Here is a 70,826-nt window from a genome sequence, read left to right as displayed (position 1 = left end):
GGCCTCTCCCACATCCATCAGGGCCCTCAGTCCACGCTCAGCGGCGGCTGTGGGGGGCGGCCCAGAGTGGGCCTCGGAGCTCTGACTGCTGAGGCCGAAGCGTGGGAAGATGGGGCTGCTGCCTTCTCTCTCTTGCACATCCCACAGCATTTAGGGCCCGGCTGTAACCACGGGGGACACCTGGAGGCAGGGCACCAGCGCGAGGTCCCGGCAGGACCACACGGCCCTGCCCAAGAAGCACAGTCTCTGGAATTCCCCAAGAAGAACTGAAAGAGGAAGCTGAGGAGAGGTGATGGGGCCTGGGCAGGGTGGGGAATCTGTGATGCAAAAATCACTCAGAGTCAAGAAATCTGGGTTTTAGTTTCAATCTTGACTCACGGCTGTGTGAGGTTATTCACTCGCTCACTCTGCCAACGCAGCTCGGGACACAGAGGACCGAGGCGGGCAGTGGTCCTGCCTCCATGGAACTTGATTCCAAGTCACTTGTGCTCTCTGGGCCTCAGTTTCCCCATATGGAGTGGAGTGTTGGACTCGATTTGGACAGAGTAGGAAAGTTATTGCCTTTCTGCTTCTCAATCATTCTGATTAGCTCAGGGAGCGAGTTTCATGTGGGTGCGACAGGTCCTCAGCGCCTCTCAAGCACTGCTCCATCACCCCTTCTTTTTTTTTAACAAAAGGGAAGCAGGGAGGGCTGGGGGCACAGCCCGTTAGATTTGTTTAATTGCAGTTATTAGCATAAATATTTTTTAAGGTGAGTGATATTCATTTAGAAAAATAATATAAAGTTTTCTCTTTAAATACTTATACTTAGGCTTTAAAAATGAATTTTAAACAACAACAACTATTAAGCAACTCACAGGTGGTCAGGGTTAGCAAACCAGGGGAAATATCACTGGATGATAATTTACAAGTGATGCAATTCTTTGATCCTTGGCTCCAGGGACTGCTGCCTGGGGAGGGTAGCGCTGCTCACCGGGGGCAGGACTCCCAGGCCTGACAGCCATGGCTCCTGGAACTGGGCCTGCAGGGCCAGAGCAGGGTGCCCCCTGATAAAAAGGTGATGGTGAATCAACTGGGAGGGACTTGGAACTCTTCAGGGACTAGGGAGTGTGTCCCCAGACACTCTTGAATGCAAATTACTTTGGCTGACAAATAAACTGATCCACTCCATTCCTCTCTCTAGCTTGTTGCTAGTCTCCAACACTGGGTATCTGCTGTCTGTATCTATTGAATTAATGGGTGGGTGGGTGGATAGCTTGTTTTCAGATTTCATTCACTCTACTTCTCCATTTAAGAGGAAACTTTTCATTGAAAACATCATTCTTTCAGGCATTTAATAATGATTTACTAAGCAACTATTATGTATCAGGTACTCTGACAGGAATCAGGAATACAGAGTGAACCACACTTGATCTCTGCCTTCATGAAGTTCACACTTAGGTTGGAGAATGAGGCAAGCAGTGATGGATAACAACTAGGGAAGGATTTTAACTTCATCGTCACGTAAATCACTCAGAATTTAATTTCTTTAAAAAAATTAAAATAGAAGATCAATGAGATGAAGTAAAAACCTGCAACCCTGCCCAGCCAGTGTGGCTCAGCAGTTGAGTGTTGACCTATGAACCAGGAGGTTACAGTTAGATTGTGGGTCAGGGCACATGCCCGGATTGCAGGCTCCATCCCCACTAGGGGGTGTGCAGGAGGAAGCCAATGATTGTCTCTCACCATTGATGTTTCTATCTCTCTCCCTTTCCCTTCCTAAAACAAAAACAAAACAAAACAAAAACTACAACTCTGAATTTGAGTTAGAAGTATCAATATATCTCATTATGTGTTTTATCTTTTTTAAAAAATATGGGTTTTTTATTGATTTCAGAGAGGGGAAGGGACAGCATGTGTTTTATTTTTAACAAATATATAACACACACACACACACACACACACACACACACACACACACACACACACACCGTAGCTTTGCTACTAAAAGGATCTAAAAACATTGATCAGTCCCTTAGCATTAAGCACCCCTAGCCCTCACCCAGATCATGGTCTCTAAATACCACTTTCCACTAAAAGGAACCAGGACTCCTTGCAGAAATGACTGACTTCAGACCTAGGACAGAAAATGCACAATGTTATCCAGAAACAATGAAGAAAGCAATGAAGCTACCAAAGACTAGAAGGGTCATATCAAAAAGACTCAGGAGGCATCTTCAAGAGATTTCCTAAAGCAGGATGATTTGAGAAGCAATAACAATAACTGAAACATATCAAATATGTTTAAATCCACACATTCAAAATAATATTTTAAAATTAGTAAGCTTTTGAGGATACTAAGAAACTAACTTATTACTTTGAAAACTAGCAAATGAAGCAAACGAATAAAGCATTTATTCTGCATTTAAACTAAACTTCAACATAACCAAATGGTTTATGAGGGGCAGTTTCTCTTTGTAGCAGTTTCTCTTTATAGCAGTTTCTCCTTATAGCACTTTCTCTTTAAGCAAATAGATGAAGGGGTAATAGATTGAAACATCACCATTTTGTAGCCCCTATAAATTTATGAACCTAGGCAATGCTCATCAGTGACTGCTACCATGCAAAAGGAGAAACATCTGATAGTGTGTGTTTCCTGAGGGGTCAGTGAAGGATTCTAGCCTCCTCTCTCCCCGCAGCTAATCAAGCCCCAAGATCTAGCCACAAGTCACCAATCAGCTAAATTCAGCCTGTGAGAAGTTCTCAAACAAATACTTTTGTTTCTTCAAGAAATAAATGCCTGTTTGCGTGTGTGATGAGAGAGGGGGGGGAGAGAGAGAGAGAGAGAGAGAGAGAGAAGAGAGAGAGAGAGAGAGAGAGAGAGAGAGAGAGAGAGAGAGAGAGAGAGAGAGAGAGAGAGAGAGAGAGAGAGAGAGAGAGAAAGAGGAGGGAGGAATCTAAAATATATCAATTATAGTCACTTTGTGTGAACCTTATTTGGATCCTACTTTAAGTAAACACATTTTTAAAAATATTCTGACAATTGAGGAAGTTGAAATACAGATTGGGTATTGATGACATTGAAGATAATTGTTATTTTTTAGGTGGGTTAGTAATATTGGGGTTACATTTTTTTATTTTTTTAAATATATTTTATTGATTTATTTTTACAGAGAGAAAGGGAGAGGGATAGAGAGTTAGAAACATCAATGAGAGAGAAACATCGATCAGCTGCCTCCTGCACACCCCCTACTGGGTATGTGCCCACAACCAAGGTACATGCCCTTGACGGGAATTGAACCTGGGACCCTTCAGTCCGCAGGCCGACACTCTATCCACTGAGCCAAACCGGTTAAGGCTTACATTTTTAAAAAATATATTTTATTGATTTTTTACAGAGAGGAAGGGAGAGGGATAGAGAGTGAGAAAAATCGATGAGCAGAAACATCAATCAGCTGCCTCCTGCACACCCCCAACTGGGGATGTGCCTGCAACCGAGGTACATGCTCTTGACCAGAATCGAACCTAGGACCCTTCAGTCCGCAGGCCGATGCTCTATCCACTGAGCCAAAAACGGTTAGGGCTTGGGTTACATTTTTAATTTTAATATGTTTTTATTGACTTCAGAGAGGAAGGGAGAGGGAGAGAGGGATAGAAACATCAGTGATGAGAAAGAATCATTGATTCGCTGCCTCCTGCATATCCCCCACTGGGTATTAAGTCCACAACCCAGGCATGTGCCCTGACTGGGAATCAAACCATGATCTCCTGGTTCATAGGTCAATGTTCAACCACTGAGCCACACCAGCTGGATTAAATTTATTTTTAAATTACAGTTTGACATACAATATTATATTGATTTCAGGTGCACAACATAGTGATTAGACATTTATATACCTTACAAAGCGATCACCCCATGAGTCTCATATCCATGTGACACTCTACACAGTTATTACAATATATTGACTATATTCTCTTTGCTGTATATTTTTAAAAATAGATATTACCTTTTGGAGATAGTAAAATATTTACTAATTAAATGATGAGATGTCTGAGATTTGCTGCATAATATTCCGGTGATGGTGGCTGGATGGAGATAGGTAGGCGAACATAAAACTAGGCTAGCCGAGTTGCCAACTGTTGAAGCTGGGTGATGTGTAATGAAGATTCATTGTGATGTTCTCTCTGCTTGGCATCTGTTTAGCATATTTTTTTTTTTTTTTTATTGCTTAAAGTATTACAAAGGGTATTACATATGTATCCATTTTATCCCCCCGCCCTAGACAGTCCCCTAGCCTCCCCTATCACCCAGTGTCTTATGTCCATTGGTTATGCTTATATGCATGCATACAAGTCCTTTAGTTGATCTCTTACCCCCCTACCTCCTGCCCCCCAACCCTCCCCGGCCTTCCCGCTGCAGCTCGACAATCTGTTTGAGGCAGCTCTGCCTCTGTATCTATTATTGTTCAAAAGTTTATAATGGTCTCTATTGTCCACGAATGAGTGAGATCATGTGGTATTTTTCCTTTATTGACTGGCTTATTTCACTTAGCATAATGCTCTCCAGTTCCATCCATGACGTTGCAAATGGTAAGAGTTCCTTCCTTTTTACAGCAGCATAGTATTCCATCGTGTAGATGTACCACAGTTTTCTAATCCATTCATCTACTGATGGGCACTTAGGCTGTTTCCAGATCTTAGCTATGGTGAATTGTCTGTTTAGCATATTTTGTAATGAAAAGCTAAACAAACTTAATCCATGGTGTCTCTGATGATAGTGGCCCCTGCACACCTACAAAATCTTCAGAATCACAAAGTATCTAGGCTGGAGAGGACACAAAAATTGCTCATCCAGCTTTCAAGCATCACTCCATACACGAGAAGGAAGGGGAGTGGACAGGTCCAGTGACGTAGCTGAGATGACACAGTGAGCTTGGGGCTTTGCTCCGTGCCACTGGCCATGTGTCCCCAGCCCAGCCCTGTGCCCCGCATGCCCAAAACTCTCCTTTCAGTCACCAGAAATTATGCTGGGGGTAACTTCCTACCAAATCCTGATTTATGGCTTTCTTTCTCTATTTAATCTTTAATTATGAAATATATCAAACAGGCAGAAAAGAACAGAAAATAATGTGACACTACTGAGGCCACCACACAGGTTTTTTAAAATGGAAACATTTTAATATTTTTTTAAAAAAGTTTTAAAGGTAATACAATGTTTCCCTTCCTTCCCTCCCCACAATTAACTGTTATCCTGGTGGAGGGCTATATATTCTTTCTATTTATGTGCATGTGTGTGTGCATACAAATTTATAATTGTTTAATGTGGATGTGGATTTACACTTGACATAAATATCATATCATGTATTTTCTTTTGCAACTTGCTCTTTTCACAAAACATTGTTTCTGAGATTTATCCAAGTTGATACGTAAAGACCTAGCTCATGCACTTTAATGTCTATATACAATTTCATTATACAAAAATGAATAGATTTTTCTTTACCCATGCCCCTATAATGAGCAGGTCATTTCCAGTTATTTTTGTTACTTCAAACAGTGAGGCAGTAAACATCTCCACGTACATCTCTGTGTGCTTGTGTAAGTTTCTCTAGGGCATATACCCGGAAGTAGGGTTATCAGGTCATAGGATTGTGTTGCTTCTACTTGCCTATTGCCAAATGCTCCACAAAGTGGGTGACTCAGTTATGCTCCCACAGCAGTGTTTGACGTACTAGTCGTGCCCCGCCCTCATGGAAGCTCCATATCATTAAACTCAAAATTTGCCAATCCAATGCGAATGAGCTGTACTATCTCGCTTTGTTTGGAATTTGCATTTCCCTGGTAACTAGTGAGGTGTGGCCTTTTTTACATGTTTACTGACCATTCTTCTCCTGTGAATCACCTGCTTCTGTCCTCTACCCATTCTTCCTGCATTGTTTGCTTTCACATACTGATTTGGAAGAATTCATTACACATTCCAGATACCACTCTTTGTCAGTGGCAGGTACTGCAATCATAGGTCTATGTGGTGTAGCTTTATGCATCTCTAACTATACAGGTGTTTCACATTTTAATGTCGTCAACTAGATCTCTTTTAATTTTTAAATTATAGCTTTTGTTTTCTGAGTTGTGTTCAATAATTGTTTCCCTCATCAGGCTACTGAGGTTGTTCTCTTCAATATTTCATTCTGAGAGTTTAACGACTTTATTTTTGTCTAGTGTGTGAGATAGAGATTCACTCCCCACACACACTCCCTATAATGATGGCCCACTGTCCAGAATTATCTGCTGAACAGTACTTTTCTTCACTCACACATAACGCCACCCAGGTCAGACTCACATCTCCGTAGAGGCCTGTTTATGGTTTCCATTTTGTCCCACTGGTCTTTTCTATACATGCACCAAGAATACTTTCCTGGTGACTGTAGCTTTACACACGTCTTGATATCTGGAGGACAAGTACTCCTTTCTTATTCTTCTTCAATGTTATATTTGCTATTCTTAGTCCTTTACTTATTAGCTTATTAAATTACATAGAAAATATCCTATTTGGATTTTGCTTAACATTGTAATATAGGCTGGTGGGAAAGACAATTTTTAAAATGAAATTGAATTTTCTCATCAATGAATAGAGCATAGCTTATGATCTACATACGTCTTCTAAATATTATATCCTTCAATAAAAATTTATCCTTTTCTCCATGAAGTTCTTATATAGCTTTACTTAGATTTATTCTTGGTAGCTTTGTTGTTATTATAAATGCATTTTATTTCTTTATATTACATTTTCTTACTGGTTATTGCTTATGAATAGCAGTGCTTTTGATTAATAAATGGTAATCTTAAATCCAGCAACTAAACTTTTGTTTTAAATTTTTATATATATATATATATTTTATTGATTTTTTACAGAGAGGAAGGAGAGGGATAGAGAGCTAGAAACATCGATGAGAGAGAAACATTGATCAGCCGCCTCCTGCACACCCCCTACTGGGGATGTGCCCACAACCAAGGTACATGCCCTTGACCGGAATTGAACCTGGGACCCTTCAGTCCACAGGTTGACGCTCTATCCACTGAGCCAAACCGGGTCTGGCAAGAAATCTGTAACTGGCTGTGATCAATTAATTGTAGGCGCCACTGCACTCGGACCAGCCTTAAATTTTTGTACATTTCCTATGTATAGTTATATCGCCTGCAAATAATTACAACTTTCTTCATTTTATTTATTTATTTTTATTAATTCTCACCCAAGGATATTTTTTCCTATTGATTTTTTTTAATTATTATCTAAAGTTTTACATGTCTCCTTTTTTCCCCAATTGATAACCCCCCCTCCCCCGCAGCCATTCCCACCCTGGGCAGGCCCCCACTGCCCCAGTGTCTGTGTCCATTGGTTATGCTAACATGCATGCATGCAAGTCCTTTGGTTGCTCTCTAACCCCCCTCCCCTACCATTTGTCTCTGGATCTGTTCTTGTTCATCAAATTATGTTGCTCATTATATCCCACATAATAGTGAGATCATGTGATATTTGTCTTTCTCTGACTGGCTTATTTCACTTAGCATAATGCTCTCCAGTTCCATCCATGCTGTTGCAAATGGTAAGAGTTCCTTCTTTTTTACAGCGATGTAGTATTCATTGTGTAGATGTACCAGTTTTTTAATCCATTCATCTGCTGATGGGCACTTAAGCTGTTTCTAAATCTTAGCTATGGTGAATTGTGCTGCTATGACCATAGGGCTGCATATATCCTTTCTGATTGGTGTTTCTGGTTTCTTGGGATATATTCTTAGAAGTGGGATCACTGGGTCAGATGGGGGTTCCATTTTTAGTGTTTTGAGGAAACTCCATTCTGTCTTCCACAGTGGCCTCACCAGTCTGCATTCCCACCAGCAGTGCAGGAGGGTTCCTTTTTCTCTACATCCTCGCCAGCACTTGTCATTGGTTGATTTGATTTTTTTTTTCTTAAGAGAGAGTTGGGGGTCGGGGGAGAAATATCGATGTGAGAGAGACACATCAATTGGTTGCCTCCTGCATGCACCTCAACTGGGGCCAGGTATTGAACTTAAAAACCCAGGTACATGCTCTTGACTAGGAATCAAATCTGCAACTTTTTGGTGTGTGGGCTGACACTCTAACCATAGCAACACCGGCCAGGATTCAATTTTCATTTTAATCATTGTACCTTGTTTATTTTTTTTTTATTTTGTTCTATTGCATTGGCTAGAGCCTCTAGCACTATGTTGAATAGAAGCAGTAATACGTCTTTTTGTTTTGTTACTGAATTGAAAACAGTGTATCTAAAATTTAACATGATCTATTACTAGGCCTATAGTCTGGTTTAGCTCCCATTGTCAGTTTTCTTTTATTCCTAGTTCGGTTCTTTAAGAAAAGTCATAAATGAGTGTTAAATTTTGTAAAGTGCCTTATCTGCTTCATTTGATTGTAAAACCAACATCTTCTGGGTTTGTTGGAAAATAATTTGTCCTCTTTAATAGTTGGTTGTAGGACTCCATGTCTTCTATATCCTTATAAATTTCTTTTAGCTCAATCTACCAATTTCTGTTAGTGGTATGTTAAGACCTCCCATTCCTCATTGTAATTCTGTCAGGCTTTGCTTTACATAGTTTTCACATATTATTCTCAGCTTGAGAGTTCCTCACTCTGCCTTTAAAGTCTTTTATTTATGCCATTAAAAGATTCCCTTTCTTTCAGGGTAGGCAAGTAAAATTGTTTTAATTTTGTTCAACATGTCTGTCTGTCCACACGATTAAAGGGAATCCTTGTTAGTGTGCTGTTTCATTTGCCAGAATTGAAGATTCCAGACCTGTTTTTTTCAAGTTTTATAATCTACTAGAGGCCCAGTGCATGAAATTCATGCACGGGGGAAGGGGGAGTCCCCTCAGCCCAGCCTGTACCCTCTCCAATCCAGGACCCCTTGGGGTATGTCCGACTGACGGTTTAGGCCCGATACCCAGGACATCCCTCTCACAATCCTGGACCACTGGCTCCTAATCGCTTACCTGCCTGCCTTCCTGGTCTCCCCTAAATGCCCTCCACTGAAGGCCAGGTCACCCCCAACTGCCCCCTCCCTGCCAACCTGGTCGCTCTTAACTGCCCCCCGCCCTGCTGGCCTGGTCACCCTCAACTGCCCCCCTGCCAGCCTAGTAGCTCCCAACTGCCCCTCCTGCTGGCCTGGTTGACCCCAACTCCCCCCCCCCAACTGGCCTGGTCACCCCACATGGCCCCCCTGCCGGCCTGGTTACCCCATGCAGCCTGCTGTTCAGTCATTTGGTCGTCCCTCACTAACTCCCCTGCCAGCCTGGTCATAGGTAGCCATCTTGTGAGGGCGTTAGGGTTAATTTGCATATTACCTCTTTATTATATAGGACTAGAGGCCCGGTGCACAAAAATTTGTGCACTCGGGGTGGGGGGGGGGGAGGATCCCTCAGCCCGGCCTGTGCCCTCTTGCAGTCTGGGACCCCTCGGGAGATAATGACCTGCTGGCTTAGGCCTGCTCCCGGGTGGCAGAGGGCAGGCCCAATCCCTAGGTGCAGCCCCTGGTCGGGCTCAGAGCAGGGCTGATCGGGGAGTTGGGGTGCCGCCCCCTGTCATGCACAGAGCAGGGCGGATCGGGAGGTTGCGATGCCGCCCCTAGTCACGCTCAGGGTAGGGCCGATTGGGGGGTTGGGGAACCGCCACCTGTCACACTCAAGGCAGGGTCAATGGGGAGGTTGTTGCACCACCCCCTGTCACGCACAGAGCAGGGCCAATCAGGGGGTTGGGGCGCTGCCCCCTGTCACTCACAGAGCAGGGCCCACCAGAGGGGTTGGGGCTCCGTACTCTGTCACGCACAGAGCAGGGCCAATCAGGGGGTTGGGGAGCTCCCCCCTGTCATGCACAGAGCAGGGCCGATAAGGGAGTTGGGGCACCGCCCCGTCACACACAGAGCAGGGCTGATCAGGGGGTTGTGGCGCCACACCCTGTCACCCACAGAACAGGGCTGATCAGGGGGTTGGGGCACCGCCACTGTCACACTCAGGGCAGGGCCGATGGGGAGGTTATGGCTCTACACCGTCACATGCAGAGCAGGGCCCGTGGGGTGGGGGGGTAGGAGCACCACAGCCTGTCACACACAGAGCCGCAGGGCAATCAGGGGGTTGGGGAGCTCCCCCCTATCAGGCAAAGAGCAGGGCTAATAAGGGGGTTGGGGCGCCTTCCCCTGTCACGAACAGAGCAGGGCTGATAGGGAGGTTGTGGCCCTGTCCCCTGTCACACACAGAGCCACAGGGCGATCAGGGGGTTTGGGCGCTGCCCCCTGTCACGCTGATCCCAGTGCTGGGAGGCCTCGTGGCTCCGCTGATCCCGGTGCTGGGAAGCTATTACCCTTTTACTATACAGGATAGAGGCCTGGTGCATGGGTGGGGGACGGCTGGTTTGCCCTGAAGGGTGTCCTGGATCAGGGTGGAGGTCCCCACTGGGGTGCCTGGCCAGCCTGGATGAGGGGATGATAGCTGTTTGCAGCTGGTCACACACCCTTCAGGGTGGGGGTCCCCACTGGGGTGCCTGGCCAGCCTGGGTGGGGGGCTGAGGGCTGTTTTCAGGCTGGTGTGTGACTGAAGCTCCCAACTGCTCCTTTTTCTTTTTTTTTTTTTATTCTGGGCCAGCTTTAGCTCTGAGGCTTGGCTCCAGCTCTTAGGCCTCGGCTGCTGAAAGCAGGTATCTGGTTTGTTTGGGTTCTATAATCGAAACACTGTTTCAACTCCAGCTCTGAGATCCCGGCTGGCTGAAAGCAGGCTTCTGGGGTTTTGTTTAGCTTCTAAATTTGTAACAATGTTTCAAACTGCAAGCTCAGAGGCCGGCAGCGGCAGGCAGGGAATCTTGGAGTCCTCCGTCACTGAAGCAAGCAAGCCTCATGTTCGCTTCAAGCTACCTGGCTGCCGGCCGCCATCTTCGCTGGCAGTTAATTTGCATATCACCCTGATTAGCCAATGGGAAGGGTAGCAGAGGTATGGCTAATTACCATGTTTCTCTTTTATTAGATAGGATTATCAGCAAACAGGACAGCTCTCATTAGTGACACCCAGGAGAGACAGGCCACGGCCCCATCCCACTCTTCCGTCTGGCCTCAGCAGGCCCAGAGTTCCCAAGGGTCCTCTCCTGAGCCACCAGCCATGCCCTGCGATCTGCCTAGGTTAGCTCAGGTGGGCACACTGTGGAGCTGTCTGGGCAATGACAGAGGTTTCCTCATGGACATGAGGAAAGCTAATCAGGGGACACTTCTGTCCCTGACTTTCCCTCCTATGCTCTTCATCTCAAGGTCACTGATCACCTCCTCCTCTTGTGGGATCAGTTCTTTCCAAACTTCTGAGCCGATCCTAATGATGCATCCAGTCCACCATTCATTTATCCAGCCAGCCAGCCAGCAGCAATATCATACATATGCTCTAAGCTGTATAAACTTGGGCTAGTTGAACTTCAGTTGCCTCATCTATAAAATGAGCATAATAGCATTGACTTCATAGCAGCAGTCACCAACCTTTCGGACCTTGTGGATCACCAGTGGTCCGTGGACCATCAGTTGGCAACTGCTGCTTCATAGAATAGTTATGAATATGGAATTAGAGAGTGCTTATGAAGCAATGACACATACTAATCACTCTGTTATTATTGCTTGTTATCTCCATCACACACTCACTGATTCATTCAACTAACATCACCTACTGTGTGCTAAGTCCTGGAGATACAAGACACAATTCCTGCTCTTGGCGGTCCCTGTCTGTTGGAGGGTCAAGTGGACATCAGATGAAAGGATGATGAATGAAACTAATAGTCACAATTCACCATGCTTAGTATGTGCTGTAGAGAGCACAAAGGAGACACACCCAACTCAGACTAGAGGAGTGGGGGGGGGGCACGGAGGAGGGGGGCAGAGAAGGCTTCCTGGAAGAGGTGACATTGAAGCTGAGTCCTGAAGTATGAGCAGGAGTTCAAAGAAGGCTGCAAGGCAATCCTGGCAGAAACATAAAATCAGGTTGTTTTTTATAGGGCATTGGAGATTTGTGGACTGGTGTGTGCAGTGAAGCAAGAGGTGAAGACTGACTCTAGAGGTGCAGGGCCCAGGCCTGGGGACAAGCTAAGGAGTGTAGGCACTGCTATGCAGAGGGCCAGTGAGGAGTTCTAAGCAGAGTGCTGAGGGCAGGTGTGCAGGTTATGAAGGTGCTGCATGAGTGGATGGGGAGCTTAGCTGGGGGGACTGACCATGTACAACAGCCCAGTGCACAGACCCCCAAGCTTTTGAATGGCAACTGTGTCAGGGGCTTAGATCCCTGAGGGGTCATCACAGGCATTCTCTTGGCCCTGGATTGCAGCCCGCCTTTCTCCTCCTCCCCATCCTCCTGCCTCTTCTGGCTCTGGCTGGAGCCCTGGCCTCTGCCCAGGTCCCTCCTCCTGAGTTTCACTATCCTGCTCAGTGCAGAATCCTAGCCTCGCTCCTGCGCTGGAGGAGGCTGGCCAGAGGCACCGGGAACTGGGAGTTGAGCAAGCTGGGTTGGAGCTAGGGCAGGAAAGGATGAGAACCACACAGGGTGGGGGTAGGAGAGAGGTACAGGTCGGGTCCTTTCCTCTTACCCAGGTCTTAGCACATGCTGTTCCTTCTGTCCAGAACACTTTCCCCACCACCCTTTGGCGCAGCAGCTCTCCATTCTTCAGGTCTGTTCAGCTCACACCTTCCAGGAACCCTTGCTCACTCTCCCCACCCAGGCTAATGTCTCAGCTATGTGCTGGGACATCTTCTGGTTTGTGCCATCACATAGCTCACGGAGTAGTGATTGCCAGTTGATGTGACTGCTCCTCCCAGCTGGTGAGAGCTCTGTGAGGGCAGGCATTGCCTCATTGATCTTTGCATCCCAGTACCTAGGCCCATGCCTGGCACATGCTAGACTTAGACTTCATAAATGTTGGCTGAATGGATAGGGGGATAGGATGGCCAGATAGATGGGCAGGTGGATAGATAGGCGATGGGGAGGTGGGGGAGGGCAGGAGGGAGAGAGGGTGAGAGGGAAGGAGGGAAGCAAAGGCAAGATGGGTGTGTGAGTTCTAGGATATTCTCGAGGAAGGAGGCTGGTTTCCATGACTTTCTTTGGCTGTCTCCTTCGGTGAGGAACTTCACCAGTTCTGTTGGAGAAGGGGCAGGAGGCCTCAACCCCCTGCAGTCCTGTCCACTGGGCAGCTCCCTCCTACCCTCCCCCACTCCCGAGTGTGATTTATAGTCTCAGCTCAGGCTATGTGACTCATGGTAAGTCACCTGCCTTTTCTAGGTCTTAACCATCCCATAAATCTGGGGCTCAGTATAGATGTCTCTTCAAATTGAACAGGCCCAATTTTGGTGCAATATTTAAAAATGCTTCATGTGTACCGCAATAGAGTACATTTTGTATCTCACACACACAAAAAATCAAATGGTGCCTAACCATGCAAATAAAAAAAAAGGTTGATCATGTTTTTTTGCTGTGCTTTATATTATAAATAGTGGTTTCAAATATGCTCTTGAAAAAAAATTTACACCCCATCATCACGAGATATTGGATGGCCAGTCTATAACATTTAGCCTTCTTGCTAAAGACCCTTCTACTCAGCAGCCACAGCTCTGTACCTCCAGACCTTCCCATAGACCCTACAATGACAGAACAGGCGGTTGAGGCACCAGCAGCTGAAGATGAAGGATGTCCCCAACACCACTTGCACTAGTCAAGGGGCTGTGTTGTCTCTCCCCGCCCTCCACTGTGAGCTTCTGTGGTGGAGACTGAATCTTGGTCACCTCCCATCCTGGACCATGCCCGGGAAATCTTGGTAGATGGCCTTTCAGAGAATACCTCCTCTTCTCAGAAATGGAGTAACTCTGGCCTTCACTCTCATTAGGACAAGCATTCGCTGACAGAGGTTTTCCTCTTCCACACACTGGGGCCAGCAAGCTCCGACTCCAACCCTATCTTGGCACCGGTGGGCAACCGCCAGGCCAGTCCTGGGCACACAGATTTCCTGGCTGGAGCCTGCCATCTCACCCTCTGCTGCAATGTATGGTTCTGGACGAATGAGTGTGGCCCAAAGAGATGCCGTTTTACGAGCATGTCAACCGAGAGCTGTAAGCTGAATTGCAGCTCAACCTCTCTACTAGTAAAAGCCAAGGGACATCCTCGCTCCAGCTGAACGACTGAGTGCAGCCCAGCTGTCCTTTCAGACTTAGAATTATCACTCCTTTAAAAAAATTTTTGTTCTTGTGTGCAATAACAGCAGGCAATTGTTTGTGCTGATGTATGACTTTGACAGAATAAGAAGTTTGAAACCTTTAGTCCACAGTTCTGGGAGACTTCGCCAATGGGGGCAGGAAATCCAAGAGCCTGGAAACTACCCCAGCCCGACCCCCTCCCTGGGTCACTGACGGCACTCCTTTCTGCCCCTTCTGCAAATCCCTCCAAAGCCTTTGTGACCAAGGGATTGAAGCCCCCCCCCCAAAAAAAAAACAAAAACAACAAACAACAAACACCTAAACTTAAGGTTTTAAAAAAAACGATCTAGGTTTTCAGGGTCCAGATGTTCGTGGACACTTTGCGATTTCAATTGCAGTTCGTATTTTTTCCAGCTTTGCACTGGCAGCTATAGAAGACTTTGGTGTAACCTACTATATATAGCCTTCCCCTCAGGGAACTTTGTCCTGCCCACCTGCCTGCAGGAAACCCCTGCTCCCACCCCACTCCCTGGGGCTTAGCCGGGGAGGGCGGGGATGTGGTGAAAGCACCCTCCTTCACCACCCTGCATAGTCAGCATGCAGACTCTGGAAGAAGAGCTCATGTTCACAATGACAAAGGCAATCACCCAGGATTCAAACTTGAGGGTGAGGGTGGAACTGTGAGTGTGTAGAGAGGTTGGGGGGCAATTAAAACGCAACAATAAAGCCAACCTTTAAATAGTAACTTTTAAAAATATAAAAACAGCTCATTACAATTACTTTTCATTTTCTTCTTTCTTCAGGAATCAACTTCTACCCTCACCCTCCCTTGTGGCTACAGCCTTAACAACAGTGGCAGATGAACATCTGAGACAGTCAGAGAGAGAGAGAGAGAGAGAAGAGAGAGAGAGAGAGAGAGAGAGAGAGAGAGAGAGAGAGAGAGAGAGAGAGAGGGAGGGAGAGAGAGAGAGAGAGAGAGAGAGAGAGAGAGAGACACACACAAACACATACCCCTGGCCACCTCTCCCCCAACCTCAGAAAGGTACAGGGTGCCTGGCCAGCCTCCATGGCCTCCTCATCATGTCAGGGGGGCTGCTGGCCCAGGAGCAAGATCACTGAATACGGGCAGTTTTCACCGAGCCCCTCCTTCCTTCTTAGCAGACAGAATCACACATTACAAAATAAGCCATAAAAATGCAGTATAAAAATTATCTTCCATACACTTATATCCATGGAGAGCCCACCACCAGGACTCAAAGGGCCTTTAGCTTTTCCTTAAAAGAAGAAGAAGAAAAAAAAAAAAGACCAAAAGAAAAAAAAAAGCCTAACTCCTCGGAACATTTTGGTACCAAAAAGTGTCACTTGCAGCTACTTGTAACCTGTTTGGGCTCAGAAGAGACTGAAAGCTGAAAAAGTCACCAGTGTGCCAGGACATCGGTGCCCCCACCTACCTCCTAGTGTCCTCAGCCCCTGCAGCCCTGCCAGACTCAATCCCGCAGATTAAATACACTTTCCCTTGTGGGCGGGGGAGGGAGGGATCACAGGCAGGAAAGGGGAGAAGGCATTTTATAAAAGGACATCACTTCTAATTCTTTATTCAAATTAAAAAAAAAAAAGCACCCACATCAGTTGCTATTTTTCTCTGGTAGCTCCCTGAGCTGAGTTGCTATGCTTTCCTCCAACTTTCTGTCCTTTTTAGGTTCTGTCTGCCGATTAAGAAGGGCTGGAGAGGGAGTCCTCTGAACTCCGTTTCCCAACATGACCAACTGTGCACCAAAGAGATGGAGGTGGGGAGAGTGAGGGAGCTAGTCAGAGCCCTGAGAGAGGGTGACCGAGGGCAAGAGGCAGGCAGCGCGGAGGCCACAGAAAAATCTGACGGGCGCTGCTGCCCTCAGCCCCGGCCGGGCCCACCTCAGGCACTGTCTGTCCTCTGTGTGGCATGGTCTTGACCCTCCTGGGACCATCCCAAGCCTCCTGGAGGCACCCTCATTCCAAGGGACCCGACTGGTCAGCCTGGTTACCAGTGCAGCTCCCTTTCTCCACCCCGGGACTTCTCTCCCCATTCCTCCCACTCCCTGACTCCCCTCCCAGGCGGGAACTAGAAACTTCTGTTAAAAAAAAAACAAACACAAACCACCACCACCATGAGTGGAGTACAAATACAGCAGGCGAAACACACGGCTAGCGTTTCTGGTGAGAAGGGGCCTCCTTCCCCACTGACCAGTCCGAGATAGGAGTCTGTTATTTACATTTTTCACAAATCTTGTGCGCTGCACAAGCGGGAAAATAAGATCCCCATCCCTGGCACAGGTATGTGGTCCACTCCAGTGTCCCCACCCCAGGGCAGGGGACGGGTCAAAAGAAAGGGGAAGGAAAGACAGAGATTCACGAGGGTGTCTTTGGGGAGCTGGAGCCGTGAGCCTCCGCATAAATCTATTAGTAGCATCTGCCAGCACGGTGAAGGGGAAGAGGAGAGAAATCCATTGGAGTCTGTGAGACACATCACCTCGGCCCGGAGTCGCACTGTGCCGGCGCCCGCCCAGCCTGCACAGCGCAGCCGGACGCTCGGCTGCTCCCGGGCCCCGCCATCCTGGGGGGCCCGCACCAGGATCTCCCTGTCACAGTTGAGTCTGTTTCTCCCAGAGTTTGACAGCCCTGTTAGAGTTCTTGTTTAGTAGATGACCTCATAAACCGTGGCCTTCTTGTCACCAGAGCCTGTTACAATATATTTGTCATCCGCCGAAATGTCACAACTCAAGACAGACGAGGATTCCTTAGACTGGAGGAGGAGAGGCAGGAAGGTGCAGGACGGAAAAAAAAGACAGGAGTCACTTTAGCTCCGCACCACTTCAATGATCCAGATTAAACCGCCCTCCCCTGCCCGGACCGCCAACCTGCAGTGCACACAGCGTGGCCCTCAAAGGCAGCCCAGGAGGTGCTTTCAGGTGGAGATGCCCTTCCACGGGCTCCCAGCCACTGCAGTGCCCACGGGGATCTTAGATGCCTGGCCCCAGATCTTGAAGGATCATAAAAAGCCTCCTCCCTCTCCCACCTCTTTCTGGACCCTTTCCTCCCGCCCCACCTCTCTCCTTACACTGAAAGGTTGAGATGAAATTCGACCTTCCTTGAATATCAGGTAACACTGCTCTGAAAAAAGCTGCCCTGTTCGCTCCACTGCCTCACACACCTCCTGAGTGCTCAGTGCACAGGCCAGAGCCAAGAGCATGCTTTCTCTCTGCTTGGCTCTGGAAATCCTACAAGAGCCCCACCTAAAAGCCCTCACCCTGAGGGGCCAGATGCCATTAGCAGCAGAGAGAGCCCTGCTGATGTGGCCACATCCTCGCTCGCTTCTGGAGACCCATTTGGGACCCCATCAGGGAGGGGCTGGAAGATGGTCCTGCTTCGGCTCCACCATCCCCACCCCCATCACCACAGCCTGGCCCCGACTCTGGGCAGAACCAAGAGGGCACTCGGCTGGCAGGCGGTACCTGGAATATGCTGGCTCCGTACGGTGTCCTCCAGGCGTTGAGGAGGTTGTCTTTCCCAGTGCTCACAAACCACTTGCCTGCAGGTGAGAGGAAAAGAGCGTCAGGGTGTGACCGGCTGCCTCCAAAGTAAGACCTAGCCCAGGTGTGGTGGCTGCCATGGAAACACGGTGTGAACCACTAACCAGTGCTCAGCCGACTTTCTGCTTTCAAGGGGCAGATACATAACAGACACATGGACACCCAGAGAATGCCTATCTTTGCAATCAAGGTGGAGGGTGGGCAGGGCTGATGAGATAAGGTAGGGTTTGCACAAAATGGAAGCAATGACACTCTCCCAAAACATTTTTTTAAAGCCACCAAGGTAGACTGATCCTTCTCACTGCTATTGGAAGATAGCAGGAGGTGCTGGAAAATGGCAAAGCCCCGAGTCTGCAGACCCAGCTGGGACAGAGGTCAGCAGGTGCCCTTACTCTGCCAGGGCACTGCCAGCATTAACACACCGTGCCCCCCAAAGCCATGTGGTGGGCGCCATGCCAATCCCAGGCCAGAGTAAGATGCATCTGAATCAGAGAGGAGGAGACGTGTCCTAGGCTGCTCAGCTAGTCAGTGGAGAAGCAGACATTCCACTCCAGGCCTCTGAGCCGTCAGAGGCTGCAGTCTTCACCGCCTGGAAGAACTGCCTAGAGGCACTGCCCACAGGGCTGGGAGCAGTTCCACTGCCCCCGGCCAGCAGCAACTGGCTCTGGCCTGGCGCCCAGAGAGCTCAGTACCCTGTGGCAGTATCTGCATCTGAGGGACAAGGATGGGGAGACACTGGTTGGGGTCAGGAGGCCTGGCTCCCATCAGGGCTCTGCTCCTAAACTTTGGGCCCCTCATCTATACACAGAGGGCAGGCCAGGCTGCTGGGACCCCGCTCCCCAGGGCTCACCGCAGTAGGCAAACTTGAGGGAGAGCACGCAGCTCTCGTGCAGGTGCAGCTGGTACTTGTCCGGCTTGGTGTGGTGCAACACCTCCACGTTGCTGCTCTCCATGCCCACGGCCAGCCACTCCCCAGTGGGGCAGTAACCCAGCGAGAAGATCTGCAGGGGAGGGACCAGATGAGCTCAGCCTCGCTGCTTTCCAGATCCCACCACTCCTACCCCATCACCTCCCCACTGCCCTTTGCAAAGCCAAGCCTTCCTCTCCCTCCGCCCAATAGCCAGGGGTATGGGATGTCATTTTTCATCCCCATTTTATAGGTGAGGAGGTTGAGGCTTAGAGAGGTGGCTGACTCTAGATAGTAAGTGGGAGAGCTAGGATTCAAACTCAGAGGTGGTACGATCTTCTGCTTTCAAAAAGGTACTCTCCATGACTTCTGCCTTTCCTTAAGAAAAAGTGAGCAAATCAAACACTAAAATATTAAATATGTGTGGCTAAAATATTAGAATGAGTAATAACAACAACAAAAAATCATAATACCTAGCATCTACAGAATGCTTCCTATGAGCCAGGCTAATGGCAAAGGCTTTTAGAGGGACCATTCCAGATACTCACACTAGATCTAGGAGGTAGCTACTATTATTCTCATCCCAGAAATGAGAAAAATGAGGCCAAAGTGCTCAACAGTGGAGGAGCTGGGAATCAAATCTAAGCAGTTGGGTCAAGTGTGGCCATTCCAAGGCCTTGCCAATTCTATTTCATAGCCACTTCCTCCGGGAAGCCTTGTCAGATGGCTCAGATTCGTCATGTGCAATGGCCACTCGTAAGGGCCCCTCCATCTGCTGACCGGCCCTCAGGGAGGGAAGGGGAGGAGTCTTGGCTGCTCACCTGAGAGGTGAAGTCATGCTGCTGCAGCTGCCGGCCCTCCCGAAGGTCCCAGGAGCGCACGGTGTTGTCCAGTCCCCCAGTCCACAGTTTGGTGCCGTCGTGGGAAATGTCTATGCAGCTGGCCCCATCTGTGTGGCCCTGGAACTGCCTATGAAGGCCAAGCAGGGAGGAGTGAACCTGGGGGACCACTGAATACCAAGCTGGCAGCCTCTGAGCAGAAGAGGAAACTGAGGCCCAGAAAAGGGTACACCATATGCCCATGGTCCCTTAGTGAGCTTACAGCAAAGCCAGGCCTCTCTCCCACTCCACTCAAGGGTCATGTCCAGGGGCAGGTATATAACAAAGGGACCTCCCTAGGTGGACACTATGTGTCTCCTCAATGTGCATTCTTAATCCCTCTCCTTACCCGACACGCATGACGAGGGGCTGAGGTCATACGCAAGCCGTATGGTAATGTGATAAACAAGGATGGCCAAGCTGGCTCTGAGCCAGCCCCCAGCAAGGTACTGAGACCCGGGGCGAGGTGACTTGCACAAGGTCCCTCCCACAGTCGCACCTGACGAGCGTCTGGTTGTGCAGGTCCCACACAGCAATGTTCCCATCGCTGCAGCAGGAAAAGCAGACTTTGGCATCGGGGCTGATGGCCAGGGCATAGCAGGCAGGGGCGGAGGACGTCAGCTCGGCCTTGATGCGGGGTGTGGGTGAGGCCAGGTCCCAGATGGTGAGTGTGCTGGCCTCGCCGCCCACGATGAGCGTGCGCCCGTCAGGGAGCAGCTTGCAGGAGCGGATGTAGTTGTCCCGGTTCTGGAGGAAGAAAGGACAGTGTTCAGCACTGCCTACCTGCCTTCCCAGGGACCAGGAGAGTCACATCCAGCACCTCCGGGCACCCCTGCCACCCCTGCTCACATCCCGCCCTTGTTCCTGGCAGCTGCCAGGCCATCTCCACTGCTCATTCACAGCCCTTCAATCTTTCACGGATTTTTTTACACACCCCAGGTCAGTATCATCTCTACCTAGACAGTAAAACCATGGATCAGGGAAGTCAGCCAGAGTGCCCAAAGTCACCCAGCCAATAAAGGGCTCAGACAGGTCAAGAGGGCTCCCCTGCTGGCCAGGCTACCCTGCTCTCCCATGCCAGTTAGAGGTGCCCACAGCCCAGAATCCTCACCAGGCAGTCCAGCTGGGAGATGGGGCTCTTGCTGCCTGGCTGGCTGATGTCCCAGATCTTCACACAACCCTTGCCACCCGTGTAGACGTGCCGCGTGGGGTTGCTGATGGTCACGGCACACACCACCTCCCCGTGGCTGAGCGTGTTGATCTGCCGAGCGTGCCTGGGGATGCCGGGGCCTGCCAGGGCATCATGGGGAAAGGGCACAGGCTGCATCTGCCCATCAGCACTCACATGGAAAGAGTAGGCTCTGAAAGGGCAAGAACTGTCACTCCTGCTGTCCCCAGTCCTCTCCCAGTCTCCCCAGGTCCTGCCCCGTTCCACCAGAACCACCCCAACTGGCCTCACTGCCTCCAGCTGCCCCCCAAATCTTAGGAAACCAGGTAACCCCAACCTTCTTGGCCAGGCTCCACCAGGGTGGGAACTGCTCAATATTCCAGCCTTGACTCTGCTCCTGCTTACACATCCTTGCTCCAAACCAGTTCACTAGCCCCACCTGTGCCTTGGAATGGCCTCTCCCACCACCTGTGACATCCCTAACACACCGACCGCCCCTAAAAATCCCCAGCAGAATGCCACCCCCTCCTTCAGGAGCCAGTGGTGTTGGGGGAGGGGATCTGTTTACATCCTCAAACAAACGGGAGAGTATACAGCAGAGCCAGTGTGTGAGCCAGTGTGGGCTGCCTGCTGTTTCAGGTACTGGGGATGCCAGCTGGGGGTGTTTCAAACAAGTAGAGCCCAACGGAGCCCCCAGGCCAACCGTGTCATTTGGTTAGAAGGCCCTAATGTCTGCCATATTCCTTCTCTCCCAGGCCAGTGAGCATACCTCAAAGCCCTCAGCAACTCCCCTTTCAGAGGGAACCCTGAGCTGACAGGCAGCTAATTCCTGGGGTTACCGTCTGGCCTAGAAGAACCTCGAAAGGGCAGGCTAACACCTTCTCAAGGGCGGTCCACCAGGGCGGGGGTGCTCTCCCCTGCCCTCCCCAGAAGCATGCAGTAAGTGCAGCCAGAGCTTACGGTTTTCCACCAGGAATGGAGGCGAGGCTGGAGGGCAGGCCTGTGGCCCGCATGGGGGGGTGAGGGTCAAAACCAACCTGTAAGGCAAGACAAGGCCAGCCCTTAGTGAGGGATACACCATACATCCCCCCACCCTGGCCGCCGCCTCCTCGGCTTCCTGGTCCTGCCTGCACATCACTGCTTCTTCAGAACCCGGAAGACAGACAAGCAGAGCAGAGCCCAGGAGGGCCAGCCCCTCACCCGGGACAACGGCAGGGAAGGGCTGACAGTCCGGATCTCCCAATGCTGACCCAGCACCCTCCCCACCTCCTGTCCCCCCTGCCCCACCAGGCAGCGGCCTCTGCCCCACTTCAGTCCCCAGTGTCTCAGTGGGCTCTCCTATACAGAGGAGGCCCCCACAGGTATAGGAGGTAAAGACAGAAACTGTCTCCTGAAAAAAGACCCCTCTCTCTACCAACCCAATCCAAACTGCTCATCAACACCAACAGACCATTCTCGGTGTCATGGGCAGCCCCATTTGCCAACCCCCGGCTCCCTGGAAGTCATCTGACTCATCTCGGGATCCCATCCCGTGGAGCCCCATTTCCCAGCAGAAAGGGCAGGCAGGGAGGCTGCCTCATGTGAGGGACATGGCAGCTGGTGGGCAAGCAGGGGGGTCTGGGGCTGCTGATCCCCAAAGGTGGTGTTTTCTTCTTCCTAATGAGCACTGTACCCCAAAGGCAGCTAGCTGTCTGGTCGTGAGACCCTTCTGGTATGCAGGAAGTGCCCCCCTAATCCTCACCAGCTCCCCACTCCTTGCTAGTCCCCAAAAAAGGAGCCAAAAAGTCTACGTACAGCTCCAAAGCTCACCATTGGCGATCGGCCATAGGCGGCAGCAGCGGCTGCAGCGGCCGCACTCATCTGGGGCGGGATGTTGTGGAGGCTGGCGTAGGCACTGGGGCTAGTGAGGGAGCCATTCATCTCGTGGTGGCTCATCATGGCAAAGGGCGCTGCGTAGGAGCTGGTGATGGAGATGGGCGTGCGCAGGGCCGAAGCTGCAAGGAGGCAGGCATCAGTGGGAAGTGGCCATCACGGGAAGTGGGCCCCACCCAGCAGCGATCCTGCCAGCACCCTAGAGCTGCCTGCCCCGGCAGTCCTCTCAGAGGAACCCACCTCACTGGGGTCCCACCTGCATAGCTTAAGAAGATTCAAGCGGAGAGAGGTCCCACCTTTTTTTTAGGGCAGGTCACGGAAGCCCAAAGAAGGGGTTGTTCAGAGCCTCACAGAACAGAGGCAGGAGCAAACCATGGGTGCCCCAACCTGTCTGAAGTTCCCTGCCCAGTGGCCCCAGGAAGCCCCATATCAGTGTTGAAGCACCAGCCTGTCTCCTCCTGAAACCCGACCAGGAAGCCTCCCAAAGACAGGCCCTGGAGAGCCTCAGCCCCAACACACTCCCTGGTCTCTGGCCCACCTGTGCAGCTCCAGCCCTGGCCTGGCAGACCCCTCCCTCAGCCACAGGTACCCCAGCCCTATCGTGCCTACCCATTATACCTATCGGGTCCATGCCCGGAGGTTTGCCTGGCATCGACCGGAGCCCTGGCGTCGTGCTAGTGCCTGGAGTCGGGGCATCGTTCCTCGGGGTTGGTGTGTTGGACTTGAGGCCAGGAGTGGAGGATTTGTCATTCTAAAAAGGGAAGATGCAGAGACCAAGGGAAACCATGACGCTCTTTATCCCAAGTGCCGAGCACTCGGAGCCACAGTGCCTCGTGCTGGTCACCACATGAAGAATGGGGACAGCCCTCGCCCCTGCCCCCCAGCCCAGCCCAGTTTTGAATCTTCTGCCCCAACAGCCACTCATTCTTGCCCAACCTTGTTTAGCTGAGGCCATGGTGACTTTCCCACTTTGTAGATGCAGCAACCAAGGCTTAGAAACATTACGTAGCTAGCACAGGCCAAGCAGTAAAACCGGCATTTGAACCTGGGCAAAGCCCAACCTATTTGTTTTACTCCATCCCTCTGCCCTCTGGTCAGCATCCCTACAGCTCCAGTCTCTTTTCCAACGTTTCCCCTCCACCCCGACCCTCCGCAGCACCAAGGGCAGACCCCACATACATGACCAAGGTCTTTGGTCTTGGAGGAAGGTGTGCTGCTGGAGGAGGCCACCGAGGCGGGGCTGGTGGGGGCATCCTTTTTCAGGCCACGGGCTTTGTCCAGCCCATTTTCAGGAGGGGAGTGTGCTGGGCTGACCCGAGGTGTTGCTGGGTCCTAAAAACACAAGTGATGCACAACTGTACTCAAAGCAGCAACCAGCCTAGACTCTTTCCTGTGCTGGGATGGAAGGGAGTGGGCATGGGTGATAGGAAAAGGAGCTTGGCTGAGAGCCTGGGGACCCCAAAGTGGGGGTAACTAGTTCTTAATTATCTAGTCTGATCCCTTCGACTCCCAGGTGGGGAGACTGGGGCCTGGGTGGGGATGGGGTGACCTGCCCAAATCACACACAGTTCAGGACTCAGATCTGAGCAGCTGGGCCTCTTGGCCTTGGGTGGATCTGCTCCAGCTCCTCCTCCTGGCTGAGGCTGACCCAGGGGTCACAACCCCACCTCCAGACCCCAGGGTGGTGGGCAGAACACAGCTGACCTGGAGGCCGTGAGGAACCAGCCCTGGCCCTAATCTGGGATCTCTTGGGGGAGTTCTGTGAGGACCTGTCCTGGGAAACCTGCAGTGCCCATGAAGGCCCAGCCACCAAAGCCCTGCTCTGCTCCTCCCCACCAGCCTGATGCCCCAATTGCAGAGGCCTCCTCGCGCTCCACGGCTGCCAGTATGTTGGCACAGTAGCTGAGACAAAGAGCACCCACCAGGCAGGAACACTCTCACACGCCCAAGCCGAGAGCCGCCCTGCAGTCCAGGCCTGCCCTTACCTCATTGGAAACATCCACCACTAGATCATCACTCTTGTCCCCATCACTGTCCTGCACCGAGAGAGAAGCCAGTAAGAGGCCACACCCTCCCCACCCCACACCATCCCCACCCTGCTTCCACCAGCCGGATCTGAACCCAGGCCAAACGAGAAGTCCACCAAAGGCGGCCCTCCTCCTCACTGTACTCTAGCCTGGCCCCCAGCCCTGGGGTCATTCTGCTCCCACACCCACTGGCAGCCACTCCGACAGCTGGCCCGTTATATTTCTAAGCCCCTGTAACTTGTCTCTTTGAAGCCAGACACTACTTTCCAGTGGGTTTATATCTGCCATCATTTACAAGGAAGTGAACTGGTCTCACTTCACCATTTCCACACTCTGTGTGGGAGGGAAGATGAGCCACAGCGCCCAGAAATGCAGCTGAGGCTTCGGCTGTGCAACGTGTCCAAAGCCACAGAGCAGCCAAGTGGCTAAAGAGGCCTTGGCGCAAGACCACCAGGCCCCAGCATAGCATCGGCCTTCCCTCTGTGCCAGCTCTCACCCCTGCACACTGCACAGCCTGCAGAGCAGACACCACGGTCAGGCTGTAGGGTCAAACTGTGAGCAACACAGATGGGCACTCCAGGAGGGCCTGATGGCAGCCGGGGTTGCTGGCCTGTCCCTGAGAGATGCCCTCAGTTCTCCCCAAACTACGGTGCCCGCCGCCCTCCGCCCACCTCCCCCAGGCCACCACCTATCCTTGGTGGGACCCTCTCCTGCCCTTGGCCCCACTTACTAGTATGTCTTTCTGACTCACCCACAACAGGTCCTGTGGGTTCTCCCACACCCCAGCCTGCCCACCACAAGGCCCAGCAGTGCCCACCACATCCTCAGACATACGTATCGGCTCAGGCTGTCCTTGTCCTCGGCCTTCCGCTTCTTGGCTTCCATACTGTAGTCTGCAGAGCCCCGATGCTTCTCGCTGACCCGCAGGCTTTCCGAGGGCGACACTGAGTTATTCTGGAAGCAGGAAGGAGGTTCGGTGTGATCATTTCACACACACAGTCCCAGCTAACTAAGTGCGCTAACTCAGGAGGTCAGTGCACGTGTCCTTCATGTCCGGAAGGTCACAGCTGCATCAGCCCCTCACCAGGAAAGCCTTCCTGACTCCAGAGACCAGGTCCCCCTGAGAGAGGCTCTGGGAGCATCACAATTCGCTTTTGTCGCTGAGCCGCTGCTACTAAGTAATTAACCTTGCCATTAGCCCTGTGCCCTCTGGCCCATGAGACTGTGCGCTCCTGCAGGGCGGCAGTCCCCCTGCCGCCTCTCTCATGCCTGTCACGCGTATTTGTTCCAAGAAGGGATAAGCAAAACTTGCACCAAGTCCTGAAAGATGGATCTGAGCCGACAAACTGGAACCATGTGCAAATCTTCCTCTGCTGACCCGACAGGAATGACTGCTGCCAACAGGCTTTCTAAGTGGAGGCGCAGCTTTAGAGAAATACCAGGATTCCAAAGAGACAGAAATGCAGCGTCTTCCCTCCGAGAGATGGGAAAAGGGCATCAGGGAGGCGGCAGTCCTCCCTGTTCCTGTCACAATGGGAAAGCAGCGGGAAGCGTGCCCAAGGCCGCTGGCAGGAGGCAACATGAAGGAAAGCCAAGTTCCTCCGGCCTGGACCTGATGCGCTCTCCCTTAAATATAAAGCAAGCAGGGACAAGACCACTTTGGAACTCGAGGCCTGGGGGTGGCAAAGATGGGCCTACAGCTGAGGCAGCCTGGAAACAACGCTCTCCGGAAGGTGAGCGCCACCCTCAGAGGAGGACCTGTGGGCTCCCCGGGGTGACGGCGGCAGGAACGCACCATGTGGCTGTCAGCACCAGGCTGGGACCTAGGGAGGGGCACCTGCCGGCAAACCTCTGTGCCCAGAGAATAAAGTCAGAACCAATGTCCCCCTTGGGGCGGCTGGTTAGGTTTACTCTGGTCTGAGAGCCAAATCCCTAACCTTCCCTCACTTTCTCATTACCCACCCCTGTTCTGAGTACCCAGGGGGAGGGAGTGCCCAGGATGGAGGAAGAGGCTGCCTTCCGGGAGCTTCCAGTCCAGCCAGAGAGAAGGGAAAGGCCAAGCCATCAACATCCACGCAGTGCAGAGGTGTGTGATGAGGACACACGGGGACGCAGAGGGACGTCTGTACACAAGAGGGCATCAAAGGGCAGGTGGGATGAGCCTACACCTCTGTTTTCCCACTTTCCTGGGGGTTAGCGCCGGCGTTTGGGGGAATGGTGTGGAAACCAGCTGCAAACTTAATTTCCTTTGCTAAGCTGGTTTCTGGGCATCCCTTCCCTGCCAAGTTTCTGCCTAAAGCAAATTAAAATGGCAGAGTTATCAAGCCTTGAAGAAAAAAATGGAAGTTATAATGGAACTGCAGTTCAACCTTCCCCACAGCCCTGCGAGTGACGTCGATGTGCGCACAGCCGCAATTCAATTAGCTGCTGCAAGCCTGGCAGAAAAATCACCGTCATTTCATTTCCCTTCCTCCAACGGTGGCCGCCCCACGCTAAGCAGAAATGCTTCCAGGCCCTATCCTTGCAGGCGGGCAGGGAGGAGGGGGCGTGTGGCAGCTCGTGTTTCTCCGTGCGCCCCAGAGCGCAGCTCAGAGCACAGCGAGCTCTTTCTTCTCATGCAGTCAGGCTGAAAACCCTGCTGCTACCGGAGAGTCATGTCAGGCATTTAGCGGCATCGATCCAGCCCGCCTCTGGCTGGCAGGCGGCCAAAAAACTAAGTATTTTTTATTGCTTCGGCTAGGCAAGGAAATATGAATGAAGCTACCTCTAATTGGACTCTAGACTAACCCCTCTGGGACAGCTTCCAGCCCGTCCAGCCATTCCCCCCTCCCACCCCGACAAAGCCTTGTCCTTCCGGCCGTGGGCCACATCTGTTGACAACCTGGTTTCCAAAGGGCTGATTGCTTCAGTCTACACCCCCTCCAACACCATCCCCACATGCACACAGCCCTACTGCCTCTCCCAAGCTGCCCATCCCGCCCCCAGATGGCATCTTGACTCATTCCCACTGGACTCTCCAGGGGCCCGAGCCTGCCCCGCTGCTTTGTACATCTGATGTGCATGGATATGGGAGAGTGACAGCGAGTGAGCAGCTTAGCTCCTGAGGGTTCCCTGGGGGTTTCTTGTAGCAGAAAGCTTTCATAAGCTGGGGCACAAAGCCAAGAGCAAATAGCTATGAGGATGAGGGCGATGCGAAGACAGGGAGGGTTTTGGGCTTCAATGACCCATTTTGTTCTGCAACAGGTCCATTAACCAGGTCAGGTCTGGGACCCTGGATTCTGTTCTGAGGGGTGGGGTCTGCCTAACTAAGCTGAGAGGCTGGCTGGGCAGGAGTATGTCCATCTATCTTCTATACTAATAAAAGGGTAATATGCTAATTAGACTGGACATCCTTCCAGACAAAGCCATGGTGGAGGGTGCCGAGGCAGAGGTGGTTAGGGGAGATCAGGCCAGCAGGAGAGAGCAATTAGGGCAGTTAGGGGGATCAGGCCAGCAGGGGAGAGCAATTAGGGCAGTTAGGGGGATCAGGCCGGCAGGCAGAGGCAGTTAGGGGCAATTAGGCAGGCAGGGGTCCCGTATTGGAGAGGGTGCAGGCTGGGCTGAGGGGACCCCCCCAATCCCTGCTGTACACAGATTTTGTGCACCAGGCCTCTAGTGTTAGAGATAAAGAAACTGAGACTGGGAGAGGCCAAGAGAGTCAGCCAATGTCCCGTGAAGCCAGGACCAGACCTAAGCTTTGAGGGGTCCAGTCTCGGCCTTCTCCTATTGAGGCAAGCCACTTCTCCAAACGCCACCTTCTGAGAACCAACACTAAAACCATCAGAATGAATTTTCAACTTCAGTTATTTCTTTTCTTATGTAGTGAGCCCCTCCCGGGCCCCCATGTGGATCTGGATTTCTGAGCATGAGGACCAGTCCAAAGGGGACACGAGCACTGCTGCTCAGAGGGGCTCACACTCAGCCTGGGCAGTGGCTGCGAAGGGGAGGTGGGTCGGGATGGTTAGTTAACTGCCTGACCGTCCAAGTCCTACTTAACACAAGGTAACAAAGCTCTCCTAGCAGATTAGGTGGCCCCGGATACAAGGACAGCGATGAGGAACAAAATGCCTTTGCTAATCGCTGGAGGATATTTTTTATCCAGACTCCACTGTGCTTATTCAGAAGGCTTATTCACTTGAAACAGAACCTCTGAGCCTCAGTGTGATCAGAAAGATTTACAACAAATCTCAGAGCTGGCAGATGTGCAGGCAGCCTGGCCTTAATGTTCACTTCCTAGCAGTTTCTTAAACCCAGAACAGAGAGAAACCTCAGAACATGAGGAGGCAGGATCATATGGGGGCAGCCAACCTGGGGGGTGGCGAAGCACCCCCACCCAGGACGTGAGACACGTAGGTCCTAAGCCAGTGATGGCGAACCTTTTGAGCTCGGCGTGTCAGCATTTTGTAAGACCCTAACTTAACTCTGGTGCCGTGTCACATATAGACATTTTTTGATCTTTGCAACCATAGTAAAACAAAGACTTAATATTTTTGATATTTATTTTATATGTTTAAATGCCATTTAACAAAGAAAAATCAACCAAAAAAGTGAGTTCGTGTGTCACCTCTGACACGCATGTCATAGGTTCGCCATCACTGCCCTAAGGCCTGGATCAGCCCAGAGACTCCACAGAGCCCCTAGGAGGCCCCAGTGCCGGCCAGCAGACCTCTCTGGTTAACCACTTCTCCTGTAAAGGGAGTTAGAGCTCATTTAGCCAGAGCACTTTATTTGACAAATGATGGACCAAAAGCCTGGAGATGAAGGCTTCCCCAACTGAAGGTCACTCTCAACAGGTGACAACAACTCCCATTTCCTGACAACACTCCCCCCCCCCCCCCCGCCCACCACCAGAAAAGCACCTGGTGCCCTCCTCCCGCCCCCAAACACACCCAATTGGTTCCGGAGTGCTGACACTTACCGCACTGGATTCTCTCTCTTTGGGAACCGAAGGCCAGGACAGGAGGAGGGTCAGGGCCCCAAAACAAAAAAAGAAAGAAAAAAGGTCAGTCTCAATGTTTTCAAGCAAGCAGCAGTGCTGGCCTCACTGTGGGTCAGCCAAGGCAGGGCTTTAGGGGACGTTGCTCAGTTTGGAAATGAATTGCCCCAATTCTAACACTTCCCCCGGCCACCAGTCCTGGGCAGCCTGTGTGGCCTGGCTCTCTCAGACATGCCAAGGAGGACACCACAGCTACTAGTCAGCAATTTTTAAGCCATAAGCTTGGGAAGGATCATGCTATGGAAAATATCCATAGGATCTGGGATTGAGAACATTACTGCTTTTTTTAAAAAAAGAAATTGTGAGAATGGTGTTGTTTGTTGTTTAATTAACACCATTCTCTGTCTCTTTTCCCAGAAGCCCCTGGAAGCAGAGGCCTCTGATTACTTAACCAGTCGGGCACTAGCACCCTAACTGTCCTGCCTGCTGGGGGGGAGTCCCATCCTACTGCAGGGAAGAGATGTAAGACTCTGGCTCCCATAGCCTGGTGCCACCTTGGGGCCCCATCCTGGGCAGGATGATGACACTCCAAGCCCCTAGTGCCCAAGAATGTGGTGCCCAGGGGGCTCGGAAGGTGCCAGCTGTGTGCCTTGGCAAACATCTAAGGGCAGATGAAATCATCCCGCTGGATACTTTGAATTGGCATTATGTTATATGCCAGTTATATCTCAATAAAGCTCGAAAGACCACCTCAGGGCAGAGCACACAGGTGGCGGTTTTTGAAAAGGGTCTCCCAGGAAGCCGGCCCCTTCCTTTCCCATTCAAACTGAGTCCTCCTGAGGGCCTGCCCTGTGCAGCTTCCTGGGTCCTCATGTAAGGACCCAGGGAAGGGTGGGGGCAGGTCCTCATTGCAAGTCTTCCCAAGCACCGTCTGCAGTAGTGTGGTGGCAACCTCTGCCTAAAGACAGTCAGCTCACAAGTCTTTACGTGAGTGCTGACTGCGTGCCGTTTCCAAGGCACCTGCGTGGGTGAGACACACGTTCAGTTCAATACCCCTGCCCTCAGAGGACCGATAATCCTGGAGGACAAACGCTTTCCAGGGGTAGGATACAAGAGGACAGTAACAAAGGCTCAGTTCTTGGGACTCTACCTCTTAAACTCTTATGTGAATTTGCAAAAGACCCCAGCCTGGCCAGGAAGGCATCCTGAAGGCGTGGGACTGAGGCCGGCCCTTAAGACTAGGCACGGTGTCTAGGAAGATAGGAGTGGAGGGCACTCTAGGATGAATGAACAAGGTGTCTTCCAAGGCAGAGAATCCGGTATACATTGGGGACTGGGGGGATGGGCGGGATTGGCATGGGTGACGGGCCTCTTGTTCTCACCCACCAGGAATTCAAGAGACAGCTCCAAAGCTTTTGCTAACTCCTGATCCTAGGGGGACAGCATTTGCTGTGTCCACTTATAGTGGGGCCTACCGGACCTCTGCCCCAGCCCAGCCCTGCCCTCTGCCCTCTGCCCCCAGCCCCAGATCTAGGCCGCACCTCTGTGGTCCAGCTCATGGTGGTTCTTCTCGTCCTTCACTGTCATGTGGGCCTGGCTGCCCAGGGCTCCGAGTGCCAGCAACCCCGAGCTGCTCCCTGTCACCGGGGGTATCCCTGGAGGCTGGAGGCCTGATGGGTGGGGTGGCAACTGGACCGGGGGGCCATGCGTGGCATGGGAGAGGTGCTGCGCCTGGAGCTGCTGTTGCTGCAACGAAGTTGGTGGTGAGCACAGCTGAGCAGAAAAGGGCCGGGGAAGCCACAGGCTTCCTTCATGTGGCAGCAGGGGGAAAGGCCCCTCAAAACCTTTGTCCCCAGCTCAGTCCACATGCTGTATTGCTAAAGGAAGTCTGTTAATGGACTGCAATTTAGATCCAAGATTTATGTCTTCAAAGACTCCACCTATCCCCCCACCCAATTCAGGATAAAACTTCTCCACGTTTAAAAGTCAAAGATAAATAAAGCATGCATTTAAAATCCAGCCATCGGGGCTCCCTCTCAATGGAGGGGATCCATTTCTAAGCTCCTGGTAGTTCATGTTTGTTCACGCTTACATGCCTTCAACATTAGCAGCCAGCACCCCCCGCCCTGAGCCCTTATCACAGGGAAGGCTCCCCTAACACTGAGGCACTCCAGGCCTGCCTTGGAGCGAGGGCTGGCTCCAGCAGCCAAGTCCAAGATCAAAAGGAGGCCGAGGCTGTGAAATGAGAGCTAATGTCACTGGACATCAGAGTGAAGAAGAGGGTAACAAGAGTGGAGTCTTCCCTGGCTGGGTCACTCAGTGGTTAGAGCAGTCCTGCTATGCCAAGGCTGTGGGTTCGATCCCCAGTCAGAACACATACAAGAATTAACTAAGTGCAGCAACACATCTATGTCTCTCTCTCAAATCAATAAACAACGAAGAAAACAGTGGACTCTTTAGAACCAGTGCAGGATGCAAACCCCAGCTCTGGCACTTCTTAGCGCGTGACCTCAGGCTGGTTACTCATTAAGTGAGCTCATAGCAGTAGCTAACATTTACCAGAGGGCTTACAATATCTCCCCTCTGTTCTAAACCTTGATCTGATTAACTCAGCATTATCAACAACAGCAACGATAACAGTCCCTAGCAAAGGAGTTTGGCTCCCTGCTCCAGACACCATACCACTTCCCAGCACTAGCCTCCGGGTCCTCTCTTCCCTGCTCCGCCCTCCCACACCCAAGGGATTGGCTTACGGCAGTGATGGCGAACCTTTTGAGCTCAGAGTGTCAGCATTTTGAAAAACCCTAACTTAACTCTGGTGCCATGTCACATATAGAAATTTTTTGATATTTGCAACCATAGTAAAACAAAGACTTATATTTTTGATATTTATTTTATATATTTAAATGCCACTTAACAAAGAAAAACCAAAAAAATGAGTTCGTGTGTCACCTCTGACACGCATGTCATAGGTTCGCCATCACTGGCTTAGGGCAGCCTTAGATCTCTCCCCTGCAGCCAGGACAAAATGCCCTTTGTCTTAACATTCCTAGGCTGGGGCCTTGGATGTGCTGGTACCCACCTGTACATACATCTTTCCTCTCAACTAGCACAAGAGGAGGGAACCAACATTAATGAATGCCTGGGCATTTCCAGTATTATCTCTGACCCTTCCATTCACCTGGCAAAGGAGAGGTTGTGCCCATTTTACAGATGAATAACTGACGCTTGAGGGGGTAGGGGGAGTAGCCAGTAACTAGCAAAGTCCCATCTCTAGTAAGTGGAATCTGGGCTCAAATCTATCAGTCACCAACCTCATCCAGAGAATATTCCTAAGAAGGACCCCAAAGTAAGAAGGGCTCTTTGGGGGTGTGGGGGGACAAAGAGCCAAAGTCTGATAAGCGTGCGTGTCAATGTTAACTGTGGCTTTGGGGCCACTGCTGACCCATGGCAACACCCAGTAAAGGCCCACAGTTCTGATTGGAGGTAAGGCTCCAAGAGGCATATTTGAGGTCAGAAGTTACCTATCCCGCTCTCCCACAGTTAAGCTGTAAACTGCCAACCTGGCCCACCCCAAAGTTAATGGCAATCACAGTACCACCGCACTCTTGGCCCAGAGAGCTCGTTTCTCAGCTCTGGGAGAAAGGCGGGGACTTGCAGCCAAGACCCGGGACATCTGTTGCTGGGCAGTTTACAGAAGCTGCTGTTGGGCACTGGTCCCAGTGTGACCTGACCCCAGCTCTGTCCCCAAGATGCCCAAGCAGGAACCAAGTGCAGGGACTGAGGAGCTGGAGTCACAGGAACCCAGTGCAGAGATCCAACCCACCGGCTGGACTCAGCTTTCTGGGACTGGAGCTTAGAGCTGAGGTCCCCCACCTTTTCTGTGTCAAGAAAATGTAATTTTTTTATCTAATTACAAAAGTAATACATGCTCAATGTCAGAAATATCACAAATAAGTAGAGATTTACAATTTTTTCCAAAAATCTTATCCTTTAATCCCACTCCCTGGAACATCGACTGTTCATCTGTTTAGATTTTCCTTTATGAAAATCCATAAATTTCAAATGTATTTCTATACAAATAGGCTCTTGTTAATATTATTGTTATACAATTGGATTTTAATTTAGAGGGTTACAAACAAATCAATATTTCCTTTTTAATGGCTGCATAGTATTCCCTGGTGTGGTTGAACCATTCAACTTTTCTTTTTTTTAATCCTCACCTGAGGATATTTTTTTCATTAAGAGACAAATTGATCGATTAGTAGCCTCCCACACTCACCCTGACTGGGGGCCAGAGATTGAACCCTCGACCTTCCATCTATATTCTAACCACTGAGCTAAATTGGCCAGGGCTGGACCATTCCACTTTATCTAGATGCCAAGTTTTAAAATGAGTCTCTGCTGGAGGCCCTATGGTTTTAGACCAGTTGCTGGTAGGCTCTCCAATACTACTACAGTTAACTATTCAGTAAAATTCCAGAAAGCAAAAATGGAGGTATTTAGTCTAGTCTTTACTGTGTATGGCCAATAAGATCACTGGAGGGAGAAGGGAAAGAGGAAGGGAGGATATCCTGGCTTCAAAGAAGTAGCTCTGCTGCCTGGGAACAGGGCTAACTCCTCCATTAGCAATTCTGTGTCTACAGAAAGAGCTTATTGAAGATTGGTAGCCATGGAGACACCCTGATTCTTACCTTACCAAGTAAGGTCTGCCCTGGGACCCAACCTTCTAGGCTCATCTTTCAAATGCCACCCCCTCTAGAAGCTCCCATCCTCCTGGTCAGCTTCTCCCTTCTAAGAGTTCTAACAGCTCAGACTTGAAATCAGGCAGACTAAGGTGGACAGCCAGATGTCCTTTACCAGTTGAGACCTTAGATGAGTCAGCGGACCTCTCTGGGCTCAATTTCCTCATCCGTGAAATGGGAATCAGAATGCAACCCATTTCTTCAGGTTGTGCAAGGATCACATGCTTTGCTACATGTCAAGGCAAAGCAGGTGCTCAGTTAATATTAGCAAAATCTATGACTGGACTGCAAATATAACTATGTCTTTCATCTTTATATGATGCTTGGGAACTTGTGGCTTCCAGAAAAACAGAGACCTTGTTTTATCTGTCCCAGCACCTCCAATGTGGTGCCTGACGTGTTTGCCGGGAAAAGGTAAACATGGAGAGAGAGGGGCTGGGAAGTAAGACAGCACAGTGGCTCTGCCCGAGAGTGACCATCCACACCTCCCACATCCACGCCTCCTCTCCGAGGCCCATTTAGATGCAGCTCGAACTGTTATTTGGGACAAGGAGCATCAGTGTGGCTTCCTGCTTCCTTCCCTGAAACATGAACCAGTGAACCAGCATCAGAAACTTGGAAAACAGAGGCTTGCAAAGCTGTTGCACTTCCAAGACTGAGGGGTGGTTTCTGCCGTTAGCATGTCAAGCACAGGTCTTCTTTACAACGGAGGAAAGGAAACTTCCATGGTGCCATGTACTTCTCATCTTCAAGTACCGGAGTCCCCCCCTGCACAGCCAGAAGGTCTCCTCTGAGCGACCTGAAGGCAGTCAAGAGTGGCCCGACAGGCTCCAGGAGACAGGAACAGAAGAGGCAGCCTCCGAGGCTTCCTTCTCAGGGTGGGGGCAGAGGCCAAGGGCTGGTTGGGCACAGGTCTTCGTTACAACACAGTGAAACAAAGTTTTCTCCCTAGTGGGGCAGGGGGAGCCAGCTGGCAATTGACGATCCGTGCATCTCACCACCCCCATGTCACAGCCCAGCCCCTCTGCAGGCAGGCAAGCAGGCAGGCAGGGCACGGCCCTCCTCAGGCTGCATTTCTACCCCCTGTGACATCCCTGACTTCAGAGGACAATGTGCCAAAACACAGTAACATGTGAGTGAGAGGATGACCATATTTTCAATTGGGGAAAAAGGAATCAAGTCCATAGTCTGAGGAGGGCCCTGAGCTGACAGCTTTGCAGCAGCCTGACTCCGGTTTCCACTATTCCTTCTCACTCTAGGACTCCTCCATCCATGATGTGAAAGGAAGTCAACCACCCGCCCGCCCCGCTCCACCTCCAACCCCAGAAGAGGGGCTAGGAAACTGGACCAAGCCCACCCACGAATGTTCTTCCTGCCTCTTTACCATTTCATACCAGAACACAAGCATGCCCAAGAAGGTGTCCTATGGGGCTTTCGTGTGTCCCCATCCTCCACACGTGTGCCAAGTGCCTGTGCCCTGGGCTCAGGAGGTACGGCCACTTACAGGCGAGGCCATTGGGAAGACTGTTTGTAGAGTATATGTAATTGGATTAAGCAGATCATGCTCTATGTTTCTGTGAGCTCATTTAATGCTTCACTCCTCAGGTTCACGATCTGGGCTAAACTTAGTGAAGTCCTGTGTTCTCTAAATGCTTCCAGAGCCACGACCCACTGAAGATGCCCACCAAAGCAAGCACAGAGTCCTCACTGTAAAAAATGAACACTTCCTGCCCTTTAAGGAGAGGGGGAGCAGCCCCACGCCTCTACTCGTTCCTTTGCTTCTCATGGCTGGTGGACCCATAGCTGGTGGGGATCACAACAACCCTTCTGATCCCCAGTTCAGAGATGGGGTCAGGGTCAGAGAGGCTAAGGGCCTCTGCCAGAAACAACCAGAGCCAGGACTCAACCCCAACATTACTTGTGTCCACCATGGCTGCCTGGCTGAAAGAAACGATGCATTCTAAGGCCTACTCTCTTGCCACCCTTCTTCCTCCTGTAAAATTCAATCAACTGCCCAGCTGGTGTGGCTCGGGGGTTGAGCGTTGACCTATGAACCATGAGGTCACGGTTCGATTCCAAGTCAGGGCACATGCCCAGGTTGTGGGCTCCATCCCCAGAAGGGGGCATGCAGGAGGCAGCCAAACAATGATTCTCTCTCATCATTGATGCTTCTCTCTCTCTTCCTCTCTGAAATCAAGGAAAATACATTTTAAAAAATTCAATCAACAGAATCCAGCTCAACGACATCCTGGAGTGAATGCAAGAACCTAAGGTATGGCTTCACCACTCTAGATAAATACAAACTCCCTCTTTCTCCTCCTCACCCTCCCCCCCCCCCCACACACACACTTTAATAAAGTACATGTAACAGTAGGGGGTCTGTAGGAACTGGGTCCTGCCAGGCCCCGACTAGCAGAGATATCTTCCAGCCTGTCTTTCCTAGATGGACACGAGTTCCCTGTGGCCTCACAGGGGAGTAGGTGGGCTGGGCCCGCGAGCCTGAGCTCCCTGGACCAGCCCCCCTGTCTCCTCTCCTCTCACACTAATCTGATGCTGGATCCTGGCCCTTCTTACCAGGAAAGGGAGACCCTAGAGCAGGGGTGGGGAACCTTTTTTCTGCCAAGGGCCATTTGGATATTTGTAACATCAGTCATGGACCATACAAAATTATCAACTTAAACATTAGCCTGCTATATTTAGTCAAACATTTAATTAACTCACCCCTAATGCCTTGGCAGGGCCAGAACAAATGCTTTCTCAGGTCTTTTACAGTCTGCAGGCTGGACGTTCCCCACCGCCCTAGAGGTATCTCAATTCACGCAGTAAGTATTCCATTAGCTACAGGCATGCCCACGCCAGACATACCTAACTTATCTCTCACCTCTCTCTGAGCTGAGCCAAGACATGGCCCCAGAATCCTTTAACTCCATGCCCAAGAGAGCCCTAAACTACTGACTGAAGCAGGAGGCACATTTATGAAACTTGCCTAGTTCTTCTCCATCTTTTCCCAAATGGGGAAACTGAGGCCTTGGCGGGGCCGGGGGGGGGGGGGTGCGGGGGATGAAGCAACTTGCTCAAAGCTCTCCTAATTCCCAGACCAGGGGGCTGGGCTACTTCCCCGTCTAGAGGGGCTGATCCGCAGCACCATGGGCATATTAAGAGCCTCTTTGGACCTTCTCATCACTGCCCTTTATGGCTGGGGACAAGATATCTACCCTCTTGCCACCAGCCTGCGGCCCTCCTGGCCCCCTGCCCCATGCCACCCTTCTCCACCTCACTTTCTAAAGTCAGCTTAGTTAGCTGTAAGCTCCCTCTCCCCTCTCCTTCCTGAGGAGGTGAGCCATCTTCTCGTTGGCTTGCAGACAAGCCTGGCTCCCAGTGCAACGGGCCTCAGCTGTCCGTAATTCCTGCCTTGTGAGGCTCTGTCAGGCGCAGCGATTAGACGGCTGCCTGCTTAATGACAGGGCAACGGCTGCATTCACTCAGAGCTGCAGAAGCAATTACCTTGAAAATGGGGGTCACAGGCCCCACTCGTTGGCTTTAATTGAATTCCAATATCTGCCTGGAGCTGCCTTGACCTAACTTGTAGCTTCCTAAATACTTAAAGGAAGTGGAGCTAATCCAAGCAGCGCTTCTACCCCAATTTCACTCTTTTGTAGAAGTTAAAAAAAATTATTTTCATAAGAGGATTTTAATTCCAAAGGGGAAAAAGAGGGGGAGAGGGGACCCCACTGTGGTCACTGTAGGGAGGGGAGGGCTCACCCTGAAAAGGGCATGGGGATGAGGCGCTGGAAGAGGAGAAATTCCAGGACAGAGCTCACAATGTGCTTGCTACCCCCGATCCCCCTTCTACCCCTGTCAGCTGAGCCATGAGACAGGAACTGGTCACTGAGACATAGGACACAGGATGGGGGCAGAGCTGGGAGTTGGCCCCTGGGCCTCTGCCTGGCTTTGCTCCTAAGCCGTCCCTAAATCACTTTTCCTCTCTGAAAAACAAGGGCATTGGCTGGATAGAGCAGTGGTTCTCCACCAGGAGCCATTCTGCCCCTCCCACACAGACACTCGGCAATGTCTAGAGACAGTGCTGGATGCCACAATGTGGGGGGCTGCTACTGGCATCCAGTAAGTAGAGGCCAGGACTGCTGAACAACCTCCAATGCACAGGACAGCACCCCACAAAGCACCTGGTCCCAACACTGGGTTAGAGGATCCTAAAGAGACGTCAAACTTTGGTATTATGATGTCCCCCCTGGGGGTGTGCCCCCCAAAACTCAATGGCTAAAAACATTGCTTGCTCAGTCTCCTTTCCAAATTCCCCCATGCTCCTCGCACATAACATATGAGGGTCTGCTCCTCCCCCAATCTACCAGGACCGGTCTAACACTTCATGCCCTTCCCCAGCAGCAGTGGGGAGCTGCCACGGAGCTCACACCAGGAGTACAGGACCACATAACCATCGTGGATCCCAAGGGCAAGAGGGAGGGTCAGGACCCACCAGCATCTCTGTCACTCAGACCTCCGCCTCCAGGCATTCCTGGCCCAGAGAGATGAGCTGGCCCACGCCCTCCTTACAGATGCAGGAACTGAGGCTGGAAGAAGTGAGCCTGCCCGAGGTCACACGGGAAGAGCCAGAACTAGAACACAAGTCTCCAGGTTTCTGCCCCGAAATGAAGAGCCAAGAGTCACCATCTACCCCACCAAGCAGAAAACTCTGGAGCCTGCAGTTCCACTTTGAAATAATGACCTCCTTTAAGGAGAAAAAAGAATGAAAACCAGCCGGAACCCCAGAACGTTAGGGCTGAAGGGCCCCCGGCCAACGAGTCCACTGTTTCCCAATTATTCTGACTATCCTTCAGGATAATTCCAGATCTATGGAAAAGAACTCTGTGGCGAATTCCCTGGAATCTACATTGTTCCAAAGCCCCCTTGGGGACCCTGACCCAGCTGTCTGTGTATGGGAAGCAGTGATCTCACCCACTCCCTGCGTTTTATCACTTTAGGGACAAAAGGTGAACAAGAATACCCCGAGGGTAAGAACCTTGTCCAAAGTCACACTGAAAAGGTGTTTTTTTTTTCTCAGATGTTTACCTTAAACACCCTTAGCCTCAACCAAAGCACCAATCAAGAGAAAGATGCTGTTTGCAACCAAGAACTAAAGATGCAAGCCAGGTAGGGGCTGGGGAAAGATTTGGCTTCCTCCTCTCACTGAGGGATCAAACAAGAAGTGGGTCCGTAAAGAGCTCTGGGATATTTTTCCCTGTTCCCTTGACCTCGGAGGTCAGAATAACCTGTCTAGGTCCCGCAGCTGGAATTCACAAGGGCACATGAGGAAGGAAGGCTCAGCCAGGCAGCTGAGTGCATGGGACAGCAAGGCCCAACCCCAAATTCCACAGCACGCTTCACATCAACAGTACAGCAGAGACAGTTCTGATCCCAGATGGCTAAAGAAAGGCAGACCTTTGCCAGGGAGAGGGGACAGAGCAGACAGGCCCTTGGAAGGCATGAGGAGGAGGTTGGGGGGCCCCATCAGTCAGCCTGGTCTTAAACGTGATCTCAGAGCCCATCCCCCTCAATGGCGGGGACACCAAAAGTTGAGGGAGAACAGGGATAATGAGTTTAGAGGTTGATTTGAGATATGTCTTTAATTCAGGGACTTGGGTGGGCAATGAGGGACCCAACGGGGAGAGAGCCCCAAATGGACCCAAGCCTATGAAATGCTTCAGGAGATGGAGTCCTGGGGCCGCCATTCTTTGAGGCCAGCTGAGATCAAAATCGATCTCTGGTTATGATAAATGAGAGGAATAAAAGGGCTATACACACGGTGAGAGGCAGATTGGGGAGTCCACGTACCCCGATGATGGCATTCAGCTCCGTCATGGTGACCTGCTTGGCACGTTCCACAGCCTGCGCCACCTGCTGCTGGTGCTGGAGGGAACGGAAGGGGTTAACTGCGGCGGCTGGGGCCAGGCACCCGCCTAGCCACACAGAAGCATAGGCAGAGGAGGTCCTCGACACTGGCAGGGGACACAGGTGGGTCGCGGACAGGGCATTTTCTCTTTCTTCTTTAGATCTTTTTCAATGAGCATGTATTACTTTTGTAATCAAAACTTCATATAAATTGTTTTAAATTAAAATATAAATGAACCAAAAGATGGGTATTGGTCAATGGCCCCCCTCCAACAGACATACAAAAAAACTTTTTTCCATGCGTTAGACTACAAGCTGGATATCGGACGGCATTATTGAATGATTATTAATGTTCTAAATGCAGTAACGGTATTGGAGTCACGCAGAAGCCTGTACACATTGTTAGAAGACGCAGTGGGAGCAGTGAGTGGTGAGCTGTCAGGATGTCTGCAGTTACACTCAAAGGGTTCAGAAGAAATACATGTGTATCTAAATATAATCAAATCTGTATCTATCTAAATAGAGAGAAAACAAAAACGTATGTCTACACAGAAAGATAAAGAAAAGCAGCATAATGAACTCAAAAGTAAGCAATGAGTTGACTTTGGGTGATGAAGATGTGTCCATGTTGTGTTCAAAAGCTGCAACAAATGCACCACTCTGGTGGGGGCAGCTATGGGAAATCTCTGTACTTTCCACTCAGTTCTGCTATGAACCTAAGCTGCTGTAAAAAAGAGTCTTTTTTAAAAAAACATTTTTCGGTGTATTCATTCCCTTCAGCCTTGAGGTAGCACCAGCTTCGTATGCGGCTGTCTTCCCTACCAGGCTGCCAACTCTGAGGACATGGCTATATCCTCTTCTTACAAGAAGTCAATCATTTTTGACCCAGGGCTCCAGGAGTGAGCTGAGAAGGGCCCAGGAGGGGCATGGAGGGAAGGGCCTGCCCCAGCCGAAGTGAGCTCTGCCAGATGGAAATGGGCCTCGCAGGCAGCCCATCTGTCCACCCTGTACCAAAGAGCGTCCTTGGAGACGTTTCCACTAGCTCAGCACCTTCCTCAGGTGGGGGTCCCTTGCAAAGTGGCTTAGAAGGTGATGTGAGCGATAAGGTGTGCCTTTGGCGAGTGCACTGTTCTGAAGGGTGGGGTCCCCTGTGGGTACTGGTTCCCCTCACAGGGTCTGGGTCTTGACACTGACTGACCAGGTGTCCTTGCTCCTAGGTGGCTCTAGGTGTGAAATTTCAAGCACAGGGAAGCAGAGGTTGAACTGGATACAGCATGGGGGCACAGAGGCACCTGCTGCCCACTGCTACCCCAGTGGTAGGCCGGAACCCCCTCTCTGGTCTCAGATAGTGGCAGAGAATTACTCCCACCAGAAAAAGGAGCAGGTTGTTCCTCTGATGTGGCTCCCAGCCCTGAACTGGCTGGAGAAGGCTCTGTAAGCCCCAGGTTGTCAACTTCAACTTCAGTCCTATGAACGAACAGGGGCTAGATCTCTGGTGGGACCTCATCAGCCAGTGGCTGCTTTGGAAAGACAAGGACACGACAAAAAGTCTTACCTCTTGTGACAGGAAAGGCATGATCTGTGCTAAAATTGTGTTCAGTCTCTTCGCAATCTCTGTCTGCAAAAGAAAAGAGACCTCATGAAGTTCAGGCAAATAAATTGTCGCCAAAATGTCAGACAAGTGGAAGTGCAAACTGCCCCAAACCACAGACCCTCCCACCGGCTCATCTTTTCCACCCTCAGGAGCCTCTTGGCTAAATCACAGCATGAAGAAATCTTCCAACTCCCCAACCACTCTGCCTACATTCTGGGGATCTCCAATTTTCTGTCAGAGGTGGTCCAGCTGTTTGGGTCAGAATATAGTTTGTCTGCTTTGGATGAAAGCTCTAATGAAAAACGGAGTAATACAAAACAAGAAAGACCGCTCCCCCAAACCCCCCCCGCCCCTCCCCCCCCCCCACACACACTCCCTGCACACCCCAGCAAAACCTATTACGAGAGGGAAATGGCGCGGCGAGGAAGGGACTGCTATGCCCAGTGGCCCAAATGGCAACAGCAACACAGGCTCTCAGACAAATCGGGAGGTCGCCAGGAAGCCCCCGGGGGGTCCTGTACCAAAGGGTCCCATGGGGCCAGCTTCATGCAAGGCTTATAGGATCTCCTGTACCCCCTCTTTTCACTGCTGCTTCTCCCATATACGTGCTGCCCAGCCTAAAATCTCACCGTTAACACTGCATTTCTTAGGGTAAAGCGTCACCTTTCCTAGAAGCTGCTCAGGAGGCAACTCTTTAGATTCCTAAGGCTTCATTGAAGTTGATCATAGAAAGGCTTATCAATTCCCTATCCCGCCTCCTAACACTCCAGAAAAGATCACATTTAGAAAAACACCAACTGATTTAGCTACCCATGTGCTATGTGAATGCCAGGTAGAAAGAGGTTAAAAGAGAGTGATGCTAAACGGTTAACTGAGGCCAGACCGGGAAGGCCTTAGACCTACTAACAGACAAATCTCACAATTGCTTCTCTTATCTCCTTCTAAATCCTGAGGCCACCGAGGCTGAGGGCCCAGCACTGGCTTCAGAGCTCTCATCAGCACACAGCAATCTTCCAGAGACAACCATGACAACAGCCTTTAAAAATCTGTGATCATCTGCATGTCAAATGATTCTGGATGAGAAATCCTTGTGCACTTAAAATAAAAGCAATGCCGGCTTACAAACAGGCCCTGGACCTCTGGATCCCTGGGAAATTACAATTCATAAAAGTAGCAAAATTACAGTTATGAAGTAGCAACGAAAATAATTTATGGTTGGGGTCACAACATGAGGAACTGTATTTAAAGGGCCAGAAGGTTGAGAACCACTGCTGTAGGGTTTTCTGTGCACTGTAGGGTTTTTAGCAGCATCCCTGGCCCCACCTACTGGAAACCTGTCATTTGTATTATAAGGAACCTGGGAATGTTACTACGTAATTAATAAATTATTAATCTAGGTAAGTGGGACGATTCGACTCCAAAAGAGGGTTTTTCACATTTCTGTTCATTTTTTTCCTCCCCCAAATCAACTGATAGTGGGGAAGGAGAATGAATTCTGAAAGTCAGGGCTGCATATGGCAGGAGTTCTAGAAGCAATCAGCTAGCCTGCATCTCAGTCCAAAGCCGCATAGAGCAACAAGGTCACTCAATGGTCATGTTTATGTGCCAAATAAGGACAGAAAGAGATATAAAAACAAACAGAAATAAACTAGGTTCACTGCTTAGGCAGCTCAGTTGGTCCAAGGCCTCTTGCCTCAAATAACTAGCATAACAGTGCCTAGCACATAGTAGGCGCTCAATAAATGTTTCGCCAAAAGAATCTCACTGGCCTCCCTGTATTTATTTTTCATAGTGGAGTGTCCCCCTAGCCGCTGACCTGGGCCTGCCCCAGTGTGGACAGCATCTATGGGAGGGACCATGGTGGATGAAGTGTTGACATACTAGTGGGAGGTGGGTGGGCAGCAGCCACGCCCTTTGAGAGCTAGGCCAACCACAGCCGCCTTGGTGGGTCTCTGGCTGTGGCCCCTCTCCACAGCCAGCAGGCCGGCAGCAGGCTCTGAACTTCCGGGTCACTCTGGCCTACTCAGCAGCTACAACTCTCACCCTCTCTGGGGTAGGTGGTTATGAAAGGGTTCCCAGCTACTGCCTACTTCCTCTAGCAGATAGGCCAAGTGTCGGAGTCTTGATAGTTACAGGAAAAAGTAGCTGATCTTCCCCTTCCCCACACTCATCAGCAAACATGCAGCCATAGGCTTCTCCTCCGTGGGAACTTCTCCCCGGGCTGGTTGGAGTCCAGCGTCCTCTCGTTATGATCTGCCAGGATTTCAGGTAGCTGTGCCCAGTTCAAGGCTTGGTATCCAGGCTACCAGGTGACCACAGTGTCATTGGAGTAAGTTCCCGCTCTGACTTCCACCCCTCTGAAAGCGGTTTCTGCCTCCTTCACCTGTCTTCCAACACCACAAACAGGGCCCTCGGAACAGCTACACAGACATGGAATGTTCTGGAGGCCTGAGTTGGCATCCAGGCTCTCTCCTGGGCTTGACCTCAATGCAGAGGCCTCAGGCACAGTTTGAACTTTAGTGCCCCACGAGACAAGACTGTACCGGGCTGTGGCTGGCAGAGGAGGGGCGGTCTTCCACCCCGAGGGCTTTATAATAAACCACAGCGGCCCTGTCCTCGGGTCTGGGATTTGTTTGGGTTGGCGAGAGCTGGGGGTGGAAAAGTATGCAAACTGCATCCCTCCTGGCCCTTCTGGCTGTACCCGTGCCATCACCTGCTGCAGCAGCATTCCCCTCCCCGTCTCCCTAAAGAGTGGAAGCCGGGACTGAGCCTTGCCCATCTCTACGCATGCCACCGAACGGCTTGGGATACTCTGGTGAGTCAAAGAATGAACAGGAAAACTGTCCACTACATGGTTTATTTTCACAATCATTTTTTTTTTTAATTGAGGGTGGTGATAGCAAGAGGGGAAGTCCTGGAAATAGAAAGTGGGCCAGAGAGGACCACTCTTAACACGATAATAACGGCTGACATCCGCAGCTGCAGCTCTTCCAAGCGTCATATGTGTGTGAACTCACAATCACCCTAACAGGAAGGCACTTACTAAAGTCTCCATTTTTCAGATGGGGAAACTGACGCTCAGCGATTAAGCAACTTCACTAAATGACTTCCTACCAAGAAACCAAATTTCCACATTTCGAGGGAGCTTAGAGAAGTATTTTTGAAAGAAAAACTACCCTCAGGGTTAATAATCGACAACATTTCTGATTAGAGCAGCTGTTAAAACAGCATTTTATCCAACGCAAACAACAGTTCCAAGAAGGAAGAAAACAAAATCAAGATGTGTGACTTCAACAATCGGGATAGTTACCAACCACAAACTGGAAGGAGATCATCGGCTGGAAAACTCCTTTTGGCAGCTCAGGGCACTGTTATCACCAAGGCCACCGCCCTCCATCCTTCCCTTCATCTCCGTCCCACCACACCACTGCCTTTGAGTCAGAGCCTCAGATGTGAAGCTGAGGAGAGGTGCCTGCGGCAGAAAGACTGCTTCCTTTGGAAAAAGGTGTGTGGGGAGCCTGATGCTGCCTTTGAAAGTTTCTTTTCAAGTATGGTTCAAAGAAGGCGGCTTTGCTGGTAGAAAACAGTGCTGCTCGGAAGGAACTAATCTACCAGACGCAGGCACTTCAGAGAAATGTGCACGGAGATCCTGGGAAGTTCTGAATCTGAGCTCCCAACTGGGCTCTTGGAATAACAGCTGCCCTGTGTCTCTGTCGAGATTGTTAGTCAAATAAATGAGGAAGCAAGATAGTGGGGGGCAAGTGTAATTTCCCAAAGAGCAATCTGCTCAGTGCGCCTTAGGAGCTCCCATCTGCCCCATCATCCCCTCATTAAAGCAGGACCTCTAAGCATCTTGCTGTAAACTGAGGGTACTTGAGCATTCTAAAGTATATTTCTCTCCCAATACGCTAGCATCTACTTTGCTGCTGCTTACCACCCCTGGGCCTTTGACCCAGGACACTAAATTAAGGGAGATGGAATGTGCTGGTGGTCCTCACCCCCAGCAACATGTTTACCCCTGGCCTCAGCACTGAGCCAGGCTTTGGCCTTTTTTTTTTTTTTTTTTTTTTTTAATTTAGCTGATTGTTCAAGGCACAGCTGACAGGCACTTCCATCGACGGTCTCTCCACTATTTAGTTTTAAGCTGCCAGGCAGTTAGTTGTACCAGTCAGCTCTTGAGAAGGCACCCTTCTTTTTAACCTCAAATAAAAACAAGGAGAGGGAGCAACCTACCACTTTAAAGAGCATGTTATGACCCAAGGGCACACAGAAATGACCTGATTTCTTTTCCCAGCTCTGCCTCCATCGAGCTGTGTGGCTTTGGGCAAATCACTTCTCTCCACTGTGCTTCAATTTTGTTGTCTGTAAAACGGAGGATGAATTGGATAACTTATAAGATCCAGGAGCCACCACTTACCGGTAGAGTTTAGAATATTAAACATTCCTGAATCGCTCTGTGACATGTCACTTTCTCCATAAAGCTCAGTAAGATAGTGCATGGCCTGAGTTTGAAGGATGAGCATAGAAGCAAGCCACCTCGAGAGGGGGATGGTTGCTAGGTGGTGCGCTAGGCCGGGGCGCAGTCTCAAGAACCAGTCTTCATAGGAGGAACCATTCAAATGTGACCACCAGGGGAACTGCCGGAGCACTGAGGTCCTCAATCTCAACACCTCAAGCCACTGTATGGGTTCTCTGCCTCACAAGAAAAAACTGGCTGTGAGCTGAAGACAGCCAGGCAAGGCCTTTTCAAGAGGTACCATTTAGTGGGAAGTAACAGCAGTTTCCATGTCTGTGAGACAGCCAGGGGCTGCCATGAGGCTCCTGGTTCACTTCTACACCCAAGATTCCTTCCTGGGACAATCTGTGTGGTGTGCTGTGAATCCAGAGACCCGCCTGTGGATGCGTATGAGAAGAGGGAAGCGAGGAAAAAGATACCTGCCTATGTGAAGCGTGAGTTACGTACGCTCCCAAGCCGCGTGGAAACGGTGGTTTTCTACTCAGCCCTGGGTCTGGCGTGCCATGTGACCTCTGGAAAGACAGGTCCACTGGCTGAGCCTCAGGTCATTCTTCTAGAAGCATGTGTGTCTGAGGTGGGGACGCGGTCCGCGCTGGGGTTCTTTAATTTGAATCAGCTTTAACCTGGTTCTCTGAGTCACGTCCTGGGGTGTTCAAAGTGAGTCTGCTTCATCTTGAATTAAAATCACAGGGGCACAGGGAGGACTGGGGGGCTGTACAAAAGAAGTAGGCTCCAGCAGCTGGGTGCCAAAATCACCCAGCAATAAAATGTTGGAAGATTCCAGAACAATGTGCCTGGGCAACTTTAAATTAAAACACCCCGTTGCATTTCTAAAGCAATTCTAAATTGATAGGCCTTCAATTATTGGACTACAAGATGATATTCCTTGCCAGGCAGTTTCTCCTCGGACCAAGCTGAAATAAAGCAAGTGGGTATTCTATTGCTGATGGGACAGAAGTCCAGGGACAGAAAGGGGTGAGACCTCCAGCAAAAGTTGGCATGGCATTCGCAGGCCCCATCCATCCCTGCACAGTGGTTCTCAACCTTGGCTGATTAGAATCACCTGGGCATCTTTGTTACTAATGTTGTGGCCCCACCCCATAACATCAAAACAGAATTTCCAGAGGATGAGGCCCAGAAATCAGGATTTTAAAAAGATGCCCAGGTGATTCTAATGTGCAGCCAAGGTTGAGAACCACTGCTCTAGGGGAAAGCAGCACCACAGTGTCTTTAAGAAGGGAGCAAATAAATGATCCACTTAGCAGCCAAGGGAGATAATGACCCCGGTTCCTGGAGGGGCTAAGGAGGTTTACATCACAGATCACTCAATGATAGGTGAGCCTCCTTAAAGGCCCTTTTAGCACTGACATATTGATCAAATTATATATAACTACAACACCATTAAATATTTATGCTTCCAAAGAAGCCTGCTGAATTCTTTATGCTGGGAGGGCTTGGTACAAGAAAAGGCGCAGCCCTGGTGTGACCCCGAGGATCTGTCTCCCACGGGAGGAAATGGAACGCTGGCTGGCACCAGACCCCAGGTCCTTCACACAGGGTACGGATGGCAGGAGGACACAAAACACTCACCCTGACCCAGCTAGAAAGGGAAGGAGTCTGGGGTCCTGAGTTCGTGACGTGACCCTTCCACGTGCTTCCCTGAGAGGAATTTGCCTTCTCTTCCTCACCCTATCAGAAATCTCAGATATTTTCTGCCAAGAGTCTAGGGAATAAGGGAACTGGAAATAGTAAGGCTGAGTGAGGAAGTGGGGGACGGTGGGGATGGACAAGATTCTAGGTCACTGACCTTGGAAGAATTGACAACGCAAAATCTTGCATTCCAAGTCCAGGTATGTCCTGCACTTGGGCCTCAGTTTCCGTTACATGAAGGAGGCAGATTTGGGTCCAATATGATAATCTCAAAAATGAATTAAGTGCTGTGTACTAGTGAGTGCCCATCCGCAGGAGCACTCGACCAGTGATGGCGAACCTATGACACGCATGTCAGAGGTGACAAGCGAACTCATTTTTTTGGTTGATTTTTCTTTGTTAAATGGCATTTAAATATATAAAATAAATATCAAAAATATAAGTCTTTGTTTTACTATGGTTGCAAATATCAAAAAATTTCTATATGTGACACAGCACCAGAGTAAAGTTAGGGTTTTGCAAAATGCTGACACACCAAGCTCAAAAGGTTCGCCATCACTGGCCTAGACACCTCTTCATGGGAGGGACCTGGCCCTAGATGACGGCCAAGCCCAGCTCTAAGACGGAGACTTTCATTTCTCAGTCTCTGGCTTTCCATCCACCAGGCTTCCTGTTAACAAGATCCAATGATCTTTAAATATTTGTTCACTTTAATTACTTGGTTCCCAAAACACATTAAAAACTGCTTGCCTCCCACCCCCACTCCAGGGGATGGCCCTCAGAGAGCTTGCTTATGTAGACAGAACAGAGGAAGTCTTTTCAGATTACACCTTCCCCCAACACTGTCCATTCATCCCAGGCACTGTCACTCCCCCTCCCATCCCTCAGAAAACTTCCTAAAGCCTCCCCCACTTCCCCAGATTCCATTGGCCAACTCTCCACAAGCAGGAAAAATTCTCAATTCCTCCCTTGGGGATGCCATGGCAAACCCCCACCTAATGCCCAGGGAACATTATGAAAGTCTCTCCTTGCCCCTCAACAGGCTGTAAAAGTCACATTACCCTTGCAGAGGCAGCTCCTTAAATTTTGGGGGGTCTCCCCATGAGGGCAGGACTGCAAATGAAACAGTGGCCATTACTTTTAAAGAACAAGGGCTCTCTAGGAAACCTGGGTGGCAGGGAAGGGAAAATGAGGTGTAGGGGGAGAGGACAGACTGTGGGCAGAAACAGAGCCCCATTTTATCCACCTACCACCAAGTTCACAACCAAAGAGCATGTATGTGTGTTTCCTTAAAGGGCCAGAGGGTCCTCTCACCCCAAACAAGGATGGCAGGAGCGGTGGCATTTCATAGGCCACCAAAATCAAAATCAGTTATTAGAAACTTGTTTTTATGACTAGCTCCCTCTCAAACCCACCTCCTCCCAAACTGCTATCCAGTGGTCTAGTAGAGTTTTCATTAGAATTAAAACCAGGCCTGACCAGAGTGGCTTGGTGGTTGAGCATTGACCTATGAACCAGGAGGTCATGGTTCGATTCCCAGTCAGGGCACATGCCTGCCGGGAGCCGGTCCATCCTTGCTGTTTCAAGGGACCTGGCATATATGGCATACTGTTCTTAATATGTTTGCTCACCTTCTTTGCACTATGTGTTTTAACCAAGGTCACCTCTCTGAGAAAGGTTGTTTCCCCAGGTAGGGATTTTCCCCTGAAGTTAGGGAGGGAATAAGACCCCTTAACTAAGTGCCAGGCCGGTAATTAATCATTTTAACTACGAACAATCATGCTTAAGCTATATAATCTTTACTCCCTGGAATGGAGATAAGAAACGCCCTAACCTTTGGAATAGAGATTGACAGGATTGGAATCAACTGGTATAAATACAGATGTAACAAGACAACAAGACACAGAACCTAGACACAGGACCTAGACACAGAACCTACATAGAACCTAGCAAGAGAACATGGACACAGAACCTGGCTGGAGATCCTGACCAGAACTTGGCTAGAGATCCTGGCTAGGCTGCTGATCAACTGAATGCTGCCTCTGTGTCGTTCCTTCTTCGCCGACTCCGTCCACACCTTTGGGGACCCCTGGACTTGCTGGGGTTGGACCCCAGCACATGCCCAGGTTGAGGGCTCGATCCCCAGTACAGAGCGTGCTGGAGGCAGCAGATCAATGATTCTCTCTCATCACTGATGCTTCTATCTCTCCCTCTCTTTTCCTCTCTGAAATCAATAAAAATAGATTTTAGAAAAATAATTAAAACCCAAACAAAAAAAAAAACAAATTGAGCTATGAATAATGGTTATCAAGGATTTAGAAGGGCAATGAGATAAGGCCACAACACTTTAAACTCCACACCTAAATAGACACCGAAGACATGATAAGCATACTTACTAATTTACCTCCAAGCCATGGACCCTGGCTTCCTGCTACTCAGTGCCTTCTTGTAATCCAAATTCAGCATGTTCACCAAATTTCCCCAAATCTCTCCTATCATCTCTCCTCCTAGCTATCTCTTTTCTCACCTCCCCCTTTCTTACCCTCTCACACTTAACCTATCCATAATGTGAGATGGAAAAAAAAATGCTCCAGCTACATTAAACACACTTAAAAAAAGGTTTATGACACATTTCTTTCTATAAACAACTTTTACACTGACAGGCTTCTTTCAGAAACCCGAGAAAGCCAGCCTTCCTTCCTTCTCAAGAAGTTCAGAATGCTATACAGGGTTAGGGAGAGCCCCAACCTGGAACATAATCCTACTCGAGTCCTCCACAAAATGCACTCTGTGCACCCAAGTACCAGGCCAAGCAGCACGCAGGGCTCATGGGCTTCAGTGAACACCAAGGTCCCGTTCCTCAGGGAGCTCAGAGCCTTGTCAATCCACACTCCTCTCCCCACCCTGACGCCAGCCCCAATTGAAGAACACAGGCCTCCGGGCCCTGGAAGTATGCAGGTCGTCTTCACACGCCAGTGCGGTCACATCATGCTCTGATGCTTTCATTTTGGTGTTTGCTTGCCCCAGACCCAAATGCCTATTATTTTAGGTTCCTAAAATGAAAATGCCTAAACTGCTTTATGAACAATCAAGTGCTACTTGGGGTTATATTATTATAACTAACAATATTTGGAAGATCAAAATTTCCAAACTCTTTATCCTCAACAAAGGCCTTCTTCCTGAGGTTATTTGGTGGTGGTGGCAGCTGCCCCAGGATCCCCAACCCATTCTCTGTCACTCACATGGTGGGTAAATGAAGGGCAGCCGGCCTCTGAGAGAACAGGGCAGCAGCCACAGCCAGACTTCAGAGTGAGCAGGGCTTGCCTGCCTCTCAGCCCCACCCCTGGCCCTCCCAGCACTGGGAATGTGGCTCTTTCTATACCCTTCAAAGGATGCAACTGCTTAAGGGAAGCTTTGGTGACAGTGCGGTGAAGGGAGACTTCCCAAAACAAACGGTTGTTGCATTTTCAAAGTAATGAAGTTGGCTGGAGTGAAGGGGAGGGAGGCATTTGTTCTCAGGCAAAATCTTCAGGGTTGAGTAAATGGGACCCCTGAGTAACTCGCGAAGCCTGGATGAGCCTCCACTTGAGAATATAAATCTCTTCCCCACTCACCCTCCCATTTCAAGAGGGGCCTCTGCACAAGAACAGCCGCCTAGAATCTGATTTGAAAGGGGCTGAGAGGTCCCTGATCCGACTCTCCAAAAGGAGGACCCCTCCCCCACAACCCCCACAAAGGTGGCCTCTGCCTAAACATTCAGTGACAGCTAGGAGGCCCGCCTGCTGCCTGTGCTCTGTGCTGTGCTGACTGTGCAACTTCCTTAGCAAACAAAAGAACTCAAAATCAATGTTGGTGAGAAATGCCAGGTCCTAAGGACCCTCAGGGGGGAGGCGCTGCAAGGGATGACTCAAAGCAACAAACCCAGGGAATCATCCTTACTTATTATGTGAAGGCAGGAAACGCCCTCTTCCAGAAGAAGTTTCTCCTTAGCCCCCACTTAAGGGGGAACATTTACTTTGAAAAGCAAGAGAAAGAAAAGAAATCGCCAACGGAGAAAGGCAAAGAGAGAGGGGAAGAAAGCATCTTGGCTGTGAGTCTCAGAGAGCATCTGTTGAAAACAAGATATTGTCCCTTTAAGCATATAAAAACAAGGCCCTTGAGCACGCAGTTCTCACTCTGGTACACAATTATGGGTGCTTTCAGCTGTCTAGCACTACTTCAAGTGCGCTCTTAAACCAGACTGTCAATGGCATGTTGAAAGCTATTTTGCTGGCTGCTATCATTAATAGCAAAGTGGAGAGCTGGGCTGATGAGAATTAAATATGGGGGAGGGGCGGGTCACAACCAGTCATTACAGAATTACCCATATGAGAAAGGAGACAATGCCACATTAGGAAATAAAGTTCAACCCAGAGTATTCCGATGCGGACACAGACAGGGCAGGCCGCGGACACAGAGCATCCCCCACCCCCACCCCAGGCAGATGGACTCGGGCCAGCCCAGAGCCATATGGGGACGCAGGAGCCACAGAGTCGGGAGTGTGAGAGCAGGAGTCCTTGGAGATCACTCCTGCAAAATGTCACCACCTCGCCTCACTCCCCAAGTGGAACCCCCCTCCACACTACGCTGAAGACGTGTGGACTTGTGGCTTCCGGAACACACTCACTGCCTCTCTACGCACTGTTGCCGCTTCTGGAGGAGTCTCCAATGGCTTCTGCCTAATAAACCCCTGCCCTCCCTCTAAGATGCGGCTCAAGTAACAGCCCTGGTGCAGTCCTCGACCCGACTCCCCTTTCCCAGGAGGAATAAGCTGTTCTGCTCCTGTGTCACTCGGCCATATTAGCACTTACCTCACTGCATTGCAATGACTTATTTAGATGCCTGACTCCCTAGTGGAAGGAAGGGTGTCTCATTCACCAGCCCCAGCCCACACCCGGCACATCCCAGGTCCCTAATCACCGTTTTGGGAATGAAGCCAACCCCCTCATTTGACTGATGAAGAAACTGGATGCTGAGCTGTGGGAGGAAGCCTGCAGAGCCAGAGGCCAGCCCACAATTAAAACCTCCACTTCCTACACACAGTGCTCAGGGAATCAGAATTCTACCCTCTCAGTAAAGAAAAACCAGTGGGTTTACTGAGCACCTACCATGTGCTAAGTGCACAAAAGAGACCCCAACAGAGGACCTTAGCCCATTACTACAGAAATGAGATAATGAAGTGTGAGAAGGCATCATGGATGCCAGATCGCAGAGGAAACCCCACTGACACTGATGACCTTTTTCTTCCCGGTGTCCCAGAATTTTGTACAGCAGATGGGACAGGACAACATTTTCCTACGCAGGGAGAAAAGGGATTCACTCCTTGATTGACTCACTCCAAAACAAAATGGAAATGAAGGGCCTCTGACACAGACTAGACCAGCCGTGGGCAAACTTTTTGACTCGAGGGCCACAATGGGTTCTTAAACTGGACCGGAGGGCCGGAACAAAAGCATGGATGGAGTGTTTGTGTGAACTAATATAAATTCAAAGTAAACATCATTACATAAAAGGGTACGGTCTTTTTTTTTTTTTTTTTTTTAGTTTTATTCATTTCAAACGGGCTGGAGCTGGCCGTAGTTTGCCCACGGCTGGACTAGACCCTTCCTACGTGAGGTCAGGAGGAAGGAATCCAGAGAAAGAGCTCTGGGCCAGAGCGTCCGTGGAAGGAGTCTTAACTTAGAAGCCAGGTTCCCTCCCAGGCAGTTTCCTTGATCGGTAGACAAGGGAGCATCTGTCCATCTCCCAGGTCATTCAGTGATCACATGTAGAAGAAAAGACCCAGGGAAGCACCACATTGCACTCAGAGGCCGGAGAAGGCTGACAGCCTGGAAGATGGGGGGGGGGGGTCTCCTCCTGGGTGGACAGGGCAGAATGAAGAGAGCTCTGAGCTCAGTCAAGACCACAGCTGAGTAAGGCAGGGACCCAGGACAGTGAGAGGAGCTGTGTGATTGGAAGAGACTGTTCCAGGGAAAAGTCAGATGGAAACCAGAGTGCAGAGGGGTTCTTAGATGCCAGCACTGTGGCCAAACTGATACTGGGATTCCTTCTTAGCACAACACAGGTGCCACACAAATAGGCACTGCCCTAGCGTAAGTACCTGTGTCCCCTTCAACTTCGGGAGTGGTGCCACCTTCTCCCTACCAAGACAGACTACTCCTGGGCAAGGTCTTTGTAATCTCGCCACCTGCTGGCTCCCTCTGGCCACCCACACCCTCACATTGGTCACAGAACTTCAAGCTGTCGTACCCGGAGATTTTCCAGCCCAAGCCCCTTGCTACTTATGTGAGAGGACCCAGAGGGGAAGATGACATGGAGACTTCCCATCTCTCCCTCAGCCCCATGTTCATGGCCATCACCATGGCTTTCTGTGTCCCTGAGTAAAAAGTTGACAGGTTTTACCGCTTTACCTCATCCATGAACCTTACCTCTGGGATCTTTACAACTTATACAGTCCATGTATCATTCGCACCTCAAATCATTAATTGTGCAAATAACTGGCAATTCAGAGGAGGACCGTGGGGAGAGGGTTCAGCTGATATGGTTATACAACCCAAAGTGGGGTACTTTGGACTTCGGTGTAACCAGGTTTGTAGCCTTAGCCTCTTGAGATAACAGCACAGAAAAAAGCAATAGTAATTAAAGGCACAGAGTGCTATTAGTACCCGAGCACTCTTCATTTCTTGAGTATTGCTGAGGAGACCTGGGGTTGGGAGAAAAGGCTTCAGTGGCAGCTCTGCTGCTAACAAGGGGCTGGATGAGTCAGGATGCATCAGCTCCCCCGCTGGGCCTCAGTTTCCTAATCTGTAACTTGAAAGGTTTGAATGAGAAGCCACAGGGTTCCCCCAGTTCCAGCATGGCAAAAGGAAACTTAGAGAAAGAGTTGCTCAGTTTCCAGAAAAAGCTGACCACACAGTGTTGGCATAAGGCTGCCCCCAAATAAAATGCCTCAAGTCCTCTTTCAAACCCTCAGTGCTCACCAGTGGAGGAGGCCTGACCCAGTGTCTCACAGAGTCAGGGCCTCAAACCCAAGGCACAACAGTTGCTCTGAGGTGCTTGTTTCTAAGTGGCTTTGTGATTTGTGGCTGACGCTGCAAAGCCTGCACAAGAATAAGATGGAAACTGATGAGCTGGTCAGCCATCCTCTCTTCCCTGCCTCGCTGAATCACTCTTGACATTATGTCTGGAAGCAAGGGCTTGGAGGGGTCAGTGACCTCTTCAAGTCCCAGGCCAGGCCTGTGATTTTTGCTTTACCATAATTAGGGACAGAGGCAGAAGAGTGAGAGGAGAAACCATTTATTACTTCTCTGGGGTTTGACAGCTTGGAAAAAGAATGAGAGGGAGACAGTGAAACGGACAGGAGAGAAGCCAGCCACAGTGAGTTTAACCTCTCAGTAAAATGAAAACGGGCTGGACACACCTCATCAGCTGCCCTCTGTCAATACAGGGCCCATTTGGCAGAACCTGTGTTCCAATGGTGGTGCTGGTGTGAGGATGTGTGTGAGAACAGGCTGAGGACCGCCACACTTCCAAGGTGCTAGCTCAGGAGATCATCTATTATATAAAGAAGTACAGACAGTCCCCACCCCCAGCCCTGAGCTTAAAGATGAAGAATCCAGCCTGTTTGTTCCAAGCAGATGTAATCACACGAACAGTCAAGTCTAGAGGGCAGGACACTGCATGAATAATTCAAGCACTCCAGTCACTTGATTGTGTGTGCAGATAAAACACCAGTCAACCGCTAAACAGGTCAGCTGATAAACTTGTTTGCTCAGGCCTAACCACCATCCGCCAAATGCACCCAAGACCCACTCTACAATTAGTGGCTGGATTTTCTTCTGCACAAAGCCCAGGGAGTGGCCAGCCCCTTTAGGTCAGGGTTGCACTTTTCTGCAGAGGTTTCTTCACCTCCTTGTCTCTTTGTTCCTACACAGCCATGGGTGATTTCACCCAACCCAGAGATTGCCATAAACCCTGCAAAGGCACAGCCTTCAAGAGCACACATAATCATGCTGGGAAGCCAATGGGAACTGAGGCTGGAAGGCAAAGGTGGCCTGGATTTGAGTCCCAGGTCTACCTTCTTGGCACCCCTGAAGCCTTCGTTTCCTCACCTACAAAAAGGGGATGGAGAATCTATCTGCCTCTGGCAACTGACAGGATTAAATGAGACAATGTGGCCAAACCTCAGGCATTCTCCGCTTAAGAACCCTGTTTGGGGAATGGCCAGAGGTCCCAGATGCACAACAGCTGCTCTTATACAAACCCCACAGCCAAATGTGTTAAGGTGGTTAACTCTTCCTGAGGTCAGTGTCCTAAGGACTCTGGGAACAACTTTGCTCTGCCAACCAAGGCAGATTTTCTGTGCCAAAGAACCAGCCACTCACACACACAGGGAACACCACCCATTCAGACCTCAACATGCAACAACATATTACACCTTAATTATGAAGCTCTTAGAATAACTACTGCTATAAATTTTAAACCTGAGTGCAATTACCCTCTTTAAACACACCCAAGATACTAAGCACTGAGGGAAAAAGAAGAGGAGGTAGAGAAAGGGAGGGGGTGGCACCTTGCATAAGACCCCAAGGTCCATGAACACCTGGGACCCCAGTTCCACTTCATGCAATCTTATCACACAAATCAGAACCAGTCAGTTCCACCTCAAGTTGGGCAGAACCAATCTCCTGAGAAGAAACATTTTTACATGCAAAGCGGTATCTGTTTATGATTTCTGTGGCTCATGGAGTGAAAACCTGGTAGCCTTCATGTGCCTTCCTAAAGAGCTAATCCCTCAGGAAGCCACAAGCTGACTTCCCACATTGCTCAGTAAACTCTGGCCCCTTTCTGGCTGCCCTTCACCCAACACTGGGGCTCCCTCCAGGAGGGGAAAGGAAAGATTCACAAGGCTCTATGCAAGCCACTGGAGCAGACAGGAATCCCGGAGCATTCCAGAGATCACCTGCCCTTCTCACCCGCCCTGGGTCCTGCCCCCTGAAAGAGCAAAACCTTGTAAACGACTGTTAATTTACAGCAGAAAATCCATTCACGTCACGGTCACCAAAAGCTAGCATGAGTCAAGAGCCTTCTGAGATTTCAAGAACACCAATTGTTAAAAAGAACAACAGGCCTGTGCCATTTATACATGCCAACACTAATCGTTGGCCAAGCCAAATTATAGGCAGCCTCTCCTCGGAACACAAATACACAAACAGGCCTCTCCCACAGCCCAGCCTAGCACCAGGGACTACTTACTGATATGCACCCAGATAAAGGGTGTTTGTATTTGCTCAGTTTGAGGTATACTGTTATTAGAAGAGTGACAATATGAGTAGTTTACATATCCATCAAGCAGCACCATACTAGCTAAACTGGTTTGACTTCAGGATTTCAAAGGTGAGCTCAACTCCCAGTCATCTCAAAAGTCCTGGCCAGGCTGCCCCTGGGCAAGTTACTTCACCTCTCCAGTTCACCTTCCTTCTCTGTAAAATGGGAAGGAGACTGCTTTCAAATTAAGAAAGAGCTGAGAAAGTTCCCTCATAAATGCAGACAGAGCATTAGGGTTTTATTTCATTCCAGTTATATTTTTAAGCAGTTAGTGACTTGTTCCCTTTAAGTTTTGACAGCTCAGCTTGGCTTTTAAAACTCTTGAAGTTAAATCTTATCAAGGCAGAACATCACATTTTTGCGCACACACACACCCCTCCTGTATTTCCTCTTGAGAATTTTACATTAAAACAGATAAAAGCAGCCAGCCACCTCTGGGCCTCAGGAGTTCTAAAGCAGACCCTGAAGGTACAACTTTCCCTTTGCCCCTTTATCCTCCAGACCAGAACAAATATCACAAGCTTGAAAGCTCAATGTCCAAGAAATTAGCAAAGCCTCAGACCCTGCATTTCAAGGACTCAATCCGTTCATTCTTCCAGGTGAAGTAGGAGGAAGAGAAGAAGTAGGCTCATTTTCAAACAGAAGGGGCCATAAGAAACCATGTATGGTATATGTTTTTAAATTTTTGAGATATATATATATATATATATATATATATATATATATATATATATATAATTTTTTAAAGAAAATTACTTACCTGCTTGTGCATTTCAATGTTCAAGCCATAGGACATCTCATAGTACTAAAAGTGAAAAGAACTACCATTAACAGACAACTCAGAAATGTCTCCATTTTCCTAAATCAGCTTTTGGGAAAGTTTTGGTCAAACTATACTTTCATGATACATTTGCTAAAGGAGTTTAAATCAAACCCCAGCCAGTAATAGTGTGGTTTAAGGGCTGAACACCAGCAAGTGCTGTTCTCGAGAACATTATACATACAGTAGTCAGAGAAGCTGGGCCCTCCCTTCCACAAGCACATGTGCCATATATCCTGTTTATACAAGGTTCGGGTTCAACAGGGAATCGTGTGTACACTGGGACCCTCTTGTCCTCTGAGAGTTATTTAGCAATGTGTCGAAGGCCTCTTATGTGGAAAGCAGTTCAGGGAGGCGCTTAAGTGCTTTCCATGCCCTCTCACAGACGGATGATGTAAACTCGCTGGAACAGACACTGGGAAAAGGGGAGAATGGCCATCTACTGCCCAGGGCTGATAAGATTCTCAGTTGGGAAATCCCTGAGAGGGCAGTGGAGGCTCTTCCTCCACTCAGAAATGTCTGGGGAAGGAAATGGATAGGAGGGAGGGTTTTATAGCCCACTGGCTAGATCCCTGGGCTGCAAAGTTTCCAAACACTCCCAAGAGGGCTCTAAGGGAAATTTTTATCCAACCCTGATGTGGGGTCCTGTCCTACTCGCCAAGACAGGGCAACCAGTCCTCTGGGAAACCTTCAAAACATGAACTAAAGGGGCACAAAGGCAGGGCAGAAATGCCGGGCCTGGGGTTTGGGTTTCTCTTTCTGCCTCTCCTCTCGCCCACCCTCCTCCAAGTAGCCCCCCCCCCACCATCCCCCAAGTAGCCGGCTGAAGGAGGCTGGGAAGGCTCAGAAGGCACACTAAGATTGCACCCGCCCCCAGGGCTCCAGTCTGCCTGCCAGCCCGCCCGCCTGCGCCCGCCAGGCCGGCCCTCACCGCCTCTCACCATCACATAATGGCGTTGCATCTCTGTCTTCTCGTTCGCCAGCTTGTCGTATTCCACTTTGAGGCTGCAAGGGCAGGAGCAGCCAGCTCAGGCCTGGGGCCTGCACAGCCTCCCCGAGGCCCCAAAGGAGGGCCTCTGAGAGCCACTTTTCACTTCCCTGATGCCCCCCTGGGTACCCCATTACCCCAAAGCCTCGGGTCGGAGGGAGAGTGAAAAAACGAAAACTTCCCGCGGCCAAGTGAGGAGACTGATAGGGCCACAGGGAGGCAGGTCCCTGATGCTGGCTTTCTACCCCCAGAACCCAGAGCGAGCCTGCCCAAGGCTCCTACCCTCACCCTGGGGACCCTGCGGGCTGTGCGGGGAGCTGGGAGTCTGCGGGTGGAGAAAGGTTAAAGCATCGCACTTGGAAAGGGGAAACAAAAGGCAGAGGCCCGGCCACCCCCAAGCCCCCGCGGGGGTGGCAGAAGCCAAGGCAGGGACTCCTCTCCCCACCAGCCCCGCAAGCCCCAAGGCCTTACCTGTGATACTGAGCTTGCAGAAACTGGAATTCGTCTTTGATCCTGTCACAAGACTCAGCCACTGTGAATTTAAATCCCGGCTGTCCGGGTTGATGGGGAGCCTGAAGACCGCAAAGACAAGACAGGGAGGGAGGAATGGGGGCGGGGGACATCAGCTGGGGCTCCATGCGGCCTGGACCCCTCAGCAGCCGCCCTCGGCTTCCCCCCACCCCATCCTCACCCCACCAGAGAGGCCATTCTCACAGACCCCCACCTTCCCAGCAAGTTTCTCAGCTCCCAGATGGGGATGGGGCGGGAGGGGGGACACCCCAATCTCTTGCGATTGGCTGTAGAGCTTCCACCTCTGTAGCGAAGGGGTCCCCCATTCCCAAGTAAGATGGGGCAGAGGAGACACGAGGATGAGTTGGGAGACTTAAGCGAGGGAGCAGGGAACAGCGTGAAAACAAACAGGTCTCTGGAACACAGGCAGCGCCCCCCCCCACGCCCCCACTCCCGGGCAGAATGAGCCTCCTCTCTCAAAGGCACCCCCCATCCTCTTTGTATGAGCGCGCGTGCGTGTGCGCGCAGTGCGCGCGCGCGCGCACACACACACACACACACACACACACACCAGAAAGGTAGCAACAAGCAAAATGGAGGTGCCAGATAAACTGCCCCGTTTACCCTGCCATGATAGATGCTTAGACCGAGTTGCAATTACTCACCGGATGTCTGCCTTGCGGATACATGGCAGGGAGGGGTCGTGATTCCCAGAGAGTGGAAGCGCCGAGAGTCCGGGCCGGGGAGATGCGGGGGAGGGGGGAGCCAAGCCCGAGCGGGGGGCGGCCGGCAAACCGAGAGCTCGCCCCCGGCCCCCCCAGCCCGCTCTCACAGCGAAATCCCAGAGTCGGGCGCCCACCCAAGCGGAGACAAAGAGCCGCGGAGCTGGCGGCAAAGTCGTCGGCGGGCGCCGAGGTCGGGCGGCGGGCGCGGGCTTTGTGAGCCTAGGACTCAGCGGGCTGTGGCCGGCCGCCTTCTCCCGACTGCGTGGAGCGCGTCAGAACCGGGGGCTGCGTGGACATTGTCTCCTCCCCGGCGGGTCCGGCACGGGGTCCCGAGGCCAGGGCCCCTCCAGGGGCGAGCGCGGGTCCCCTCCAATCACTGAGGTGGGACGGGGACGCCCCGGGGCAGACCCAGCATCGGTGGCGCGCGGGTCCGAACCCAGAGGCGGCTGTCGGCGAGAAGAGGAAGAAGGCCGGCTCCGAGGTGGCGGGTAGGGGCCTCAGGAACGCCGGAGGGTGAGGGCGGGAGCCCGGAGCGGGCGCTCCGACGCCCCCCCTCGGAGAGGAGAGCCTGCTGTTCCGTCTGCTACTGCTGCCGCCGCCGCCGCCGCCGCTAGCCCTTCCCAGGGCCGAGAAGAAAACTCCGGCTCAGTGGGTGCAAATCAGCCGACCTGGTATCCTAACTCCAGCGGCACAGAAAGCCTCCGCAAAGGGTCCTCGCCGTTCCCAGCTGCAGCGCCGTGTCTCCAGCGAGGAGCGCTCAGCGCCGCCACAGTCGCCGCGGAGCGCGCAGGCAGAAGGCTGGAGGGAGACGTAGCCGGAGACCCGGGAGCTCTGTGGCTTCCTTCCTTCCCCTCGGCTCGGCTCAGCTCTCCGCTCTGCGCCACGACAAACCCCCTAAACACACACCCAACACACACACACACACACACACACACACACACACACACACGCCAAAAAGTGCCCCGGACCTGCGGATACCACACACAGACAGGCGAGGGGGGACAAGCACGAGGTCTGAACTGCCGCGAGAGCAGTTCCAAATAGGGACTGAAAAGTAACAAAATAATGTGGCAGCTTCTACCCGCGCTGGCCAATGGGAGCGCAGGGCCCCCACGTGGGGCCATCGGACTCGGCCTGCGACTGGGCGCCGCCGGGCCCTACGTCACAATGCCCTCTTGTGTCTAAAACTATGCATGAAAAGTAGCAATCAGGCCCTACCCGCTGGTGACTTTAGCTTGGGAGTGAAAAACAGCGCTCCTCAGATCAGGAATTAACCGAAAGACACATAATAAATAGATATATATTATAGCCCTGGACTGCTAGAGTTTTTTTCCACCTCTCCCCGCCCCACCCCCCCTCGGTCTACTAACAATTATTTGGCGGAAGGAGGAAAGAGAGAACAGGAATAACAACAAAAGGAAAAAAGACAAGCTGTACAGTCCTGAAAACCTGTGGCTGGTGTAATGTATCAGTTTATTCTGCAGTGGCGGCAAACGATTCCTCCCTTTAATCTCATTAGGTCTGCAGAGCAGCCCAATTAGATACTATAAAACAAACAAAATCACTTTGTCACATTAATGTTTTCACTTCACAAGATTTAGGACGGAGAAAATGGTGGCTCCCAAAGTTGCCTCCCAACTCGGCTTGGAACTGAGGGTGTCCCTTTCTTTACTCCTCTTGCCCCCCTCCCCCCATGGCCCCCAGCTAGTCTTTGTTCTTTCGTCCTTCTTTTCGGAAAGCCAAATAACGACTTCTTTGATGTGCAGCGGTTGCCTGCAAAGAGAAGTCTGGGGAACTCTTGCTAGGCGGGCAGCTCCGAAGGAAGGGCCTGCTGCCCGCGGACAAACAGCTCAATTCGCGCTGCCCCCACCTGGGGTTCTCTCCCGCTGGGAACAGCGGAGCCCCGGCCGCAGTTCCTCACCGCGCGCCGAGGCAGGGGTGTAGGGTAGGGGATGAAGTGGTGACCATGCCCCGGCCGGGCCCGGGAGCTCCGAGTTCCGACCCGGTTTCCTCGGCCTGTCCCGCCAGTGTCCCAGCGTCGCGGAGGGCCTGTGGAGGGGCGCGTGCAACCCTGCGGGTGTCTCGGCCGCCAGCCTCCATGCCCCGGGAGACGCAGACGCTCACCCGCCCCCGCGCGACTCCGGGACTCCCCGCGCGGTCGCACACATCACTCAAATCCCTGCCAATTGGCCCACAAACCGACGGCCCAGCTCTCCTGCGCTCGGGGTTGCGTCAGGGTGGACAGGCCACGGGGCAGCGACTCCAGAGCTGCTCCGAGGCCGGAGCTGCCGCACCTCCCTCCGCGGGAGACTCCGCGTGGGCGACCCAGGTGGCCCCCAGCCCCGCTCCAGCAGCTCCAACCCGCGCGGGCGCGCGCGAACCCGACGCGCGCCCCCCGATCTATATTTTCCCCTCATTAGGAGCCGCGTTCGCCCGCGCATCCTAATGAGGAGCTGCTAGCGAGCCGGTGCTGGAAGGCCCGCGGAGTTACACGTGAGCGCCCGCCTCGGAGCTCAACTTCCCCGCGCCCAGGCGCCGGCCGCCCGCCCTAGCCGCGGCTCCTTTCTTCATTTATTTATTTTCTTAAATAAAAACATAAATCTTGTGCGGCGCGCAACGAAGGGGGTAGGGTGGGGAGAAGCCGAGCTCGACAGATGCGAGCAGCATCTCTCCGCAGTATTCATTAGACACAAAATGGCTCCTCTTTGGAGCTTTCTTTTCCCCTCCCCTTCTCTGCCCTCCCCCTTACGTCACGGGTGGGCGCACCCGCTTCCTACCCGCCCCGCCCCTTTCTCGCTCCTGCGCCCACGTGGGGACCGCCAGTCCCACCCCTGAGCAAGGTCAGAAAGGCCAATCAGAGACCGCTAGGGGGACTCTCCGTTAATGATTGGTGGAGCTTCCGGGAGCTGTCAGTCCGCGCCAGAGCTGTCAGTCAAAACCACGCGGGGTTGGGGAGCGCTGACAAATGCGGAGGCTTCTGAGCCTCCCGCTTGCAAATAGTGCTTGGAATGGCTGCTTAATTAGCTTTGAATGGCTTTTCCTTCCAGCTCAAACAATCTGTCACTACCATGTGGTATAAAGGAGCCATGCATAAAAAAGTAAGCAGAGGCTAAATATCAATTTGATTTTGTGTATCAAAGGAATATTTTATTTTTCTCCCTAGTAATGAAACGTATCAATTTAAATAATAAAAGGTAAAACACACACACACAACCCCCCCCCCAAAAAAAAAATAGAAAGAGAAAAAAGAAAAGCATCCAAACTCCACGGTTCCCCGACTTCTACACACGCCTGAAACAGGTAATTCTACGCCCGTGTGCAAGATTGCTCTCTCTCACCCCCCCACCCCACCCCCCTTAAACTTGTGTTAATTGTTTTGTTGTTGTCCTAAAGTCTAGAAGGAGTGATGGGGGAAGGGTGGCCTGTAAAAGGGGTGGGGCGAGGAGGGGGCGAACTTTAAAGCGATCCCTTTGAAGCTGCTAATCAAAGTAGAGGGGGGTTTTAAGACCCCATAAACTGGGGATCCCACAGCAGGTCTCGATTTGGGAGACGAGAGGAGAAGGGGGAGAGCGGGTGTGTGTCTAGCCCGGATTTATTAAGCACAATGCCTTCAAGATGCCAGGACTCGGCGCCTCTTCGCGCCTCCCTCTTTCGGTCTCAATCTGGACTGGCTCCGACGGCGCCCGCCCCAAGTGGGCCCACGAGCTCAGGCCCCAGGCCGGGTCTACGCGGACTGTGGACATAAGAGCACAGCAGCTTCGTTTCGGGCTTGTGCGTCGCTCCTACCCCGACAACCATACTCCTGGGGACCCCACGACCCGAGCGTACTGCAGGGTAGACTCCCATCGAGTTCAACTGTGAGCCCCAGCGCCAGCTCCTGGCCGGGCACTTCAGTAGAGCCTGCGGCAGCGTGTGATGGATGTGGCCTGGCAGTTAGGAATGAGAACTGCGCCGGAGTGCTTATTATGTACAAGGCAGGGCGCTGCTACCCAGGCGAGAACGCTCTCCTCACCGCTCTCCTGAGGGAAGTGGCCTGGCTGGTAGCCTCATTTCACGGAGTAAAAAGGGCCGGAAAAGCTCAATAATTTGCCCTATGCGGGGCAGGAGTGTCAGGCTTCTAATCCAGGACAGCCTAGGACAGCCAACCTCAGCTTCCCATTTGCTTGCTCGAACTGGATCTGCGGGAGCATTTGCTGAAAGGCAGGCACTTGTTCATGCATTCGTATTCATCCATCCATCCATCCATCCATCCATCCATCCATCCATCCATCCACTACCAGCCCTTGGCTCCCAGTCGCTTCACACCCACTGTCAATTCCAGCTCTCCAGAGCTGCCTGAGCCCCGAGCCTGAGGAGGAGGAGCTGCGAGGTAATCAGGCCAGCACCCCTTTAAGCTCTCCACCGCTCTACCCCTACTTCCACACCACACCACAAATCAGGAAAAACAAGGAGAAAAATAATTTTTTTGTGCTTGAGAAAGAGAAAATGAAATTAAAAAAAAAATGTATACAACACCCTGTCCAAAGCTTTTGACATTTATTTTTAAAGAAGGAGGGAAGTGGAGAGAAAGAGTTCAAACATCTCTGTCTCCAATTCTATTGGAAAGGTTTCAACTGTTTATGTTACAAGAAGTGTCAGGGTCATTTGCTACCAGAGAGCTGACTTTTCATTGGTTGCTTAATTGAGTACCTGGGAGTCCACCCCACGTGGGAGAGGAATTCCTGGCACACACACACACACACACACACACACACACACACACACACACACACACACAAAGAAAAGTCACCGGGGTAAACCAGAAAGTCCGGCCTGGATTTTCTGAACAAAGGCTTCCAGCCCCTCTTGGGGGTGCAGGGTGGTTGGTGGGCAGCTGTTTGCCAGCCCCAAGAGCTGCTCCTCTAGTTCTCTAAAAATCATTGTCAAACACTTTAGATAAATGTTAATAAATGTTTTCTTCCTTTCTCAGGAATTAAAGGGTCTGGCTCAGGTCAGTCACCAGGCTGGGGCCTCTTATTTGAGGAACTAATCCCAGTGCCTTGGGTGGGGATTGTATACCTTCCCTTACAGCCTTTCTGGCGTTGGTTTTTTGGAGGTCTCTGGGAGGGACTGCCCAAAGAGAGGGGAAATCTCCCTTGCCCGCCCCCTTTGGTTGACTGTAAGACTCCTGCGATTGTTGGCCTTTGACTCCATTGCTAAGGCAGTTCTGTCTCCCCACCTTCACCCTCACTACCCACCAGTCACCCAGGCCTTCCTCCACAAGCAAGCACCTCACCAAAGAGGAAAGAGAATTTTTATTTATTTAACCAACTCTTACATAGTGCTTACTCTGCCAGACACTGTTCTAAACACTCAGCCGATGTTAAAGCACTTAATCCTCTCACAGTGAATGAAGTGGGTGCTATCAGTATCATCCGGATTTTATAAAGGGGCAATTGACATGCAGTGCTACAATGACTTGCCCAAGGTCACTTCAATGGCTGATGGAATTGAACCCAGGCAATTTGGCTCCAGAGTCTTCACTACCACACCCCAATCTCTGCAAGCTTGACTTTCCTGAAAATGCAGATCAGGGTTTTAGGACAGAACACAAGACACTGGAGGGCCCCAGAAAATCCCAAAGGGAACCCCTGTCGGGCTCCTCCTGGAACCACCTCATTTCAGGGAAGGCTCTGAGGGGCCACGGGACCTCTCACAGGGTCCTCCAAGTTCTCTTCCAATTCTCTGCTGGTCTAAGCTGTATGACTTTGGGTGACTTATTTAATCTTGCTAAACCTTTATTTCCTCATCTGTAAAGTGGTGATAACAGTCCAGTCCACCTCATAGGATTGTTCTGAGGAACCATGAAGAGAACTCTTGTGGTGTATTTAGTACAGAACCTGGTACATTAAGTGATCAATAACCATTAGCTTTGGTGGCTATGATGATGATGTGGAATCATCCTGTGATTCAACACCTTGCACATTTTCTGGGTGCTTGCAGAGAAAGGAAGGTCTAATGTCCCAGTCCTTGTGGGGGAATAAACCAGGCAGAGCCCCAACCTAACTGTACACATCCATAGCTAAACCCAGCTGGGAACACCCAGCCCTCCTCCCCTGAGCTCCTGACTAGCAAGGGCCTCTTGAGTTCAGCAGGACTTTCTCTTCCTTCTGGAATTCCCATTCTTTAGCATGGTCCTCAGATGACCTTGGCCTTTTCTACTGCCCAAGGACCACTGAGGTATGTGGGGGATACGAGGAAAGAATGAGGGGACAAATCAAGGGATAGGCCTGTGGAAGTGGGGTGGAGGACTGAGGCAGAGGCAGAGTAATTCACTGGGACAGCAGCGGAGCCCATACATAGCATTTCTGAGAAGACAAGCCACAGCAATGAAGTATATGAGTATAAAGCAGTCTGGCTCTCAGGGAGAACAGTAGTTGTGAAGGGGGTTCTCAGAGGGTTTCCTGGAAGGGCAGAGCTTGAGCTCAGCCGAGAAGGATGGACAGAAGTTCCAGTGGGCTGTGGGGCCAGAATAAGCAAAAACTTCTAACAGAAACCCTTTCCTCCCCCTCAGCTTGCTTCCTTGGGTTCTTTCTGTGTTTTGCCTCTGACAAGGCGTTTTGTCTTTGCTCCCTAAGAAGGGAGCTAAGAGCTAATTCCTTCATCCCCACTTCCCTTTCTGGCTCCAATGAAATCTGTCTCTGAAGGGCTCCTAAGGTCAGTAGAGAGGAATCCACGCATCAGTATTGTGTGGCAAACCCAGCTTGGGCATCAGAAGGCCTGAGGATCTGCAAGAAGCCCGTAGCTACTTGTTTCCACATCTTGCTTACACGGTGAGAATTTACAGAAAGTCTATTCTATGTAAGACCGCTTTGGAGGTACCAAAATCTAAGGGAAGTCATTGCCTTTGGGACACCAGACAGCTCCTGATTCAAGCCTGTATGTAGGCCCTAAGAGCTAAACAGAGTCTATGCAGGGAAGCAATATTGGGTAGAAGGGTGAGGGCTGACAATCAGGGAAGCTGCCTGTAGAGGGTGGCCCTTGGTGTGGCCAAGTAGAGACGAAGGGAGAGAGTTCCAGAGAGGGCCCAGGTGCCCAACCAGGACACTCTAGAGAACACTGGGGATGGTTTGGTTTGTTTGGTGGCCCAGCTGGCAGAGGAGGCCACCACCTCTCTTCAGAAAGCTAAGGAAGCCAGGCGGTGATTTACAATGACTTTATGGGGGGCAGGTGTGCCGAGGAGGTACAGAATATGTTTGTTCACCTGTCTTTAGCAGAAGCATAAGACTGGAAACATTCTCCCAGCAAGCCATGCAAAACCAAACTGAATTGCACCCCACCGTTTCTGAGGTGCCCTTTACTGACCTCTATTGACTGATGGCTCAGAGTTTCCATGCCTCGTGTCCAACCCGGTAAATATTTATTGAAGTGATTGGGCGTCCTAATTAAGAGATTTGTGCCCTTTCTTTCTTTCCTTTTTAAGGATTCAAAGCAGAGGCTTAGGAGATTAAAAAATATTTTGCTGGTATTGATGCATCCAGCTTCACAAGGGTGAGGCGCATGCTGTGAAAATGATCCAGGCCAGTGGAGGAGAGTGCTCTGGGTCCCCCTGGGTGATTAAGGTAGGCCTCTCACCAAGCACACCTGGGCTTTTATGGTGGGTGGGCGTGGAGAGGAAAGAGGAGAGGGGATTTGCCTGACAGCTTTGATTTTCACTTCCAAATCTGCTCTCAACTTTCTGTCCTTTCAGGAAATGAATTGATAACTCTGTTTTTGTCACAAGCATGCGATGAAGTGAAATTCGCATACAGGGTTGGTTCTCAACTGGAAGTTATTTTGCTTCCAAAGGGACATTGGACAATATCTGGAGACATATGTGGTTGTTACAACTCAGGGTAGGGGGTTACTAACATCTAGTGAGTACAGGCCAGAGATGCCTCTGAACATCCTACAGTGCACAGAGCAGCCCACAACAAATGGCCTGGCCCCAAATACCAATAACAGTGAGGCCGCAGAACCCTGGCAGATACTACCTCATCCAATTTTAACACGGAGGGTAGTTCTCATGTCTCCACTTTGCAGATAAACAAACTGAGATACCAGAAAGAAAATATTACGTGTGCAGGCAGGGAGGGAGTGGCTGTTATACTCGGACCCGCTATCTTTAAACTCGTTAGCAGGGTCTTCAGACCTCTTTTCTTCTCTATTTTTCTGTTCTCAGTGTTCTCTCCACTAGAAAAGAATTAAAACCAACCAGCTCTGGAATTTTATCTCATGTATAAGGTTGCCCTATAAATTAGCAATTATGTGGTTGTTCAAATGAAGTCTCTCTGTGAAGAGCTGGCTCTAGACAAGGTTCTGAGATCCCCCGGTAGCTCCTACAAGCCTGGGCCTCTGGGCATTGTTACACTAGGAAACAGTCAGGAAAGTAGCCATTGGCTCGACTCTGAAAGACATCAGGTGAAAAGCTAAAAAGGACAGGGTTGTATGCAGTTGGGGGTAATGAGAGGTCTGGCCCAGGAATGGTATATACTTTGTCTTCTTTGGGGGTGCCCTTCCTGGAACTGAGGTTCTGTAGGAGGGCGTCCAGAGAAGGGTGGGCAGAGCAGAGGTTAGGGGGCAGAGAGAAGAGGGCAATGGGACTCTAAAAGTTCAGGCTGCACCTATCAATGATTCTCTTTCATCACTGATGTTTCTATCTCTCTCTCTCCCTCTCCCTTCCTCTCTGAAATCAATAAAAATATATTTAAAAATCTTTTAAAAGAAATAAAAGCCCGGCTGCAGATAGAGCCTGGGATTCTGGTAACATGGAGAGATAGGGGTAGCAACAGAGGAAGGGGGTTTCAGTTGTAAGAAAGGAGGAAATAAGGCAGATAGACCATGTCAAATTTTGATGTTGGAATAAAGTTGCAAAACGATACTCATTTTGAAAGTCTGAAGGTTTAACTTAACATTTGACCACTAACCCACTGCAAAACATCTGCAGAATAATGCAAGGTACAGATAACCAACACCACCTTACTTCTGTGTTTGTTTTCAGCTTAAAACACTGTTATATCTATGGACTCAGGCACGGCACAACACATACAGCAGGGAAAATTATCCCCATTTAAAAGCTCAAAAATCTGAGGATCAGAGAGAGTTAATCGCCCATCACCGCACAAGCTGATAACAGCAAGTTCAACCTGAATTGGACCTTGAAATGAACTTTCCATAAACCAGTCTGGTTTTCAAATTGTGCTCTAAGGAGGTCCTGGGATCTGCAGAAGTTGATGGGGTAGGAAGAAGATGGGGAAGTAGAGATATATCACCTCAACTCTATTAGAATGGCCACTTTTTAAAAAATATAGAAAATATAGATGATGTAGGGAAATTCAGACCTTTGTGTATTGTTGGTAGGAATGTAAACTGATACAGCCACTGTGGAAAATAGTATGGAGGCTTCTCAAAACATTAAAAATAGTTCTATTTTTACCACCTGACCCAGCATTGCACTTCTGAGTATATAACTGGAAGATGTGCATAAGACATTGGAAGCAGGATTTCGAAGGGATATTTGCAGGCCTATTTTCATTGAAACATTATTCACAATAGCCAAAAAGAAAAAGCAACTTAAATGTTCATCTACAATTAAATGGAAAAATAAAAGTTGGCATATACACACAATGGAATATTACTCAGTCTTTAAAAAGTAGGAACTCTTGTCAGATGCTATAATATGGATAAATCTTGAAGACATTATGCTAAGGGAAATAACCCAGTTACAAAAAGACAAATACTGCCCACCCAAGTGTGACTCAATGGTTGAGTGTCGACCCATGAACCAGGAGGTCATGGTTCAATTCCAGGTCAGGCGCATGCCTGGGTTTTAGGCTCAATCCCTAGTGAGGGCATATAGGAGGCAGCCGAATGATGATTCTCTCTCATCATTGATGTTTCTATCTCTTTCTCCCTCTCCCTTCCTCTCTCTGAAATCAATAAAAACATATTTAAAAGGAAAAACCCAAATATTATATAATTCCTTTTATATGAGGGATCCAGAGTAGTCAAACTCATAGAAACAGAAAGTAGAATGGTGGCTGCCAGGAGTTGGGGGGAGGGGAAAGGGAGTTGCTGTTCGATGGGTACAGTTTCAGTTTTGCAAGTTGAAAGAGTTCTAGAGCTCTGTTGCTCAACAATGCGAACATAGTTAACACCACTGAACTAGGCACTTGAAACTGGTTAAGATGATCATTTTTATGTGCTTGTGTTTTTTAACCACAATTTTTAAAAAAGAGGCAGCCCCTCTGGCAGGTGAGTTTTTCAGAGTTCTAGGCATGCTTCCTGGAAGCCCAGTTCCCCAGCCCGCTCCTCCAGCCCTTGCAGTGGCTAACTCCTTCCACTGAACGTTGTCTGTGTCACATACCTAGAGTGGCTCCTGCTCCCT

The 70,826-nt window shown here is 50.5% G+C and overlaps 1 protein-coding gene across 23 annotated transcripts; it reads right to left on the bottom strand.

Annotated features, from left to right (window-relative positions):
* Positions 1 to 14,936: 14,936 nt before the first annotated feature.
* TLE3 (TLE family member 3, transcriptional corepressor) lies at positions 14,937 to 61,486 on the bottom strand. 23 transcript variants are annotated; one of them, XM_059658631.1, is made up of 20 exons: positions 60,362 to 61,484; positions 59,658 to 59,758; positions 59,140 to 59,203; positions 58,139 to 58,183; positions 41,808 to 41,870; positions 40,166 to 40,270; positions 31,142 to 31,346; positions 29,583 to 29,599; positions 25,460 to 25,579; positions 24,584 to 24,634; positions 23,778 to 23,930; positions 23,208 to 23,349; positions 22,521 to 22,720; positions 21,687 to 21,787; positions 20,670 to 20,919; positions 20,058 to 20,305; positions 19,502 to 19,649; positions 18,624 to 18,774; positions 17,696 to 17,772; positions 14,937 to 16,986 (listed from the first exon to the last, which is right to left on the bottom strand). In XM_059658631.1, exons 1-20 carry the CDS (start codon positions 60,383 to 60,385, stop codon positions 16,879 to 16,881), a joined length of 2,373 nt encoding a protein of 790 aa, XP_059514614.1. In that variant the 5' UTR covers positions 60,386 to 61,484; the 3' UTR covers positions 14,937 to 16,878. The 23 variants fall into 23 exon arrangements, 22 of the variants coding, with proteins under 22 accessions (XP_059514614.1, XP_059514647.1, XP_059514639.1 ...); XM_059658664.1 differs by having other exon boundaries at positions 21,687 to 21,763; XM_059658656.1 differs by having other exon boundaries at positions 22,536 to 22,720.
* Between the last annotated feature and the right edge of the window lie 9,340 nt (positions 61,487 to 70,826).

Source organism: Myotis daubentonii, chromosome 1 (assembly GCF_963259705.1).
Source record: "Myotis daubentonii chromosome 1, mMyoDau2.1, whole genome shotgun sequence".
Classification (NCBI taxonomy): domain Eukaryota; kingdom Metazoa; phylum Chordata; class Mammalia; order Chiroptera; family Vespertilionidae; genus Myotis; species Myotis daubentonii.
This window is presented reverse-complemented; position numbering and strand designations above follow the sequence as displayed.

Bases quoted from the DNA above. Each gene is read 5' to 3' on its own strand.
- TLE3 (XM_059658631.1), bottom strand. From the start codon at position 60,385: ATGTATCCGCAAGGCAGACATCCG. The intron at 31,347-40,165 runs GTGTGTATAGCC...ACTTCGTTGCAG, and splicing joins TCCCCAATCTGCCTCTCACC to CAACAGCAGCTCCAGGCGCA. The intron at 16,987-17,695 runs GTACCGCCTGCC...CTCCTCCTCCAG, and splicing joins ACGGAGCCAGCATATTCCAG to TCTAAGGAATCCTCGTCTGT.